At 41.8% G+C, this 72,089-nt stretch overlaps 1 long non-coding RNA gene across 2 annotated transcripts; it reads right to left on the bottom strand.

The window, feature by feature from the left end:
- Positions 1 to 4,823: 4,823 nt before the first annotated feature.
- Positions 4,824 to 53,608, bottom strand: LOC148041803 (uncharacterized). 2 transcript variants are annotated; one of them, XR_015691555.1, is made up of 3 exons: positions 53,222 to 53,608; positions 53,024 to 53,139; positions 4,824 to 5,127 (listed from the first exon to the last, which is right to left on the bottom strand). It is a non-coding gene; the product is annotated as an uncharacterized LOC148041803 (long non-coding RNA). The 2 variants fall into 2 exon arrangements; XR_015691554.1 differs by having other exon boundaries at positions 53,024 to 53,142.
- Between the last annotated feature and the right edge of the window lie 18,481 nt (positions 53,609 to 72,089).

The raw sequence follows: 72,089 nt of genomic DNA on the forward strand, positions 1-72,089 counted from the left end.
TCCAAGGTATCCCTTACATCTTTAAGATTCCAATTGGAAGCGATATTTACCTCATTTTCTATAACTTGCACCTTAAGATTGAAGGGCATGCAATCTGTATCTGAATCCAAGGGAATCCACATGCCTAATTTAAGTTTGTATCTCCTATAATCAAAACCCAAAGCAAGAGTTTGTCGTGCTATATTATAACACAGAGACAAGGATTGGGGGCATACAATACACCTCATGGTGTCACCCTTATGGTCAACATCTCTAGATTTCCAAAGCTTCCCTATAATGTTATCTAGTTCTGCGCTTGCAAAATTTCTACTTAGCCAATATACTTTTGTTCTCTGTAAGTTTGCTATTTTGAAGCAACCCACAAAGATATGTAAGGGGATAAACCATGACAGGCGTATTCTTCATGAGATCCTTCCAGCTGTCATGGACTTTTGAATATCTTGACATATTTTGAATTTAAAACTATGCATGGTTGCCTTATCTGAAACCTCCCAAATAAGAGAGGAGAGACTTGGCAATGGCAAATCCTCGATATGTCCATATGTACCCTCTTTAGATGGAACCACATATTGTGCATAATATATAAAAATTCTTATCTCACTGAAAGAACCGACGGTCTCATCAGCATATATAATGTCTGCAAACGTCTTATGAATCGCATCCAAAGTTTCACTCAAACTCTCCACAGGTTGCCATTCAATACTTGTTGATGGAAATATATTTACAACGAAGAATTCAATATTAATACTTGCTTAAATTTATTAAAAATTCAAATATGTTATCAACTTAAGACTTACAATGTGTTTGCTGGCAAACACGTTCATTAGGAGATAAGTACATACCGTTGGCCATGTAAACATGTTGCACTTTGATTAACCACCCTTCATGTGTAATTTTGAAAGCAATGATACGCCCTTTCCAGTGATGTTTTATATCCTCTATTTTTCTTCTTTTGACCTTGAGAGAGCCTTTGCAAGAGGGCAACATGGTCACCCAATCATTTATGCAAAAGGTTTTGGGCTCCCAATTTCTGTCTACTCCTTGGCCATAGACAGTGCAGGAGTCTACTAAACGAGACGGGCGTCTTTTGGATGCCATACTTAGATTGAAATTGCAGAGAAAAGCGCTCACTGAGAAAGGCAAATGAGAAAAGAAAGAAGCTCACCAAGAAAGATGAATGAACGAAGAAGAAATAGTGAAAAGACTAATGAAAATATAATGGGGGCGCCAAAAGCTCCCGACTTTCAAAACAGTTATTATTAACTTCACAACATCGTTATCATAACCGATTTTGTCAGATTTTATAATTAAATAAGGACTTCGGGACCATCAAAGCATGTTAGAGTTTGGAGATTTTGACTAAAAGAGAGAAGAGAACCACGGAGTCGACTCTACTATCTCCAAAAATGAGGAGACAAGAATACCATATTCTTGCACACGTGGCAAACTCTCTTTGGCCCTTTCCTTAATCCCGTGATTAACAAAAGTGCATTTTTTGAAGCGTTTTTGGCCCTAATAAACTCATGGCGGCTAGACCATCTACCCCCACTTCATCCAAAGCATTATTTGATTGGCTTGCCAATGCCACTATTCTACAGTTCATGATCCTCAAGTACTTCTCATCTCCCTTGAGGATAGGCTTGATGAGTATCCTCCTATTTCCCTTTATATCCAATGCAAAGAGAAGCAATTGAGTCCACTTCCCTAGACATCATTTGATTCAACAAATTGTTGAGACTTCCTCTTGTTCAATGTATGTGACACTAACCATAAACTTACCACATATCCCACCTACATATCTATTGATTCTCAGAAGGCATGCTCTAGCCTAGCTTCTCTCTTCCACTGTGCATCCTTACTCTTACTTCCCTATATCTTTAGCATGCCTAACTTTTGGTAGTGTGACCCTCTTCAAACCCAACTCATTACACTGACAAGCACTTCTCATTGAAGTTGAGGCATGCATGTTCTATAGTTTTATGTAATATTTTTGCTTCTACTGACCTATCTTTTGTAGGTTGGCACTAATGCTTACATGAGATCCATGTTGATCAAAGCGGCAACTTGGATAGTTGGGCGCTCCTTAGTTAGTCTTCCTTATTACAGCTTTATACTCTAGACCAACAAGGATCCTTTTCCTCCTAAGGCCAAGTTCTTGCCTTACTTGAGGTGCCCTTGGAGACCATTCATTTCACAAGTTTTTAACTAGAGATGCAATTCACTCTCCTTCCTTTTCCTGTGCAAGTGTAGTGTCCAAGTGGCACCATTGCATAGCATTTTGCATGAGCATAACAATTTGCACTAACCCATCCTATGTATTGGCATTATGTTCTTCTAAACATGCACAGCTCACACGACAATCTCCTAGGCCAGTCTCCTCGCTTTCTTACATACCCCCCGCATTGATTAGTTATGTGAATGTGAATAGGTTTTATTTATGTGTGAATCTTAAAATTTAAAGACAATTTTCAATGTTGTAGTGTAACAAGAGCACATGTGAAACCCAACCTAGGCCATGAAATTTTCATGTTCCAAAAGTTTGGCATCGCTGATAAACAAAGCATTTTGAAAAGGATGAGCCCATACTTTCCTTCTTTATCGACACTCATACTTTCCTAGGATTGTCTCCTTACTTCATTTTTTATCAACACATCCGTTTTGTGATGTGCTAGGTCTAACCATCCCTTTTATTCTTTCCTAAGGTTACAAATTACTCAATAGGATGAAAACTATGATTAATAACACTCCAAACAAACAAAAAAAAAACAATCCATTGTGGTTTTATCTACTTTTACATGTCTTGATAGGCCACTAGGCAACTGACAATGACCCTTTATCTGATGCCTTGGCCTCTATGGGGTAATCACTTGGGCTCCCTTGGTAAGATAACCATCGCCTATGTAGTCTTAGTAGGTCATTGGGCAACCGACGAGGACCCTTTACCCAATATCTTAGATACTTTGGGATGTGAAGCCTTGGGGTAAAAGGAAAATCCTAGCCTATCTTGATTATCCCTTCTTAGCTCCAATTTTAGGCATAAAAGGAGGTGTTTAGCTAAAAATACATTATAAAGCCCTCAGTAAAAACAGCCTCAAACTCAAATTTACCACCCTTTTATTAAAAAGAAATATGATCCTCCAGAGAGTGTCTATGTTTCATAAGCCAAACCCTAATTTGGAATAACACATCCATCTATTAATAAACAAGCTATCCACTACTTAGCTCCAATCTCATTTTTGCAATTTGCAAGGTGTCATCTCTCTTATGTCCACACCCCAAGAGGATATCTCAATTCGAGTTGTTGCCCACTATTGTCCATCATCATGCACTTACTATCCAGCCTTTTGCTCTACCGTTGGTGAAGACCTTCCCATCTATTGTCTTCACTAGAATAGTTGTGTTTACTACTACAAATCGTATTCCAACATACTTTTATCCTCTACTCGCTTTCACTAACTCTTGACCTTATCAATAGGTCCTACGTTTACTGTACCAATACTGATAGCATTTTGTTGATCTCCTCAAGTGCTCTGCCAGACAATGATCCAAAACTCTTATGAGCACATTTGCTACTACTTGACATCTTTGAAGGATGTATATTGCCTTGCTCCAGTTTTAGACATGAAAGGGGATATTGAGCTAAAAATGCATTATAACTTAATTGGCTCTTAATAATAGCCCCAAAACTCAAATTTAATAAACTTTATTAAAAATAAACACAATCTTAGTGTCTATCCAATAAGTCAAAACTCTAATTTGGAAGGACCCATCTATCTATAAATAGACGAGCTACCCACCACTCAAGTTTAATCTCGTCTTTATAGCTTACAAGTGTCATCTCTCTTATGGCCACACTCCAAGAGAATATCTCAATGAGTTGTTGCCCACTTTTGTCCATTCTTAGGTGCATGTCCTCTAGCCTTTTGCTACTGTTGGTGAAAACTATTTCCAATTTGTTGTCTTCACCAAAACAATTACATTTACAACTACAAATCTGTTCCACCATGCGTTTTAAAATATTCTTTCTATCACAAGCTTGTGATATCATCAAAACAAACCCTATATTTGCTATATTGGCACTGCCACAACTCACGCAAATTTGTACTTTGCTATTCCAACCTATCACCCAACTGCCACAACATGATCCAATCTACATTTTGTTGATTCTATCCCGAAGTGCTATGTCATACACTAACCCAACCTTTTATTAGCTATCTTTATTGCTACCTGACATTTCAAAGACCATCTACTATGTTTTGGGATTTATTAGAGTACGACTCTCCTGCTTATACTCTACCTCAATCCTTGAGACACGAGAATTCAAGGGTCAATATTTTAGCTTTGCATAGTGTGTTTATTGCATTGATGATTGTGCATATATCCATTCATCATTCATTCATTATATTCTCCAGTGTTCATTGTCAATGAGGTACCCTAACCTTGTGTTCTTTATCAATCTATGCTTTGTCATACAATTGTGTTTGCTATCTTTGGATGAGTATTTCTTTACAAGTGGTAAGCATAAAGTATAAATTTAATCAATTGTACAAAAAAAATAGCATTTGAAGTCATTCTCACACTTGTGGAGTGCTATATATGTTTTAATAACAGCATGAATATACTTGATTATTTGAACTCCCCTCCACCATCATGCTTTTTAATCTCATCTCAGAAAAATGCAAAGCTCTTGAATTACATACATACAAAAAGATTGGACCTCCAAAATATACATGGAAAACTTACATACAACTTATGGCTCATGCATCATCACAACATCAGGATGAACATCATTTCAAGCCCTTTTATTGCCTATCAAAGCCATGGAATGAATGAGCCTTTTGTGCCACCATATTTAAATTTACAAAGAAATGAAAGCAACAACGAGTAATCCATTTAGAGGTGGAAATAGTATTGGGCTCGAAACTTCCACCCCGAAAACATCTTCAAGTTCACAGAGATATGAGTACAGAGCTGAATTATTGCACTCCAAAATTTCCGGTTTGTATTACAAATAGTAAAATCTATCAGTTTAACCCAAAATAACAAGGATCTCCAAAACATCTGATGGGCCTCAAGCACTAACAGGATCATCTCCCTCTTGTAAAGTTCACGCTCCATCAAGCCAACCTGGTACAGGAGAGTCATGTCAGTAGCATGCAAATCAAGAGATTGATAGAAAACTTTAGGGCATCATTAATCTCGCACAAGTTCCACCAAAAGCAACAATATCTAGTGTTTCAAAGGCTATAATACCTAACACAGAAAAGGAGACGATGTAACTAACAAGTATGCACATCAGCATTGCACCTTATGTATTTCCTTCTGCACTTAGCTATGGTTGTTATCAGGAAATAAGTATCCAGTCCTCTTTGCAAGCAGGTTTGAGGTAAATCACTGAAAATTTTCTTGTTATAATACCAAGCAATCATGACTGCAGGACTGCACAGCGTTAATTTTTGGACTCTTTCCTGGCGGGCCAAAAGCCATGTTCATGTCTAGACGAGAGATGGCGGGAGCACTAATTTCACTCACATCTTCAAAATTAATGGGCACTAAAGACAAAGTTTAAATCCACAGCAAAAAACCCTTTTTGCAACATAGAGATATGTCAACTTGGACGGAGGTAAGAAGGATCAAAACTCGGCCATATCTTGAGACTTGAAAACACAGACAGTCACAGTCCCTATATTTCAAGCTGATGATCATGAAAATGTTATCAAGGGGAGCATGCATTTGTAAATACCTTTCCCATGTCCATGAGAAATTTAAAGCAAAACAAATAAAAGTTGTTTCACTGCACTGTTTCAGACAAAAAGGTGCATAGATCCTTAACGAAACCAACAAATGCATTACAAGAAAATTGTAGTGGTAAACCTAGACCCAGCATCCTTAAATACTTCCAGAGATTCAGAGCCATATTTGAAAACAGAGGACTATTATTGTCAAGGGATATCCCTTATGCTTCTTGGACCAAAGAGTATTGCAAAGCCTTGGCACACACCACATCCAAATGAAGCTCAGCTCCAGCACTCATACTAAAAAATGTTGCATGATTGTGTCACTATGATGCTTACCAGCCTATTGCTGCTAACCATGATGTTGCATGCATTGCTTACTAACCCCCACCTTCTATGCCCAAAACTTGGTAGAGTCTCATCCAGTACCACTCGGCCTTCTAGGAGGGTTTTGTTTCAAGGTCTGCCCCATGAACTCTTTTGCAAAACCGTGCAGAACACCACCAATGGAAAGCACTGCTACTGAGGGAGCATAATCAGAGAATGCATCATCACTATCAGGTGAAGCTTCATGATAAGGCAGGGTGAATTCAAATCCGGATGTTGCAAACAAGGTCCAAACAAGAATTTGTGGATGCTAGGCACACCTGTAGACTTCGAGGACCCAAAAGAAGTATTGGCTGAAGGTAGCAACCTCGAGGGTATGTTTAAAATAGACAACTTCCATTCTATCCTGGTATGCTGCAATAACACATTATCTATCCACAGGAGACTGGAGCTTCTTTATCTAAGGCTAAGAAAAGGAAGATTAAACAGTAAGCTTTAAAGTTTGCTTTAACTATGGGAACTCTATATCGACAAGGGGTAGATGATGTTTATCACCGATGTATTATACTTCATGAGATTCCATTTATCTTGGAAGAGTGTCATGACTCCGCTTTTGGAGGACACTTTGCTATCCAAGGCTAGGCTAGAATGTCCAGCATTACATGCATCAGGACACGCACATCCTTGTAAACAGGTAGACGAACTTCGCCTTTCTTAAAAGCAATCCATTGCTGATGGAATACCTTGTGCTATATTTTCTCACTAGCCAACTTATTTGTCCATACCACCTAAGCTCTACAAGCTACAAGTTCTATCTTGAACTAGTGGCTGAACCTATCAAAAGGAGAATCTGTTTTAGCAATTCCCTATTAGAAAAAGAACTCATTAAATCAAACAAAAGATACTTTCCTCTTTATACCTATCGGTTCGGCTTTGGGTCTCCATAGTGACTTACCACTAGTTTTTGTATAACAAAAGGAACAACATAGATGGAATCAAAATCACACAAAAATGGATTGTGTGAGGCCACCATCGGGCTCAAATGGCATGAAGACTTTGAACTTCTAGATTGTATGAAACTAGCCTTCCTTTTGGGAAGAAGTGGTAATGACCTGATTTACACTGATCACAACAACAACAAATTTCACATAAACTGAAAAATGCAAATTTACCACTTAATCTTCGACAATGGACAACCTGTTGACCCCAAAATTAACGCCCCATGGGTGCCACTTAACAAAACTTGCCCATACAAGTGGAAAAAATATTTCTAGGGATTAGCGGAAGTCTATTCCAGCCATTCTGAGAGAGAAGTGTGATATGCCCTAGTAAAGCCATAGTGAACTTTTTAATGTGGTATGCCCTGATAAAGCCATAGTGAACTTTTTAATGTGGTATGCCCTGAACTATGGCTTTATCAGGGCATACCACATTAAAAAGTTCACTATGGCTTTACTAGGGCATATTCACATTAAAAAGTTCACTATGGCTTTACTAGGGCATATTCACTATGGCTTTATCAGGGCATACCACATTAAAAAGTTCACTATGGTTTTACTAGGGCATATCACAAGGAGGCTATTAAAGAGCAAGGAGATGCTACTGATGTGATTTGCAACCACCAAGGACCATTCCTACAATAGGTGACAACAATTTGGAGCCCTCCAGGGGCAAGTGACAAAAGCCCAAGGTCCTTCTAATACAAGTGACAACACAAAAGAGGGGGAGCAATCTTTCTGGTGGTTCTAAGCTCTAGGTAACAACTTCGATGGCTCTTTGAGTAGCACAGCTGCAATTTTTTTACATTTCTCGCGATGAAACTCTGAAATTTCTCTCTCTACAGCATTCCCTCTCATCCCCCAACCATCTCTCAGTTATCTCAGCAGAATCCAATCATTTGAGTCATTTGACCCAGAGATATTGGAAAATCTCTAATGTACAAATTCCAACAACTAAATTTGAGAAATTTTAAGGAGATTCAAAAGGCTAGTCAACAAATATTAGATTTGGGGCTGAATTTGTCTTTCAAGGAGCAAGGTGAAGATCCCCAAGCAAACCAAGAGACAAATTGGTTTGGAGACTTGCTGGTCAATTTTGACAACAAGTGACACTTGGATTAGCAAAGGAGGTCAATGAATATCAGTTATACTCCATCCATTTGCAATAAAAGTTAAAGAAACATCACAAGGGGCAGCAATTTTAGGGCCAATAGGTATCCATTGTCCAAGATTAAAGTGGTAGCATTTGCATTTTCAGTTTATCTCAATTTTATGCTTACTGTAATTAATATTAAATCAAGTCATTACCACCCTCTCCAAGAAGGGAGATGCATACTCAGAATTGAGCCCTAGGATTTGAATTCCAACAACTAAATTTGAGAAATTTTAAGGAGATTCAAAAGGCTAGTCAACAAATATTAGATTTGGGGCTGAATTTGTCTTTCAAGGAGCAAGGTGAAGCCCAATCCCCAAGCAAACCAAGAGGCAAATTGGTTTGGAGACTTGCTGGTCAATTTTGACAACAAGTGGCCCTTGGATTAGCAAAGGAGGTCAATGAATCTCAGTTATACTCCATCCATTTGCAATAAAAGTTAACGAAACACCACAAGGGGCAGCAATTTTAGTACCAATAGGTATCCATTGTCCAAGATTAAAGTGGTAACATTTGCATTTTCAGTTTATCTCAATTTTATGCTTACTGTAATTAATATTAAATCAAGTCATTACCACCCTCTCCAAGGAGGGAGACTTGTTTCAAGGTTTCATTTTCGAGCTACCATCAATTTTCTCGAATTGGTGGGCCCGAGGCACCTGATCGAAGGTCAAAAGCTTTTCTCTGGCACTGAAATTGTATTCAGCTAAGCATTACAACAAGAATGTCTTCAGATAGTGAGATGGGATTAAGTAGGAATGATGCCTCTCAATCTGAAAATTCACAAAGTGTTGAGGAAAATGCAATGCCTAATCTTAAATAAGGCATGCAGCATGGGCAGCACGCTAAGAATGAGAAAATTAGACAAGTGGTGTCCTTCTAGGTCTCTCGAAGACGATGACCAGCACGAGAAAGAGAAATTCGATGACCAATTTAAAGATCAACTAAGGACAGCAAAACTGAAATGTTTATGCAATTGGCAAATGATACCAATGGGGCAATTGATGCATATGCAAGGCCAACTTGAAAGTATCAATCCAATGCTTTTTGGACAGGAGGGCATGCATACAATTATGAAGCAACCACGTTATTTTGGTGGTGGTACTAGTTTCCATGCTATGGTGGGTCAAGGACTGCATACAAGGATGTATGGTGCTCCTTATGGTATGCAGCAACCAATATATGTTGTGCAAGGCCCAATGTATCCGAGTATGGTTGGTAATATACATAGCTCTATAAAGAGCAATGTTGGTATGATGCTAGAGTACAAAGTGGCAAGTTTGGCGATGTATATATCCAGCCACTATGTTTAGGACTTGTGGTATTAATATTCATCATGCAAATAATACTCCATATAGTGTTGGTCATGAGAAAAAATACACCTAATAATGCTCGCATGAGAAAAAATGCGGCTATTCATGCATGCAATGTATGGGAAAATGTATTGAAACAGCCTTCCTTCTCAAATAGGGTGGGAGGTGGTAATACCTAATTAAGCACTTAATTATAGCAATCGATAAATGAGCATAAACTGAGATGCACACTTTACCTTAATAATCTTGGATAGTAGACACCCTATTGACCCCAAAACTAGTGCCCCTTTCGACGTTTCTATAACTTTAATTGCTAATGGATTGAGTATAAGCTAAGATTCCACAATTTTCTTGACTAATCCAAAAACCCCTTGATGTATAGATATATATCAAACAATCCGGGCCGATTGTCCCTTGACTTTCACCCATGACTTGCTCTAATGAAATCCCAACTTGCCAAATCCTGCCCCAAATTCACAATGGAAGGCCAAATCCCTAGAGTTCTCTATTGGCTAGTATGTAAATAAGAATGTTGCCTGATGCATTTAGTGCTTCGAGCATGTCACGTGCACAAGGGGCTATTCAATTGGATGCAATGTTGCATATTAGTTGAGTTGGAATTGCAGGAATATGAAAGTATAAAGTATGGCAATGCTCAAGAGGGAAAAAAGCCTAGAACCTAGTGGAGGTTTTGAGGTAAGTAAAGTTGGAGGTAAAGTTTCCATGTGCTTACTGATAAAGTTTCAGCATTGTTTCACCTATGAAAGAATGCAACTGGATGGAGGAGAGTGACCTGGCAGATTATCCCACCTAAATGTGTTTCAGTTAGAGCCAATTTTGGATTGGGCTCTTTCATTCAAGTTTAGCAAAGCATAGAAGGTCCAAAGTATTGCATGATGCTTGGTTATGTTGTGGATCTTGGATGTACTTGGCTTGCATCCAAGGTACTGTGGGCTGACAGTATTTCTATCATTGGGATCACTATTGAGTGTACTAGTCATTGCAAGTTGATATGCAACTGTGTATGGTGGCTCTGAAACTATATATTTGTAGGATTGCTAACAAGTATGGAATACATGGAATATACATTTAGATGTGATGCATTTACAATGCATGTATGGGATACATGGATGGCATGCAATATACATTTGCACGCGATGCAAGAGAATTACAATTACAAGGCATGTATGGGATACATGGATGGCATTCAATATACATTTGCGCGCGATGCAAGAAAATTACAATTGCATAAGTTACATATGGTTTGCAGTTAATGCATGCCTTACATGAGTATCATGTGGTACATCATTGTAATAAGGCACTAGTTATGCTCAATTTATGCATTGCAATGCCTTGGTGGTCAGAACACCGTTGGGTCTTGGCATATGAATGTATCCCTAATGGTTCTAACAATGGTTATAATAATTCATGTGTGTGGATTATAACTAGTTTAAGAAACTCGAATTCCAGACATGCAAAGGACATGAACCTTGTTATGCAATAGGTGCACATGTTGTTTGATTATGATACCAACGTGTATTTCCAATAGTGGCAATGGATGCTTTGGCACATTACAATGCAATCGAGGATGATTACAAGGATTTCAAGGGGGTGGTCTATCACAAGGACATGAAATTGCTTTGCTTTGCTTAGCATTTAATTAAAAGTAAATCAAATGTGCTAATGTGACTCACAGATGTTATGTGCAAGTTAACTATTTCACAATGTGGGACCCAAGACCCCGAAATATCAATTGGTGCCAAAGGCAAAAGTTATAATAAGTTATGTATAATAGATACTAGGTGGTACTCAATCTCAAATTTGGGCCTAGACCAATTCATTGGCCACTAATGTCAATGCCGACATTACAAACTAGGCATTAATTAATGTATGTATATATGTATGTCTAAGGGTCAATAATTACTCCAAGATACTTAGAACACAAATTGGCCTAGCCAATTTAATTATTGGCTAGTGGAATTATTTTTTCAGACACTACAATAATTACTAAATTAATTTTTAAAATTAATATTTTAAAAATTAATTTAATAAGCTGAATAATGCTAGAAAATGGAATTAGAAGGCTGTTACTTGGCAAAACTTACCTATACATGTAGGAAATACGTTTTTGGGGATTGGTGGAAGTCTATTCCAACCATTGTGAGAGAGAAGATTGTTAATGAGCAAGGAGGTGTTGACTATGTGATTCGCAACCAACAATAACATTCCTACAGCAGAAAGTGATAGCAGTTTGGAGCCCTCCAAGAGCAAGTGACAACAGCCCAAGGTCCTTCTAGTATAAGTGATAACATACAAGAGGTGGCATCAATCTTTCTAGAGGTCCTAAGTAGTGCATGATATCTTCGATGGTTGTTTAAGCAAAATAGCAACAATTTTTCAGCATTTCTCACAATGAAACTCTGAATTTTCTCTATCTACAACATTTTCTCTCATCCCCCAACTATCTCTCAAGTTAACTCAACAAAATCCAACCATTTGAGTCATTAGAGCTGGAGATGTTGAAAAATCTCTACCGTAAACCCTAATTTATAGCAAAAATTAGGGTTTACTAGTCACCTCGGGATGTGTGCCCAAAATTGAGAGCCTAAGACTTGAGTTCCAACAACTGACGTTGAGGAATTTCATGGAGATTCAAGAGACCAGCTAGCTGAATTTGTCTTCAAGAAGAAGGGATAAGGCCGCGATCCTTGAGCAGACCAAGTGGCAAATTGGTTTGAAGGCTTGCTGGTAAATATTGATCACAAGTGGCACTTGGATGAGCAGAGAAGGTCAAAGGACCTCACTTATACTCCATCCATTTGTAATAAAAGTTAAAGAGATACCACAAGGGGCACCAGTTTTGGGGCCAATAGGTTCTCCATTGTTAGAGATTAAAGTGGTAACATTCGCATTTTCACTTTATGTAAATTTTATGCTAGCGATAATTACTATTAAATCAAGTCATTACTACCCTCTCTGAGAAGGAAGGCTAGTTTCAAGCTAGGAGGTGAACCAAGCTTTTCCTAACTTCTGTGCTCGTTGAAGACAAGGCACATATACGCGCATGACACTAATATCATAGTGATTTGTCTTCAAGCAAATGCTTCCATCTTGGGCGCAAGCAATGGCACGAGCAAAGCCTAAGGGCTATGCCTTGGCCACCACATTACTGGTGGTAGGACAATAGACAATGCTAATGTCACCTGCATGTAGCCTCTCTCTAACAAAGTGATAATGTATCTCAATGTGTTTCATACGTGCATGAAACACTGGGTTCCGTGCCACTACAATGGCACTCTGACTGTCACTGAACAAAGGAGTAGGCTCCGTAGCAGATACATCCAGATCAGCAAGCAAGCGTTTAATCCACACGCATTCAACTGTGGTAGTGAAAGCTGCCTTGTATTCAGCTTTACATGACGATGTGGCAACAATGGACTCTTTCTTGCTAAGCCAAGATATGCAAGACGAGCTAAGAAAGAAACGATTGCCACTAGTGGAGTGACGTGAGTCATAATCACCAGCCCAATCAGAATCACTGTAAGCATGTAACTGCAGTGGCCCCCCTTGGCATAAAGCAATCCAAGAGATCTAGTACCTTGCAAATAACGGAAGACACGCTCAACAGCTTGCCAATGTGACATGCGTGGCTTATGCATATATCTGCTCAGGGCTGAAACTGCAAACTATATGTCTGACCTAGTGTTGCATAAGTAAATAAGACATCCAATTGCTGGAGCTTATGTGTGTATATCAAACAAATCACTGTCATCATGTAATGATAGTTAAGTCCAGGTTCTATTGGTGTACAAATTGGCTTGCAATCCTATAAGCCAAACTTCTCAAGAAGTTTACCTATGTATCTTGACTATGATAACCCAATACCTCTAGCATCATGTATGAACTGAATTCCCAAGTAATAATGCAAAGACCCCAAGTCTGACATGTCAAAAGTTTCTTAGGCATTGGTAGCACGCGCTTGAGATCCGAGTGGGTGGACAGCTCAGGCGATGTCAGAGACGGGCAGCATGGTCGTTGATTAGGGGCGGCACTGCAGTAAACGAAGCAGGAACAGGCGCAAGCAGCGCCGGAGGGGCCGAAGGCGGCGCACAGGTTGCAGGACGGTTGCAGCTCACGCACAGGTTGCAGGACGGCTGCAGGGCGTCGCAACTACCAGGTATCACAGCTGGCAGAGCTGCACAAAGCGTTGACGGGAGGTGCTATGCAGGGCACAGCGGCAAGGTGTCTCCTGTTGGAGTGACATCTTCTGATGCACCTGTCGGCTACTATTGCTAACGAGTAGCTGACAGGTTCAGGCCTGAGCACAGTGAGAAGTCTGAGCTTAACACAGAGAGCAGACTGATGGGGAACTCTCGGAGGTTGAGCAGAGCGGAGCTGAGTAGAGCCTCAACTCTGATACCAAATGTGAGATTGAGAGAGGATCAAAGCTCAGCACAGAGTGCAGTAGACAGTGTGAGAGTGAAGCACGACAGCCAATGCAATAGACTGAAAGAGTGTAAACTGAAAGTACAAGGTACAACCTTTAAACCTTAGGGTTGTAGGGGGGTGTTCACACCCAAACACGGTAAGTGCCCGTAAGTGTGTGTCATAAGCACATACGAAATAATACCATAAGTCTGGGGGAAAAAACCTCTCTTACCAAGAGTAAAAAGTGCCCCAGTGTCCTACTAATCACCGACACTCCGATGTGAGCATAGGCGTAAGTGAGGCGTGAGTGAAATACCCAACATTTGTTATCTTAATGAAAATGTTACACTGATCTCGAAGCTTTTAAAGCAATTGGTACAACAACAAGCTTTAAGTCTCCCAACTATGCCTCTTGAAGATGGGGCTGCTCTTAGTGCTACTTTGTCAACAAGGCTACCTCAAGGTGCCAAGGTCTCTGGCTCTCTCAATATACATGAGGTTAAGTTAAAGAACATGAAGCCACATGTATTTCAAGGAGAGGAACGAGATCATAACAAGGATAAAGTCAATACTTTTTTTACAAAAGTGGAGTAACTTGCATCAACTACGTCGCATGCCAAATTCTGTTAGAGCCCTTGAGGCAAGCCCCACACTTAAGGGCACGGCCTACAAATGGTGGATGAGTCTTGATACCACTACTCATCCTACGACATGGACCAAGTTTGAGGAAATGTTCCAAAATGAATTTCTTCTTGAGAATGAAAAGGATAAATATTGGTCTATAAAGGATAAGTATCGAATTGGAGGTCTAGCATTAACCCAAGTACATCTTCAAATATAGAGAAATCATTCTTAAACTTAATGGCTTAGATGATTTTCAAAAGGTTAGAGGATTCATTCGAGGCTTGGACAACAAGTACAAGGCCAAGGTGAAAACCCAGTATCCTAAAACACTAGAAGAACCCAGTGCACAGATTTTTAATGATATGTTGGATAGGAAAATATTTATACATGCATCTGCACATTCAAAGAAGTGCATTGACATTAGTACAGAAGAGACACTTCAATGCTACATCCAAGAGGAGAATACTGAGAAGCCTAAAGAGGCTAGAGGGCCACTCTCAAGCGAAGAGCTTGCGAAAGCACACAAGAAGTTATGCTTCAATTGCTTAGGTCCTCATGAAAAAAAAATATTCTCCAAAACTCAAAAATTTACGAGTCTTATAAGAACAAGAACAAAGAAAAAGAAATGCACATGGTGCAGATGCTTCCTCTGGAAGCTTGTTCTAAATATTCAACTGTATAAGTTAGCCATCGAACTAATGAATATAAGTGTTGCTTGATTGTTGCACCATGGCAACCCACGTTTGGCCCTCACGACTTAGTCCAAATTCATAGTATGATCAATGGACACCAAGTCTATATTCTCGTGGATGATAGGTAAACTCATAACTTCATTAACTATACGTTGGTTAAGAAGCTATGCTTGCCCCAAGTACCTAGTACTCATGCTTATGTCGTCTCTCTCATCAATGGGGATAACAAGGATATGTAGGATAAAAAAGTCCATGATATTGCATTAGAAATGCAAGGCTGTACTATGAACATAAATTTTCAAGTCGTGAACATAACTAGGGGAGATGTGGCATCGGACCGAGAAAGGTTGTATAGTTTGGGTGACTCATTAAAACATAGTTATCAGCATAACACTATTGCACTTCAGGACAATGGTGTGAATGTTTCTCCATTCCCTCTCATACGTACAGTTGAACTTCATTACTTAGCCAAACATAATGAAATAGAATGTGTCTATTTTCGTTCTATATTGTCTTCCTTTGTTTCTTCACATAAGTCTTTATCTTCTATTCGTGATGTGGACATTTCTTTACTAGAATCAAATGATAAATTGAGTACATGCACTCTCTCTCTTTAAAAGAAAATTCCTCACCAGAGCATTTTCCTACAAACTCTTCTTCTCATTCTCTATCACATATACATAATAAGATGTGTCAACTACTTAACAAACACGACAACGTATTTCCTCATGGTTTGCCTCTAGGTTTATCCCCTTAACATAATGAAACTAAACCCATTAGTTGACCACCTATCGACTTAGTTTTAGTGAAGCTAGCAAAGTGGAGAAGCAACTGATTGATTATCTCCTACAAGGATTTATTCAACCTAATTCTTCTCTGTGCGCTTCTCCAATATTGTTGGTGAAGAAAAATGATAGATCCTTATGTATGTGCATAGATAACCATGGTCTAAATGAGATCACAATAAAAAATAAGTATCCGCTACCTCATGTGGATGAGTTGTTTGATCAACTTAAAGCAACACGATACTTTACAATGATTGACTTGAGGTCACAATACCATCAAGTGTGCATATATACGAAGGATGTATCTAAAACTACCTTTCAGACACATTTTGGCCATTATGAGTTTTTGGTTATGCCCTTTGGCCTAACTAATGCTCCTGCCACATTCATGACACTTATGGATAGTATCTTACATCCATATCTTGGAAAAATTGTTATTGTTTTCCTTGATGATATTCTTATTTATAGTAATTCTAAAGAAGAAAAATTGGAAACATCTTCCCTTAGTCTTTGAGTTGCTTAGGCAACATAAACTTTATACTAAGGAAACTAAATGTGAATTTTTTAAGACAAAAATTCACTACATTGGCCATATCATATCAAAAGAAGATATTAAAATTGATCTAGAATAGGTCCAAACTATCTTATAATGGTCTTATTCCACAAATCTAGAGGAGTTACAAATATTCCTTGGTTTGGCAACAGGATTTTATTGTAAGTTTATGAAAGATAATGCTCCTTCTTTCTTATGTGAATTCCACACAAGATGTGAATTCCACACATTTCTTCTTTCAATCATATTCCACACCTTTTCATAAGCATGATCATGCTTACATTTGCCTCATAGAGATTCTAATAGATCGCTCCTAAATATTGTAAATGAGTGTCAATCTCAGGCATTCTATTTAAGAGAATTAGCTATAACATTATATCGACCCTTGTGATACCATAGCATGCAATCAAACTCTTGAAAAAATTCAGCCCATTGAGTCTTTCTTCCTTTTAAATCCTTTTGGATAGTAAACCATTTCATACTCTCTTGATCAAATACTACCTCAAATGTAACACCATACAAATAATAGCGTCATTTTTTGAAAGTATAGACAATTTCGCAGAGCTCACATTCATAAGTAGAATAATTCTATTGAGCCTTATCTAGCTTTTAACTTTCAAAAGCCACATGTCTACCCTCTTGGAGAAGCATGACTCCAATGGCTATGGCACTAGTATCAATTTCCACCAAAAATTGTTTGTGTGGATCCCCTATAGCTAGGATTGGAGCAATAGCAATAGCTACTTTAAAGTTTATTGAAACTGTATTGTTGTTTCTCACCCTAAGAGAAAGTGTGACTTTGATCTTTTAATTGATTTGTCATAGGAATAGCTATCTGAGCATTATCTTTCATAAACTTACAGTAAAATCCTGCTACCAAACCAAGGAATATTTGTAACTCCTCTAGATTTGTAGGGTAAGACCATTATAAGATAGTTTGAACCTATTCTTGATCCATTCTAATACCTTCTTTTGATATGATATGGCCAATGTAGTGAACTTCTATCTTAAAAAATTCAAATTTTTCATAAGTCTGACCATGCTTACATTTGCCTTTTCATAAGACGTGAATTCCATACACGGCTCCTCTCTTGCTACCCTCTTACATCCTGCTTATAAATATCCATCTCTTTTCATGGATCAAGAGTTGGCAACCAATATAGATGCCTACTTGCCGGAGGCATTGGAGGAGAACCAGCACGCAACATTCCTACAAGAAATCATAAACTGCAGCAACCAAAGAGAAACTCCTTATGCCAACGCTCTGTGCTAGAAGAGGCTCTCTTTGATCATGTCTCTATTTTGGTGGGAATCTTTTGGATATCACGTATCCAATGTCCAAAAGGTTGCCCTTAGATTGCTTGCACATTGCACAGGTGAGTTGAACTGTTGAAGTTTCACAATTTAAACTTGTAAGTTGCCACCTAGAGGCTAAAACCTTAAGAGTTTATAATCTTTGATTGCTAAGTGAAGTTTGAACATTGAAGATCATTTTAACTTTTTTGCCTAATGTAGGATTGCTTGGCTGGTGCATATGAGAGAAATTGGTCAACATACTCTCTCATATACACTAAGATCTGAAATAAGTTGATTAGAGCGACTAATTTATTATCGCTCTAACTTACGTATGCTACCGACTATGCATGAGATACTTATGGCCAAACAAGTAAACCCTAAGTTAAAATTTTAATTGTCCAATGTCTTCCACTATTAAATTTGAATCTTCGTATACAACTTATCATTTTACTCCAATTAGGTGAATGTTGACCCATCCTTGAGCTTGAGGAGCTTTTGGATGTGGAGTTTGCACATGATACCACAGTTTATCTAGATAGGGATGAGAGTAACTTTAGGGCCTTTGTAACGGCCATGGAGATATTTTGCAGAGTAGCACGTGCCTTAATTAATTGGCACAAGTCCTATGGATTTTGGGTATGCGACACTATGTACATGAGGATTTTACTTGGGTTCCCCGTGGGACTACAGTTAGATATCTTGGGTTTCCCTGTGGACTGCAGTGAGACATTACCTAAGAACAATAGCTGGCACCCCTCCTCTTGAGCAAGACAAAAGCTTCTTTACTGGAGCTCAACACGACTCTCACTAGCAAGGAGAGTAGTGGCCGCCAACCAGGTCCTTGTGACTATGTGGTATATCACTTCCTGTTGGGCTTTCTCCACGTCATGCATCGGCCAAATGAAGCACCTTATCAAGAACTTTGTTTGATCCAAAGGAGATGGGAGCCCAACCAAGGCAAAGGTTGCCTAAGTGTCATCATACAATCTAGATCTAGGGGAGGTTTTGAAATCATAGACCTAGACAGCCAAAGCAAAGCCTTGATGGCTAAGCTCATTATTAGAAGTTTGCTTCCAAGTGAGAAGCCCTAGAAGAAACTTCTAATAGGGAGGCTACAGGATATGACACCTACGCACAAAGGACCGCGGCAACCTAGCATCCACTAGATTTTCCAAGAGCTTAGGAAGAGGGACTTAGGGAGGAGCTTTGAGGTCAAATTCGCGGCTGCTATTAGTACTACCAAGTCTTCACTAGCTACCACCCACTACAGTCGAACAAAAGAGAAGACAACCTCTGCTCTTCAATCACCTTTTGAGATTAGACTCTGGCCACACTCTTGGATAGAGGACATACTTATCGTGGGGGAGATTCTCTTTACAAATTGTTGTATTAGTGGAAGCTTGATTTGCATTCCAAGAGCTTCTGCAAGAGACTCGAGGATAGAGACTACAAGGGTTTAGGGAAGTCAAAGTTATAATTGAGGCTGTGACAAAGGGAGTTCCACTAGATTGGAGGACAGATACATGCACCTCGCAGACTTGGATCAATCGTTCTCTAGAGGGGGTATTCTTCTAACAGTCTTTGCAACTAGCACAAACAAGGCATTTACTTTTATGGTTGAGAGAATGGCCATCTCCACCGAGACGACCTTGACCAGACAGCATTCACTGGATGCTCCATACACAGGATCAAAGTAGTTGCTCACTTCGAGAGAAAGTGGCACATTGACCCAGACCCAACCACCTGTTTGGTCAATGGATGGAGATATTGGGCTTACTAGAGGAGAACTCTAGAAAGATTACATTGGGATCCAAGAAAGTGGGTATGAAGGGATCCATTATTTGATAGACCTTGTGATGTGCCCTTCTTTGGCTACATTACTAGGTTGGGGAGGAGAATACTGATGAGTAGGATCAAAGCAGAGCCAACAATCTCCCCTCAGTGGCTCAAAGAGGGAATCACACAAGAGTTCCTATGCGACTTTTAGAGCAAGCTATATGAAAACTACTAGCCTAGGAAGAGTTCTCTCTTTCTATGGCTTGTAGCTCACATGGAACTAGCAATTGGCATGTAGCTTAGATACAACAAGGACCCAGTAGCATGTGCGACATGTGACAAGCCAATGGAGACATAGAGACATTGCCGTTGGGACTGCCCTAGAGCCCAAGAGATTTAGAGGAGAGCCCTCATGATGGTATTTCATGGCATAGCAAAGACCATGGTTGTCACCAAGTGGTGATACATTTTACGATTTTCTTTTATTTACTTATATAAATATTTTGTTGTTGTTTCTTACCCCCAAAATTCTCTTGGAATAAGCCGGGATCTTTGCATGGCCAGAAGAGGCAACTATTGGGACAAATTGGACTAATGGTTTGTCTAAGCCTTAGGACCAGTTCCATATTGAATGGACACTGAAGAATAAAATACACGTGGTTTGGGACTGTGTGGTTAGCCGCTGAAGATAGTGCAAGACAATAAGTCTAGCCAAGACAAAAGATGCACATGTGAGAATGCTCACAGAATAAAAGTCACCGTAATTGAGCCACGTTACACTTTTTGATGTGGTCACAATGATAAAAGTTGCTCATAACAACTTGAGGAATGCAAGGGTCACTATCCCTAAAATTTAGGGAGCTACTATTTTTGGATCCCAGAATCTGTTCGCGTCATTATCTTCGTTTTTGCACGATGATTGTTTCTCTAGTCTGTGCTAAGGTCAAATTTTGCACCGATCATGGAGAATTTCAAGACCAAAAGGTTTAAATAGGAAAATTGTTACATGTATGCCATGTGGCACAAATTCCCAAAAGAGAGAGAGAGAGAGAGAGCGCTTTTTTTTAAAAAAAAACGTAATAGGCATAAGGGGCAGATGGGAGAATGAAGTTTTGAGGAGCTGAGGGCAGATTGTTGCAAGAAAATCAACCATGGAGAGTACTTCTACGTCTCTGACTCAAGTCACAGAAAATGCAGGACACGTTGGACAATAAGAACAGTGAATTCAAATATCTGCAAACTGTAATTCTGCACACGAATCATTGAGTTTTGGTCACATGCTGAACAGTAGGAACAGTGAATTCTGCACATGTTGGACAGTAATAACAGTGTGCTAGACAGTAAGGAGAAGTGAACTCTGGACATGCTGGACAGTAAAAGCAGTGAATTCAGAGATCTGCAGACTGCAATTCTACGCAGTAATCATTGAGTTTTGGTCACAGAAAATGCTTTCCTAAAAGGAATGTTGATCTGGACATGCTGTATTGTTCTTATGCAGCTGGGATTTACTCAAAAGAGATGAAAACCAACTGTTCATAGGTTATGTATTTTGGAACATTATCATTTTTGTGATTTTCCATCTTTCAATTGATAAAGAAATACCGAGAGGGGCGCTAGTCTTCACAGCCAATCTGGTGTTGTGCGAGGGAGTGAGGTCTCTACTTATGTGTGTATGTAAAGACCAGATGTTAATTGAAGGAACTACCGCTTTATGTGAGTCATAGACCGGTTTCATGGTTTCATCCCCAAGATTTGAATTCTTTTCTGTAAGAATTTAAGCTCGGTCAATTTTGGGGTGAAAAGGCCATACACAGGTTTTACAGAGATTATAGGACTAGAGAGATGGCACACATGGATAAAGGCAAAGGAAAACTCCCTCATGAAGAAGAGAGTTCTTCTTGTGCTCGTAGACACCGAAGAGAGAGAATTGGTGCACAAGTGTTAGCACCTTCTAGAACCGACATTGAACCACAAGATGAGGAGTAAGAACAGGAGGACTTGTTTATGGCACAACTCCTTAGTATGGTTGGCTCTTTCGAACAGCTTGTAAAGAATCCTCAGATGCAAAAAAATTTGAAGTCACATAATGAGGATTCTCAGGCTGAGTCATCACATCATACCATGGGGCGCTCAAAAAGGCAAACTTCTAATGTGCGTGAGCATGTGGAAAAGGCACCAAACATGGAGACAGGTCCAGTGCAACAAGAAGCATGAGCACAAGAACAGGGAGTGAATGGTTAAGGCAGTAATGCACAAGTGGCACAGCAAACTATTCCTCCTCAGTTTGCTACCTATCCTGGTTACTTTGGTGGTGGGTCAGTTTTTCAAGCAATGGCTGGATTACCCACGGGTTATCAGGGATACGTGCCTAGAGGGCCACCAAGAAGGATGCCTATTGAGGCAATGAACCCACTTTATGCTAATATTGGTATACAGCCCGCTTATCAAACTCTGCAAAGTCCTTATTTGATGCCTAGAGTACAAAATGCAGCCCCTGGTTTTTTTCAGCCTCGTGGACATATGGCAGCTAAGAAAGGTGAAATGAATGTTGATAATGCGCATAGGGGACTCCTCTTTTTACAGCCACCTGTCTATGACAACCTAACACCAAAAAGTGCAAAGCCTAAAGACTATAAAGAGGGTGGTCAAGCAATTAAGTTAGAACCTTCAGTGGTATGCAAGATAAGCTGAAAGTTTTGACATTTATACAGTAATTTGATGCACCTTACACAGGAGGGAATTTTACTGAGACTTCTAAAGTGCGGAAGGCTGCAACTTTTTTGAAAGGTAATCTTTGCAGTGGTGGACCATATTGTTGATGCAAGGATATGCACCTACCACTTGGGTCCATTTTAAACAGTTGTTTGCAGTCTCGTGGTTAACTAACACGTTTAAAGTAGAAGTCATGACTACATGGCATAAATTGGATGCGGCAAATTGTACGGATTTAGAAGAGTACAATAAGAAATTTTGGGACAGTGCCCCTGTCAGAACAAATTGAAAAGTATTGTTGCGGCTTGCCCAAAGCTATCAGGGATTATTGTACCAAGACTAGGGTTACAAATATGGTACAGTTAATTGAAAATGTTGGTGTGGCAAATGCATTGTTGAAAGGAAAAGTTGACAGCTTTAAAGGCACTGAAAAGAAGGATTCTCAGTTTAAAGGCACTGAAAAGAAGGATCCTTGCAAGAAGAAGAAGCAATTTCCAAAAAAGACCAGCTTTACAAAGAAGTCTTTTTGGAAGAAAAGATTTCAACAGCAACCTCAAACTTCTTTTAAACAGGGTAAAGGACAAAAGAGACCACTTTTTGGCAAATTATTTTAAGAAAGAAAGGCTTTAATGATGGCTGGTAAATGCTTTATATGTGAACAGAAAGGCCATATTGCTTCTAAGTGCCCACAACAATCTTCTAAAGATGCGGAGGATAAAGATGTGCCAAGTAAAAAGAAGCGCAGCATTGGCTTAGTGCCTGATATGGTGGGAGATCAATCAGTTGATGATGCTACAGAATTGTGCAAAGCTTGGGAAAAGATCAGAGATTCCACAATACTTATTTTCTTTGATCCTGGAGCTCGTGCAAACTTTATCTCACCAACATTGGCAGCTAAGTTGGGTATACGCCCATGGACATACTGAACCTCTCATCCCCATTCTTGGCAAACTTCTATGCATATTCAGAGCTATGTGGACACAGAGGAGTTTCATATTATGCCTTTAGAGGGCTGTGATGTTCTGTTTTGGGTATCCCATGGTGCCACAGGAAGTGCGCTATCTTGGATGCTTACAATAGAACAATGGGTATCCCATGGTGCCACAGGAAGTGCGCTATCTTGGATGCTTACAATAGAACAATTACGCTTGTACATAGGGGCAAGACTCATGTGTTAGATGTGAAGCTTAAAGGAGAGTCTGTCCCAGTTGTTTCTGCTTCTACAATTACTTTTGTAATGAAAAATCATATTTATGCGTACTTGGGTTTTGCAAAGCAAGTTAATGAAGTTGACAGTAATGTATTTGTACTAGATGAAAGTAGAAGGGCTTTCTTGGATAAATTCAATGATTGTTTTTAAGATTCGTTACCAGGAGAGTTACCCCTTGAGAGGCCTGAAGATCATACCATAGATCTTATTCCAAGGACTAGTCCGCCCAATAGGCCACCAACCGTACAAGATCACTGCGGTGCAACAAAAAGAGATTATGCCACAAGTTATTGAGCTTTTAGAGAAGGGACTAACTCAGCCCAGTAGTTCTTCGTTTTGTTCACCTGTGTTATTAGTTCAAAAAAAGGACAGCTCTTGGCGAATGTGTATTGACTATAGAGCCTTGAATAAGAACACAATCAAGAATAGGCTTCCGATTCCGAGGATAGATAACATTCTTGATCGATTACAGGGAGCAGGAATGTTTAGCAGGATAGATTTGAAAAGTGGGTACCATCAAATCAAAATCAAGCCAGAGGATATCCATAAGACTGCTTTTAGAACGACATTTGGTCTCTATGAATTTTTAGTCATGCCATTTGGATTGACCAATGCTCCTGCTACATTTCACAAGATGATGGATAGAATTTTCTGCCCTTATCGAAGTTTCGTTGGCGCATTCTTTGATGATATGATTATCTTTTCAAAGAATGAAGAGAAGCATAGAAAACACCTAGTTGCAGTCTTTAATGAGCTTAAGCATAACAGATTTCTCATTAATGGTAAGAAGAGTGAATTCTTTTTAAAAGAGATTCACTTCCTTGGACACATAGTTTCTAAAGATGGTGTGAAGATGGATCCTGCAAAGATAGAAGCAATTGTCTCTTGGCCAGACTTGAAAACCGTTCATGATGTTCGCAGTTTTCTTGGCCTATGCTCTTACTACAGAAGATTTGTAAGATACTTTGCAGAGATTGCTTCTCCTTTACATGCGCTTGAAAATAAGGATGTCAAATGGCAATGGACTAACAAAGAGAAATCAGCATTTAGATATTTGAAGGGAAAAATGACTACAGATCCAATACTTATTTTGCCAGATCAATCTAAGCCATTCGTAGTGCAATGCGATGTATGTGGAAATAGCATTGGTGCTGTATTAATGCAAAATGGCCGAGTTGTGGCATACAAGAGTAGAGTACTTTCTGTCATTGAAAGAACTTACCAAATTTATGAGAAAGAATTATTGGTTGTGATCCATGCACTCTCTAGTTGGAAGCACTATTTGCTTGGTGTTGATTTTGTAGTGCAAACAGATCATCAAACACTTAGATACTTTCTCACACTGGCTAAATTGTTAGAGAAACACATGCGTTGGGCAAATTTCCTATCTATGTTTCATTTTCAGATAGTGCATGTGGAAGGCAAAAAGAATGTAGTTACAGAAGCTTTATCTCGCAAATCACATGTGTCAGATGTTTCAATTCCTTATCACCATGAATTGGATGATATGAAAAAGTAGTATACTGATGACGAAGATTTCTCTGAAATCTATGAACAGTTGATCAATGGCCAACATTGTGATCATGATGTGTTCAAAGAAGGATTTATCATGATACATGGAAGACTATGCGTTACAAAACAGTTAAGGCAAAAAGTTTTTTTGGAAAGTCATGCTCCACCATATGCAGGACATTGTGGTATTGATGCTACAGTCAAAGCCGTAGAGACTTTCTTCTATTGGCTAGCCTTGAGATCTAATGTTGATGCATATGTCAAATCTTGCCTTGTATGCCAAAAGGTCAAATTTGAAAGACAAAAGGCACCAAGGTTATTGCAACCACTGCCTATTTCAAAAAGGCCATGGGAAAGTATTGCCATGGATTTCATTTTTTATCTTCCAAGAACTTCTTCAAGGAATGATGGAATCTGGACTATCATTTGTAGATTCAGCAAACATGCACATTTCATTCCTGTAAGGAAAAAGATTAAGTCAGAACACATGTTAAAGATATTTATGCAGCCACGGTCAATTATGAGTGATAGAGATCCAAGAATGACTAGCTTGTTTTGGAAAGCATTGTTTGAAAACATGGGCACTACGCTGAAATTTTCATCTTCTTTCCATCCACAAACTGATGGACAGTCTAAAGAAGCAAATTCGATTGTTTTAGATCTACTGAAGTATTATGTTTCAGATCATAAGACTTCTTGGGAACACTACTTGCCATTGGTTGAGTATGCATACAATAATACAGTGTACTCGTCTACTGGCAAAGCACCTTTTGAGATTGTGGAAGGTGGAAAGAAATTGCCTCCCATTTTACAGACAAAAGATAACATCTTTGAAGCAGATCATTATGTAAAAGATTGGAAAGAAGCATATAAAAAGGTCAAGTATGCCCTAGAAAAGTCACAAGCTAAACAGAAAAGAGCTGTTGATAATCAGCGTCGAGAGCTCTTGTTCAAAAAGGATGATTGGGTCTTATTGTGTTTTGAAACGGCACGTTTGAGAAAACAGAAGGGCAATGAACGTTTGTTTCCAAAGCTGAGTATGAGTTACTATGGCCCTTTTCAAGTCTCAGAGAAGATCAATGACGTAGCATATAGGCTGAAATTGCCAAAGAATTGGAAAATTCATAATGCATTCCATGTGAGCCTATTGAGGCCTTTTGTTGGTGAAGTGTCAAAAGATATGGTTCAAGAGGAACAGCCTGAAGTAGAGGAATTAGATGAGATTCTAGTTCCTGAGCAGATCCTGGCACATAAGGATAGGAAAGTAAAAGATAGAGTTATAAGGAAATTTTTGGTGAAGTTCAAGAACTATTCACCAATGGATGCCAAATGGATGGAAGAGGCTGAATTGGCAGATTCACCTAAGTTATTGCAACTTTACTGAGAAGCTTTCTTACTGGAATCTACAGTGACTTAGAATGCTTTTTGAAGCAACGTACATTCTCTATTGTACTGTTGAATATTGCATCTCATTGAATAATGCACAATGTATGGTTTACATTTAGCATTAACATGTGTATCATTGAATGAAATCTCAGTGCTTTGAAGTTGTATTTGTTACACTTCAGTTGAATGAATATGCATGTTGTGACACTAATAGTTCGCGCATGCATACTATCGCCATGTGTTGCATTCGGAAACATGTATATTAGAAAGACTCCTAGTAATCATAGTTGGATACAAGATGTAATTCTCCACTTATGTTAGACTTGAACTTGCAATGACACAAATGGTAGTGGGGAAACTCCTACCATCGCCCTGTGTCATCTGTTAGGAAGTGATACATGTGATGGCACTAATAACATGGAGAATCTTGTTATCGCCTTGTGTCATCCATTAGCATGTGTGGCATGCAATTGAGGTCACTTGCTTCTTTCAAGAGGGGGGTATGTCACCAGACGGCAATACTTTTTACAGTTGCTTTTCTTATTTACTTATATAAATATTTTATTTTTCTTTTCTTTTGTTGTTGTTGCTTCTTACCCCTAGAGTTCTCTTGGAATAAGCCGGGATCTTTGCATGGCCAAAAGAAACAGCCATTGGGACAAATTGGACTAATGGTTTATCTGAGACTTAGGGCCGGTTCCATATTGAATGGACACTGAAGAATAGAATGTCAGTGGTTTGGGACTGAGTGCTTAGCCACTGGAGATGGTGCAAGACAATGAGTCTGGCCAAGATAGAAGATACACATGTGAGAATGCTCACGGAATAAAAGTCACCATAATTGAGCCACGTTACACTTTTTGATGTGGTCAAAATGATAAAAGTTTCTCAAAACAACTTGAGGAATGCAAGGATCACCATCCCTAAAATTTAGGGAGTTACTATTTTTGGACCCCAAAATCTATTCGCATCATTATCTTTGTTTTTGCACGAGGATTAATTCTCTGGTCTGTACCGAGGTCAAATTTTGCACCGATCGTGGAGAATTTTAGACCAGAAGGTTTGAACAAGAAAATTGTTACATGTATACCATGTGGCACAAATTCCCGAGAGAGAAAGAGAGACAGAGAGAGAGAGCATTTTTTTAAAAAAACGTAATAGACATAAGGGGCAGATGGGAGAATGAAGTTTTGAAAAGCTAAGGGCAGATTGCTGCAAGAAAATCAACCATGGAGAGTACTTCTACGTCTCTGACTCAAGTACGGAGGTAGAGCTTGCTTCCTCTAATCAACTCTCTCTCTCTCTCTCTCTCTCTCTCTCTCTCTCTCTATTCTCAGAGGAAATGCTTCACATGATGGGCTAATTCCATCGAAGGTACAATTCTGTGTTTTCTCTGAAATTCTACACATGAATCATTGAGTATTGGTCACAGAAAATGCAGGACACGCTAGACAATAAGAACAGTGAATTCAGAGATCTGCAGACTGTAATTCTTCACACGAATCATTGAGTTTTGGTCACATGCTGAATAGTAGAAACAGTGAATTCTGCACATGTTGGACAATAAGAACAATGTGCTGGACAATAAGAACAGTGAACTCTGGACATGCTGGACAGTAAGAACAGTGAATTCAAAGATCTGCAGACTGCAATTCTGCACAGGAATCATTGAGTTTTGGTAACAGAAAATACTTTCCTAAAAGGAATGTTAATCTGGACATGTTGTATTGTTCTTATGCAGCTGGGATCAACTCAGAAGAGATGAAAACCAACGGTTCACATGTTATGTATTTTGAAACATTATAATTTTTGTAATTTTTCATCTTTTAATTGATAAAGAAATATCAAGAGGGGCGCCGGTCTTCGGGGCCAATCTGGTGTTGAGCGAGGGAGTGAGATCTCTGTTTATGTATGTGTGTGTGTGTGTAAAGACTAGGTGTTAATTGAAGGAACTACCGCTTTATGTGAGACATAGACCGGTTTCAATGGTAGCTACCTAGAGGACTGTAGCATGGGTCACAGCTAGAGGCCCAGTATGTAGCTATGAGAATTTTCAGGAGAGCTACTCTTTTCTCATTATTGGATAGGATCTAAGCAAGATCCTCACTCCAAATTAGTCACACGGCACAGTGGATTCAAGGACACTTCCACAGATGGGAGTTGATTGCTAGTATCATAGCATAGTATATTTGGACTGCAAGATGCAACCATGCCATTGACCTTTTGGATGTATCCATAGCGGAGACTCTATCAAGGATTTGGATAGAGATCATTCACACTTTGAGGGAGATGAGAGAGGATGCAAGGCAACTCTGAGAGGATGAGGAAAAGCAGAAAGGCTTTTCTACGGATATGGGATTCAGGCACTTTTTTCCATATTGTCCCTTGTATGGTTTGGCATTACATCCCACTGGATTGGTTGTTCACACAATCATTGTATTTACTATTTGTGATACACTTAATTATCTTCATAGAGTTCCTTGTACTTTGTATTTTACCTCAAGTTATTCACAGAGGTGTTATTAATAGATTTTTTTTTTCCTAAAAAAGAGTAACAAAGAGCAAAATGAGGAGCAAAAGGTCATCTTTAGGATTCTCAACATGGAGTTCGAGGAGATTGATCATCAAGTCTCGTGCACCCATCGGGAGTGTCGATTTATTGCTGGAGTTGCGAGCACTAGGACCACCACTACACCAACCACCAAACCTATGTGAGGTGAGGATCTGGGAGTTTCTCTACTACACATGTAGTTATTGCAAAGGATGCTTCGCTTAGAGAGCCTGAGTATAATGATGACATGAACGTCATCAATGATACTTTGGTGAGCCGTCTCAGAGCTCTTCTAGTGAGGACAGCTATCCACCTTTCAATGTATTAGGCTTGATGATGAGTTCTCATGAGTGATGAGCCATTTTGTATTTTGTCATTTTGAGTCTTTTTGTGAGAATTGAGTGTGATGTGGCAAATGTCATTTTGTATCTTTTTCTCTCACTTAATCAAACATGTTACAATTTACCTAACTCTAGTTTCAACTCTAATATGGCCTTGCAATTGTTGACTAGACTTAAATTCATGGAGACTTTGTGCCGTCCATGATCTATCTTTAAGTTGAACTTATATGTGTGTAGGCTGATTTTATAGATAATTTATATGTAATTTTTAATGAAGGTACAAAACAACGTATTTTATTCTTAAAATTTTTATGTACAATCTATACCGTACATATTCGCTATTAAACGTATCATACTAAACGTACGAAGTCACCCTAGAGGGTAATGATGATAACAAAGAAGTGAAATTGTTGGATAGTTGCACCAATAAAATTAGGTTTAGCATTAATCTCAAATTACAATGCATTAGTGTTTGCTTTATTCTCCCTAAAACAACTCCAAAAAGCATTTATTGCTGAGTAGCAAAATAAAGGGCTTTATTATTTAATAATAAAACAAATGATGTACAAATCCTCTATAAATAAAGTCGATTGTAGACAACCCATTCATCCTTGACTCATTCATCACTCCACCCATCAGCCATCAACCTATCCTCAAACTGCTGCCCATACCCAATTTGCAACCACTCTTATCTATGGATAGTACTAAAATTTGTACTCTGATACCATGTGAAAAATACCCGACCCTGAACAATAGAGAGGTAGAGAGGACTACTACCAACCCCCACCCACCCTATCATGATTGTCCAAGAGCATTGAAAAAATGTAGAATGTACAAAAACAGCTAAAACACAATATCTTAAAAGAAAGCGCAAAATGTAAAATAGGGAAGAAGGAGATAAAACTAAACAAATGAAGTATAATGAATGAATGGATCTATACAAATGCTCAAAGGTAGAGCAATCCAATAGCCGATGACTCTCATGGGAGTCGGCTGAGGGAGGTGTCCAAGTGTGTCCAAGAGTGCAATAACTACTAGTCAAAGCGAAGGATGATGTAGAAAAGAGCTGAAAACCCAAAAATGGCATGTTGTAGATGCAAAAACAAATCTGGCTAATACATAGAAGTATTGAAAACTCAAAACACAACATATCATACATGTCTAAAAGGATGATAGCATGACAATTCAAGGCAGCCTGGAACTAAGGTGCCTCTTAGATTGATCCATGTTGTCACTAAGACACTTTAGCCTTGTTAATAACATTTGATTAAGTTACTAATCAAATGTGCAAGATTGTTTAGCACATGTGATGCACATGGCAGTTATTTCATAATAACAAACCAAGGACCCCAAGGATGCAGTGGGTGTCAAAGGCAAAAGTTATGATAAGTTATACAATTGGATTTTGGTGGTCAGTTGGTACAAGTTTTGACCCTAGGACAGTTGTTTGGCTACTAAGTGTCAGTGGTGACACTAGGGACTAGTAATTAATTAATTAATTAATGTCATTCTAAGGGTCAACAAAGGTTACGGACCACTCTAGGTTGCAAATGGCCTAGCCAATTTAATTATGGATGGGCGCATTATATTTTGGGCAAGGTTAAAAATTTTGATATTAATTTTTAGAATTATTTAGTTTTGAAAATTAATTTAACGGCTAGATAATGCTGAAAATTGGGTCTAGAAAGCTGCCACTTGGCAAAATACCCGTGCAAACTAAGAAAACGTTTTTTGGGCCTAGTTTCAACCATTCAATGAATTTTCAACTTGTGGGAGAAAGAGAAGAGACTGCTCATCAAAATTTGCTGCAAAGGAGACATTCATGAGGCTGCCAACAGCTGTAGGAGACTCTGATGATACAAGCAATAGCATTTATGGTGCCTATTGATGCAAGTAGCAACATTTAATGCAAGCAATAGCAACTCGGCACTTCCTTGACAGTAGTCGATAGCAATTTGGGCTGATCAGAGCAGATAGAATCAATTTCAGTTATTTCTCTACAAAAAATCTCTGAATTTTCTCTCTATCTAGCATTCTCTTATGAAGAAAATAGCTAGGGTTTATACTGAGGAAACACAAAGTGTACGACCATTACAAAAACACAAAGAGACAGAGACAGACACAGACACAAAAAGCAAAACTCAAAACTCTAATTGCAAAAAACACAAAACTCAAGCTCGGAAACTCAAACACAAACGAAAGAAGGGAGAGAAGAACACAACTCTGAAGTGAATGAATATTGTAAATGAATGTAAGAGTGTACAGATACTCAAGGGCAAAGTAAGTATCGAAGAGTGATGTCCACCGAAGACAGATCCCAAGTTTGTGACTACCAACCAGAGTGTAGGATGGAGAGGATGCAGCAAACGTAGATTTCAGGAGAACCTCGAGCACAAGCGCAAGCTGTACAAGTGTCAAAGAGGGCTAGCAACTATCGCCTAATGTGGAGGAGCTATCGCCTAATGGAGGAAGGTTGTCACCTAGAAAGAAGACACCAAAAAGAAGCTGTAGATGCAATCATCAGCTGCTGCTGACAAGTATTAAAGAGGTCAAAACACAGCAACAGCATGTCACCTGGTGACCGAGATGGGCTGCCAGCTGTCACCTGCACACTAGAGGTACAAACGCAGCAACAAAGGGTGTAGCAGCAGCGCTAGGGCTGGACAACCACGTGTGTGGACTGATGGCTGAAAACAGCACTCGAGTGAGAAACCTGCACGGACGGGGTTGGACTGAAATTTATACATGTTGAAGGGTGCCCCAAAGAATTTGGGTTTTTCGAAACTACTAAAACTCTCTCAGACCGCTCCCCTTTTTAGGGTTTTTCATAAATTAAGTCTGTTTTGGGGCTATTTAAGAATGCTAATCTAATCAATTGAAAAGCATGTTTTAGCTCAACACCCCTTCTTGAGCTCAAAACTAAGCCGAAAGGTTAGAGGAGAAAGGGTACACCTCGGCTGCCCAGTGGCCTACAAAGACTGCAGAGGGGATGGTTACCTTACCAAAGGAGTCCAAGTAGTCACCCCGGAGAGGACAGGGCATCGGACAAAGGATGCATGGCAGCAGCCAAGTGGCCTACCAAGCCCTACAAAGGTGGATGGAACCACATTGAACTTTTCTTTTTGTTTTTTCTTTTTAAGTGTGAGTTAAATTTTATGGGATGCAGCCCATTGAGTAATAGTGACCCAGAAGATGGGAGTAGGGAAGGTACACCCAACACATCACAAAATAGTACAAGCTTGCCCATCCACTCAAGGGTGTCGATGATGAGGAAAAAAAAAAGATGATAAGGTATCCATGTGATGAAGGAGTATGGTGGTGTGGTGACAACAACTGCCGGTGGAAACAGCTTGGGATCCGCTCAAGTGGTGCTTTGCACAATGAGATACAAAGTATACTACATGTTGAAGAATACTCATGTAGCAGGTGCTACTTGGACAGTGTCCCTCATGGGAAATTTGTTCACTTGCCCAAGCGCCCTAGTACAAAGATGATGAAATCATGCAATGCAAAGGGGAAAGATACAACACCGGGGAAGAAGCCGATGTCGAAGACAAAGTCCTGAAGCCTGTAGAATACCAAGAAGGATAAGAATCCCCTCTCAACCTACATGGAGATCCCGAAGGAGGAAGAGAAGCCTAATGTCGGTCTTCGTATAGTGCCGAGAACCATGATGAATGGAAGAAGATGATGATGAAAAGGATAAAGCACCCTACTGAAAGAGCAAGGTAAAAGTCACCGCCATGATAGCATCAAGAGAGATACTACACGATCCGTCTCGAGTCTCCATGTTGGAATAAGAGCAAATACTCCTAGGATGATGAGACCATGAAAGAAACAGCGTGCATTCCCACTTCCTGGGCCAAAGCAAACCTACAAGTTAGTGTCATGAGGACATGTATTTTTGAAACCTCACTTAGCATGTGGATTACTTTTTAATCACATGATTAAATAAATGTTGCACATGTGAGATGCAACTAGGGTTAAAGTAAATTTATGAGCCTGAGACCCGAAGAAATCACGGGACGTCAAAGGCAAAAGTTGCTATAAGTTATGCCATACAGGTACTTGGTGGTATCTGGTACCAGTTGTTGGCCTAGGTCATCCATTTGGCCATAAGTGTCAGTTGATGAAACTAGAGAAATAGCGTTTAATGGTACCTAACGCCAATCTGATGGTCAAAGATAGCCCAGAGACACTCAGAAATGGAAGTTGCCTAGCCAATTTAATTATTGGCCAATCGTATTATTTTTCACGGCAATGAAATAATTATGAGATTAATTTTCTATATTTAAAGGCTGAAAATTAGTATTTAATTATAGAACATGCTAGAAAAACCATTTGGGAAGACTATCACTTGTCAAAAATGCCCATGCAAGACTGAAAAACGTCTTTAGAGGCTAGAGAGAGGCATTTTAATAAATTCAACCTACAAGAGAGAGAGAGGGGAGGCTGTTGGTCTGATTTGCAACCATTGGGGGACCTTCTAAGGCTACCAAGGGCAAGAGAAGACCAATCAACAGCAGGAGACAGCATCTACAAGCTATTGAGACAGGGCAGAAGCAATAAATGACTAATTTTCTTTAGTTCTTTGCATCTGCAAGCTGTTATGGCAAGGCAACAACTGCATTTAACTGATTTCAGTCATTCTTCGCGACAAAACTCTAAATTTTCTCTCTCTACAACTTTCCCTCTCATCTCCCAACCATTTCACAGCTTTGTGTCAAAGTGCAGCGATGCGGAAGTGTAGGACAAGGACTGAGAGAGAGAGAAAACACAGAGAGAAGAGAGCGAGAGAGAGAGAGAGAGAGAAAAGGAGACAGTTTAAACGCAGAAAATCTGCGGTGTAGTATGCTGTATCAGAGTGCAGAAATACACAAGGGGGCAAAGGAAATATGTACGTATGTCTCCGACTTGATGACCTCGATCTCCATCAGCCTGAGCACAGTCTATCTCAACCAACAGATCTTCAAGATCAGAATCTGAAATCACTGAAGAGTGAATGATAAAGTGTGCCACAAGAACCAGCTATTAAATAGCCAGGATATAATTAAAAAACAACATCAGGTCAACTGCATTAAATGCAGCCGACAGCAGAAATCTGGCCGACTGTGCAGTCCGACTGCACTGCTAACATGGCACTGATGACATGGCACCTCCTCTGCCATACTGCACTAACTGTCCGGGAAATGACTGGCTAACACCCCCTCTCAGATCTGGACGGGTAAAAAGACTGAGTGATCTTGAATGCTGCCAAAGACGAGCTTGGGGAGGCTCCTTCGTAAACAAATCTGCAAGATTATCCTCCGTCTTGCAATACTCCACATCAATGGTCCCATCCAGAAGCTTCTCCCGAATGAAGTGATACTGGATCTCAATGTGCTTCATCCGGGCATGAAAAACGGGATTCTGTACCAAGGCAATGCAACTCTAGGGGCAGCCAAGCTCCTCCAACAATCTCCGAAGCCACACAACCTCACATGTGGAGGAAGACGCAGCCTGATACTCCGCTTCAATAGAAGAAAGGGCTACCGTGGGCTGCTTCTTGCTACTCCAGGAGAAAATACTTGTACCCAAGATAAAACAGTAGCCTGTAAGTAGTAGACCGTCGGTGGTCCACGTCTACAGCCCAATCCGAGTCACTCCAACCTGCAAGAACAAGATCTGTAGCATCTGTACCTGCGGGATAAGAAATCCCTAAGTCAGAGGTCCCCCTCAAATACCGAAGAATCCGCAGGGCAGCCTGCCAATGCACCTGTTTGGGTTCCGTCATGAACCCTGCCAAAAGACCCACATCAAAACAAAGATCAACACGAGTGTTGAGAAGCCAAATCAAGGATCCAATCATTTGACGGTAGCGTGAAGCACCATTGAGAAAGGCCAACTTCGCATCCAACTAATAAACAGGCCAGCCAAGGCAAGAACAGCTCGAATAGTCACCATACGAGCAGAGGGGGCAAAAGTATCATGGAAATCAATGCCTGGGCGTTGAGCAAAATCTTTAGCAACAAGGCGAGCCTTGTGCTTGTCCAAAGAACCATCGCTAAGGTACTTGGTCTTGAAGACCCACTTGACACCAATCGCCTTCTTGTGAGAGAGACGAGGCACAAGAGACCAAGTGTCATTTCTCTCAATAGCCTCCAACTTGGCTTCCATGGCCTTCCGCCAATGATCAGACTGCAAAGCCTCCTTCACTTAAGTGGACTCGCGATCCCACATAACACGGGTCAGCAAACAATAGTTGGAACAAACAAGCTCCGAAGAATGTGCTTGGTGCCTCCGTGACCTCCACAGTCCATCCTGCGATTCCCACTCCTCAAGGACCCCCTCAATCCCTGAATCTCGAAGGGTGTCACGGGCCCAACGAGGAGGACGAACCTCTCTCGCTCTTCATCTGCTGAAGACTCAGGCACATCCATCGGCGGAAGCTCCTTAAGGGTGGCCAATGGAAGAGAAGACTCTAAATCCGAAGAAGAATCTCCATCAAGAGGCTCTGGCTCCAAAGAAACGGTCTCGGGAGCCCAACTCTCCCCTGGATCTCCAAGGACAGGGTGCTCCTCACCCCCCTCTGTGGCCGGTACTTCCACGAACCGCACATCTCAGCTCGTGTAGACATCCCGCTTAACGGGATCAAACAAACGATAACCTTGGGATTGGGAGCTATAGCCAACAAAAACCTGTCGTTGGGAAGCCACCCCAAACTTATCACGCTACGTCTTCGGAATGTACACATAAGCGTCACACCCAAAGATCCTGAAATAAGAGACATCAAGCTGAGTCCCGAAGTAAGCCTCAAAAGGTGTCATCTTGTCAGCAGCCGAAGTGGGAGATCGATTAAGGATGTGAACTGCAATAGCCACTGCCTCGGCCCACAGAAATTGAGGTGTGTGTCGATGCTCCATCATGGTGCATGCCATCTCGATCACACTTCGGTTCTGCTCCAAAATGCCATTCTCTTGGGGAGTGTTGGCGTTAGCAAACTCCTGGCGAATGCCCCTATCTGCACAAAAACGAGCAAACTCATTAGACAAAAATTCACCTCCCTTGTCTGAATGCAAGGTCTTCAATTGCCGGCCATAACAGTTCTCTTCAAAAAGAAGCCAATCCTTGAAATGAGAGAAAGCCTCCGACTTCAAAGTCAAGAAATAGGCCCAAGTCAACCTGCTGTGGTCATCTACGATCAACGTGAAGTACAAGCTCCCCTTCAGGGACTCGGTCCTCATCAGGCCACAAAGATCCGTAGATACAAGCTCCATGGGTGTAGTAGACCGCCTAGAAGCTTTGTTGGGAATCGCATCCCAATGCACTTTTCCATGAATGCAGAAGACAGATGGCTCATGGCTCACCACTATGTCCGCCAAACCTCGGACAAATAACCTTTGCGACGCCTTCCGAAGGTACTCGTAGTTCACGTGGCCAAACCGAGCATATCAGAGCTCGGACTGTGTCTGAGAAGTAAGAAAAAGAGAAGTAAGAGCTGAAAAAGACTTCAATTTGTAGACTCCATTCTCCTTATACCCTGTAGAGAGAACCTTCCTCGATCCACGATCAAGGACTCGAACAGTATCACTATCAAACTCCACCAAGAGGCGAAGAGCACAAATCTTATGAACCGAAAGTAAATGATACCCCAATCTTGGCACATGCAACACCTCAGAGATATGGGTACCACCACGAACATCTGGAATAACCTGCATCTCACCCCGCGCAGCAATAGACACAAAAGAGCTATCTCCAATGAGAATCTGCCCACATAAAGGTCGCAAATGGGCAACACCAACGGAAGGAGTCATGTGTTGTGATGCACCACCGTCCACAATCCACTCTCGAAGCCTGGGGAGCTGTCATCGCAGCATCAAAAGTTGTCCGTGTAGAGTCCTCAATGACTGTTAACTGTAGAAAAGCAGCTGATGAGGGTGCAGCCACCGCTCCAGAGTCCTTCGTGTCCTTCTTCTTGGTATCCGCCTTGTCTTTGTCGGAGCAATCCTTCTTCCAGTGACCGGTCTTGCCACACATATGGCAAGTTGATTCCTTCTTCTTGTCCTTCTTGGATTTGTTGTCCTCCTTCTTCTTTTGGTCCTTCCCCTTCTTGTGAGAGGCTTGACCAACCAATGCCTCCGATTTGGAAGCATTCTGTCCCTTCAGTTGTTCCTCTTGGTCCAAGACCATAGGAACCAACTCTTCCCACCGAAGAGTCAACTCCCGCCTTGAAGCAATAAGAGCGGAATAAAAAGTACCGAATCGTGGTAGCAACTGGGATAGTAAAGTGATCGCCATATCTTTGGAAGAAATAGGCTTTCCCACATTTTGAGCCTGCATCTGAAGCTGCCGAAGCTTGTTGATGTATTCCCGAAGCGAAGAAGACTTATTCATGGACAAAGTCCAAAGAAACCCTTTTCATCAGGGTCATCCGGTTGTACATCTATCTAATCAAGCTCCAGCCATATCTCACAAGCCACCGTCAAGTGCTCGATGTGAGCTATCACTGCTATGGTGTAAGACAGAAACAGAAAAGATCAAATCCTAGCATTCAGTTTGTCCTAATGAGACTAGGCCTTGGTCAACTCCGCACGAGCATTGGAAGAGAGTTTAGACTCATCCCTCACCAAGGGCCTCTTAATCTTCTCCATCACCAATTCCACCAAATCATAAGACTCTAAAATGGCCAACATAATCACCTACCAAATGCGGTAATTGTCACCATCAAGCTTTTGATCCGTTGGAAGAGACAGTAGGACAGGCACCTTCCTGACCATGATCACTTGGAACTCCAAATCAGTCTCTGAAGTCATGTTAACCTGCAATACCTGCACAAACGCAAAAGCAGCCCCCTCTGACTGTGAAAACGCATCCTTCTAGGACTGATTCCTCCACAACCCAAGCCTTCTTCACCCGCTAGAGGCGATGAAAAGGTAAAATCTGCAATGGAAAGCCTTAAATGCAACCTTCCTCCCCTTCGAACAGCAATAACCTGCGGCAAATTTACCAATTAGACTCCTTTCCCGCACACCTACGCTCGCTTCAACCTTGATCCGATGCGCAGCCCTCCCACTCGCCCTCGAAACCTGAAAACACAGCCTTGTGTCACGCTGAAATCTCCTCTTCAGATAGGTTCAGCCCTCAGTCAATCCATCTTCATTGCTCTGATACCATGTCAGAGTGCAGTGATGCGGAAGCGTACGACAAGGACTGAGAGAGAGAGAACACAGAGAGAAAAGAGAGAGAGAGAGAAGGAGACAGTGTAGGGTAGAGGAAATATCTGCGTATGTCTCCAACTTGATGATCTCGATCTCCGTCAGCCTGAGCAACGTCTGTCTCAACCAACAGATCTTCAAGATCAGAATCTGAAATCACTGAAGAGTGAATGATAAAGTGTGCCACAAGAACCGGCTATTAAATAGCCAGGATATAATTAAAAAACAGCATCAGGTCGGCTGCATTTAATGCAGCCGACAGCAGAAATCTGGCCAACTGTGCAGTCCAACTACACTGCTGACGTGGCACTGATGACATGGCACCTCCTTTGCCATACTGCACTGACTGTCCAGGAAATGACTGGCTAACACTTTGCTTCGAAGATCTCAGCATTTGGACCCTTGGAGGCTGAGAAATTTCAGATTTCTCTGCTATAAACCCTAATCTATAGAAATTAGGGTTTAGCAATAGCCTCAAGAAGCGTGCCAAAAATTGAAAACTCAAAGACTTGGATTCAACAAGGCTGAAGCTGTTTTTAGCCTATTCAAGTGGAGGGACAAGCAAATAATTGAATTTGGGGAATTTTCCATCTCCATCAAAGCGGGCGAAGGCCAATTGATTGCCCGAACCAAGGGGCAAATTGGATTAAAGACTTGCTACTGATTCATCACAGCAAGAGGAGTTGGAATACTGAAAGAGATTGGAAGAATCCCATTGTAAATCAACTTCTTTAATAAAGCTAAAGAAATACCGAAAGGGGCGCTGATTTTGGGGCCAATCGGGTGTACATTGTCCAAGATCAGTAGGTAAGTTTGTATTTTCAGATTTGCATTGACTGTTTGCTGCTGTAATTAAGTTGTAATCAGGAATTTACCACCCATTCACGGAAGGAAGGTCTAATTACATGGTTCCATTGCCAGGATACCACTCAATCCCTTGATTAGGTGGGCCCAAGGCACCTGATTGCAAGCCAAAGCTTTGTGCTAGTGCTGATTTTTAATCTCAGCTGAGAAATTACAGCAATATGTCTTCATACAATGAGATGGATTCAAGCAATGATGATGCCTCTCAGTATGAACGTTCACATGGGAATGAAGGAGATGCAATGTCTGACCTTGGACAAGGCTCAAACCATAGACAGCAAGCTGAAAATGTTGTTGTCGGGCAAGATGCACGGCCTTCAGGGCATAAGGAGGCTAATGACCAGCAAAGTGAAGAGCAATTTGATGGCCAATTCAAGAATCGGATGAGGACAGCAGCAAATCTCTTTGCTGAATTGGCAAAGAATCCTCAATTTACCAGATTTTTGAATGCTCCAAAGAAGGATAACAAAGGCAAGAAGAAGAAGGCGTCTTCTACACCTTTGGGACAACAAGATACACCGAAGATAATGACAAACCCTTCATTTAAAGCTCCCAAAGATGCTAATGAAATAAAACAGCTGGTACCTACGGGGCAAGGAATGCGAATGCAAGGCCTATCACAGAAGTGCCAATCCAATGGATTTTGGAAGGCCATGTGTGCATGCTATGATGGGGCAGCCAGGACATTTTGGTGGAAGTATGATTTTTCATGCTATGGTTGGACAAGGACTGCATACGGGAATGTATGGCACAAATCCCTATGGTATGCAACAACCAATGCATAGAGTGCAAGGCCCAATGTATTCGGGTATGGCTAGAAATATGCAAAACCCTATGTATGGCAGCATTGGCTTGATGCCTGGGGCACAAAGTAGCATGTTTGATATTGCATCTGCACCCTCGAATGCTTATGGGGCTCAAGGAATGAATGATGGTCATGCAAATGCTCTGTTTGGCATTGGTTTTTATATAAATTCAGCAAATGCACCCTTTTTGCAGCAGCCAGTGTATGACAACTTGACACCCAAAGGGGCAGCAAAAGACTATGATGAGGGTGGAAAAGAAGTGAAGTTTGAGTCCTTCAGCGGTATACAAGATAGGCTGAAAGCTTTGACTTTCATTCAGCAGTTTGATGCAGCCTATTCAAGGGGGAACTTCACGGAGTCCTCAAAGATTCGAAAGGCAGTCACTTTCTTGAAACGGAATGCATTACAGTGGCGGTCCACTCTTTTAATGCAAGGTGGAGCACCGTCAACGTGGGTACAATTCAAGCAAATGTTTACATCGAATTGGTTAACAAGTACCTTTGAGGTGGACATCATGACAGCTTGGAATAAGCTAGATGCTAAGGAATGTAAGAATTTGGAGCAATATAGCAGGAAGTTTTGGGATGCATTGCTGCCTATTACTTCTTATCGCCCTGTATCCCTTCATGAGCAAGTGAAAAAATATGTTTGTGGGCTGCCCAAAGAAATCATGGATTTTTGCATTAAATCCACCGTGTCTAGCATGTCTCAGCTTACAAAGACTGCTGCTACAGCCGAAGCTTTGCTACATGGGTGTCAGAGTGCAGCGGTGCGGAAGCGTAGGACTGAGAGAGAGAGAACGCAGAGAGAGAAGAAAGAGAAAGAGACAGTGTACACTGAAGATCTGCTGTATAAAGAATGCTGAATACAAAGATATACACGGGCGCAGTGCGCTGGACTGCGTGTCTCCACCTCGACGATGCGACCTGCTGTCCACCTCGAAGTCTGCTGCAGTCTGCACTGTCTGCCGTCTGAAATTTGCGAACAGAGACAGAGATCTGCACGGCACCGGTCTGTAATCTACGACAGAGAATGATAGGCAAACTGCTGAAAACGTCAGCAATAAATAGGCGAAAAACTGCCTAGAATGGGGCGCCAAAATAGGGCGCAGCCTGATAAAAATGGGCTGCAGGCAGTCGGACTGCCACGTGGCAGTCCGACTGCACAGTCCGACTGTGCAGCTGGACTGTGCAGCTGCTGCCTGAAAACAGGCTATGATCTCTGACACCCCCTCTCAGAGCCTGGACAGGGCAGAAGCCTGAGGGATCTGGAATGTTGCCGAAGTAGAGCCTGGGGAAGCGCCTTCGTAAACAAATCCGCAAGATTATCCTTCGTCTTGCAATACTCCACAGTGATGGTCTCATCCAAAAGCTTTTCTCGGATGAAGTGGTACTGGATCTCAATGTGCTTCGTCCGGGCATGAAAAACAGGATTCCTCGCCAAGGCAATGCAACTCTCATTGTCACATCGCAGCAATGTAGGACGAGTCTGGGGGCACCCAAGCTCCTCCAACAGTCTCCGAAGCCACACAACCTCGCATGTGGTGGAAGACACGGCCCGATACTCCGCCTCAGTAGACGAAAGGGCTACCGTGGGCTGCTTCTTGCTACTCCAAGAAATAACATCTGCACCCAAAGTAAAACAGTAACCTGTTGTAGACCGCCTGTGGTCCACGTCACCGGCCCAATCCGAGTCGCTCCAACCTACAAGTACAAGATCTGACCCATCTGTCCCTGCGGGGTAATGAATCCCCAAATCAGACGTCCCCCTCAGATACCGAAGTATCCTCTGAGCAGCCTGCCAATGCACCGTCTTAGGTTCACTCATGAACCCTGCCAAGAGCCCAACAGCAAAACATAGATCAACCCTCGTGTTGAGAAGCCAAATCAAAGACCCTATCAACTGTCGATAGCGGGAAGCATCCGCCAAAGGAGAAGCTGAGTGGGAAGTGGCCTTCCAGTTCGGATCCATAGGAGTAGAGAGGGCTCGACAATCTTCCATCTCAAAAGACACCAAGAGCTCCTAGACATATCTCTGTTGGGAGAGAAAGATCCCCCTCTGAGACTGAAAAATCTCATATCCTAAAAAGAAATGGAGTAGCCCCAAATCCGTCATCTCGAACGTCCGATGTAAAGCTGACTTTGTCTCCTGGACCTGCTGTGCATCATCACCTGTGACAATCAAATCATCAACATATAATACAAACAGCACACAACCATCCTCGGAAGTGTGAACATACAGCTGCGGATCGGCCTTGGACCGCCGATATTCCAACTGAGTCTGGAGGAACGAATCAATCTTCTCATTCCAAGCTCGCGGGGCCTGCTTGAGACCATACAGGGCCTTCTTCAACTTGTAGACTTTCCCGTCCGAAGAACCAAAGCCAGGAGGCTGCTCAACGTAGATCTCCTCCTTCAAATCACCATTCAGGAAGGCCGACTTCACATCCAGCTGATAAACAGGCCATCTCCTATGGCCAGCCAAAGCAAGAACAGCTCTAATGGTTGCCATACGAGCTGTAGGGGCAAAGGTGTCATGACAGTCAATCCCTGGGCGCTGGGCAAAACCCTTAGCAACAAGGCGAGCCTTGTGCTTATCCAAAGTACCATCACTGAGATATTTGGTCTTGAAGACCCACTTGACTCCAATCACCTTCTTCTTCGGGGGGCGTGGCACAAGGGACCAAGTGCCATTCCTCTCAATAGCCTCCAACTCAGCTTCCATAGCTTTCTTCCATGGGGCGGACTGTAAAGCCTCCTTCACGGAGGTGGGCTCTCGATCCTGCATAACTCGGGACATCAAACAATAATTGGAGCACACAAGCTCCGAAGAATGCGCCTGGTGCCTCCGTGACCGCCGCGGACCATCCTGCGGTCCCCACTCCTCAAGAACCCCCTCGATCCCTGAATCACGGAGTGTGTCACGGGCCCAGCGAGGAGGCCGAACCTCCCCTCGTCGTTCTCCATCAGTAGAAGACTCTGGAATGTCCACCAGTGGTAACTCCTCAGAAGGATCTGGTGGAACAGTAGACTCTGTGTCAGAAACAGAATCATAATCAAACGGCACAGGCTCCAGTGGAACTGTAGAAGGAGCCAAACTCTCCCCTGGATCTCCAAGAACGGGATGCTCCTCACCCGTTGAAGAAGCCGGAACCTCCACAAACCGCACATCACGGCTAGTATATACATCCCGCTTGACGGGATCATAGAGTCGGTAACCTTGGGACTGGGAGCTGTAGCCAACAAATACCTGTTTGCGGGAAGCCGCTTCGAATTTGTCACGGTGAGCTTTGGGAATGTGAACAAAGGCATCACACCCAAAGACCCGAAAGTAAGAAACATCTGGCTTCGACCCAAAATACGCCTCAAATGGAGTCATTCCTTCCACGGCCAAAGTAGGAGATCGATTAAGAATGTGAACTGCAGTAGCCACAGCCTCGGCCCACAGAACCTGGGGGGTCTGTCGGTGCTCCATCATGGTGCGCGCCATCTCGATCACACTGCGGTTCTTCCGTTCGAGAATACCATTTTCTTGTGGAGTATTCGTATTGGCAAACTCCTGGTGAATTCCTCTATCTGCACAAAACCGAGCAAATTCATTAGAGACAAATTCACCTCCCTTGTCGGATCGCAAGGTCTTCAACTTCCGGCCTGATCGGTTCTCCTCAAAGAGAAGCCAATCCTTGAAGTGCGAGAAAGCTTCTGATTTTAGTGCCAAAAAATAGGCCCATGTCATCCTGCTATAGTCATCCACGATCAGCATGAAGTACGAGCTCCCACGCAGGGACTCATTCCTCATAGGGCCACATAGATCCGTAGATACTAACTCCATCGGTGAAGTAGACCGCCGCAAAGCGGTGTGGGGAATGGCATCTCTATGCTGCTTCCCCCGTATGCAGGAGACACATGGCTGCTGGCTCACCACTATATCCGGCAACCCTCGAACAAGCTGTCCCCGTGACGCCTTCCGAAGATAGTCATAGTTCAGGTGACCAAACCTAGCATGCCATAATTCAGACTGTGACTGTGAGGTAAGAAGAAGAGTAGAGAGGGCAGTGGAAGACTTCAGTTTGTAAATGCCGTTCTCCTCATATCCACATGATAGAACCTTCCTCGATTCACGATCAAGGACTCGCACTGTAGAACTGTCAAACTCCACCAGAAGACCAAGGGAGCAAATCTTATGGACTGAAAGGAGATGGTACCCCAATCCTGGTACATGCAAAACCTCTGAGGTATGGGTGCCACCTCGTCCATCCGGAATAAGCTGCATCTTACCCCGACCTGCAATAGAAACTGAAGAGCTGTCTCCAATGAGAACCTGCCCACGCGACGGGCGCAGCTGGGCAACACCATCTGATGAAGGAGTCATGTGCCGTGAGGCACCACTATCAATAATCCACTCTCGAGATTGGGAAGCCGCCATCGCAGCATCAGAAGCATTCGGTGAAGCGTCCTCAATGACAACTAGATGTAGAAATGCAGCTGATGAGGGTGCAGCCACCGCTCCAGAATCCTTGGTTTCCTTCTTCTTGGTGTCCTTCGAGTCTTTGTCAGGGCAATCCTTCTTCCAATGGCCAGTCTTTCCACAAATATGGCATGTGGAGTCTTTGTCCTTGTCCTTCTCCTTGCCCTTCTTGGACTTGTTATCCCCCTTCTTCTTCTTTTGGTCCTTCCCCTTTTTCTAAGAGGCTTGACCTGTCAATGCCTCCGTCTTGGAAGCATTCTGTCCCTTTAACTGTTCCTCTTGGTCCAAGACCATAGGAACCAACTCCTCCCACCGAAGAGTAGACTCGCGCCCTGAAGCAATAAGGGCAGATTAAAATGTACCGAATCGTGGCGGCAACTGGGACAAGAGTGTAATCGCCATGTCTTCAGAGGAGATCGGCTTCCCCGCATTCTGAACCTGCATCTGTAGCTGCCTTAGCTTGTTAATGTGTTCCCTTAGCGAATAAGACTTATTGACGGACAAGGTCCGCATCTGTACCTCCAAAGAAACCCTCTTCATCAGGGTCATCCGATTGTACATTTGATCAAGCTCCAGCCATATCTCACGAGCCACCGTCAAGTGCTCGATGTGAGCGATCACGGCTGTAGTGCATGATAGAAAGAGAAAGGATCGAATCCTGGCATTCAGTTTGTCCCAATGAGACTGGACCCTGGCCAACTCTGCACGAGCATCGGAAGAGAGTTTGGACTCATCTCTTACTGAAGGCCGGTCAATATCTTCCTGTACCAACTCCGCCAAATCATAGGACTCCAGTATGGCCAACATCATAACGCGCCAAATGCGGTAGTTGTCGCCGTCGAGCTTCTGATCTGTAGGAAGAGCCGGTAGGACAGGCACCTTCCGGTCCATAATCGCCTGGAACTCCAAGTCCATCTCTGTAGACATCTTCACCTGCAATGCCTTCTCAACCGCAAAAGCAGCCCCCTCTGACTGGGTAAACTCAGCCTGCTAAGGCTCTTCTGCGTCCCGAAGCTTCTTCACCCGCCGGAGGCGATGAAAAAGCAAAACCTGCACTTTTAGGTTGAAAACTCAAACTTTCTCCGTGACAAACAGCAGTAAACAGCAGCAAATCCACCACCTGTACTCCTTTCCTGTGCGCCCACACTCGTTTCAGCCTTGTTCCAAGGCGCAGCCCTCCTGTCTGCCCTTAAACGCAAAAAACGCAAATTTGTGTCGCGATGGAAACTCCTCTTCAGGTTGATTCTGCGCTCAGTCAGCCCTCAAACACTGCTCTGATACCATGTCAGAGTGCAGCGGTGCGGAAGCGTAGGACTGAGAGAGAGAGAACGCAGAGAGAGAAGGAAGAGAAAGAGACAGTGTACATTGAAGATCTGCTGTATAAAGAATGCTGAATACAAAGATATACACGGGCGCAGTGCGCTGGACTGCGTGTCTCCACCTCGACGATGCGACCTACTGTCCACCTCGAAGTCTGCTGCAGTCTGCACTGTCTGCCGTCTGAAATCTGCGAACAGAGACAGAGATCTGCACGGCACCGGTCTGTAATCTGCGACAGAGAATGATAGGCAGACTGCTGAAAACGTCAGCAATAAATAGGCGAAAAACTGCCTAGGATGGGGCGCCAAAATAGGGCGCAGCCTGATAAAAATGGGCTGCAGGCAGTCGGACTGCCACGTGGCAGTCCGACTGTGCAGCTGGACTGTGCAGCTGCTGCCTGAAAACAGGCTATGATCTCTGACAATGGGAAGGATTCAAGCTTCCTAGAGAGTGGGGAGAAGCCGAATAAAAAGTTGTTTTAGCTTGAGAAAAGGGGCAGATCTAAATATCAGCCTAAAAAGAGGCCAAAACAACAAAGAAAGGGCTCGAAAACATTGGCACAACATAGGGAATTGATGGCTACAAATAAATGTTTTATTTGTGACCAGGAGGGTCACATTGCAAGGGACTGTCCCAATAGGCAGCAAGCTAGAAAATCAAAAAATCAGGGAGATTCTAAAGGAGAAAAGCCTAAAATATCAATGAAATTAGTGTCCAATGTTGTTAGTGATCAACCCAATGATGATGCTACTGAGTTGTGCAGAGCATGGGGCAAAATTAGGGATCAACATACATTGATTTTCTTTGATAATGGTGCACGAGCCAACTTCATCTCTATTTACATGGCCGCCCGTCTAGCCATCAGAGAGGATAAGATGGGACCCATGGGGGAAGTTGGAATGGCATGTAAAGGCCATAAAGAGCCTATCACACCGCTCATTGGAAAGCTTCACTTGCACATGCAAGGATATGTGGACAACGAAGAGTTCTTCATTGCTCCACTTGAGGTTTGTAATGTATTGCTTGGTATGCCATGGTATCACCATATACATGCAATGATTGATTCTCGTGCAAAAAAAATCACTATTCAGCATAAGGGAAAGGTACTCACACTTAATGTAAAGTTGAAAGGTGAATCTGTCCCTGTTCTATCTGCAGCTGCCATTTCTAAAGTAATAAAAAATCATCTTTCAGAGTACTTGGTTTTTACTAAGGATAAAGATGATAGTGAGAATGTTGGAAACATGTCTAAGTTCGAGAAGGATTGCATGTCATTTCTGAAAATGTATGCTAATTGCTTCTCTCAGTCACTTCCAAGGCAGCTACCGCCTGAAAGGCCAGAAGATCATGGCATAGATCCTATCCCTACAAGTAGCCCACCTAATAAGCTAGCCTACAAAGTCAATGCAGCCCAACAGGAGATTATGAGTCAGGTAAATGAGCACGTAGAAAAAGGGTTGATTCAGCCGAGCTCATCTCCTTTTTATTCTCCAATGCTTTTGGTGCAAAAAAGGATGTTTCATGGCATATGTGTATTGATTATCGTGCTCTAAACAAGATCGCAATAACCGATTCCTCATATCGATGATGTTATGGATAGATTGCAAGGGGCAGCCATATTTAGCCGTATATATTTAAAAAGTGGGTATCATTAGATACGCATTAGACCGGAAGATGTGCCTAAAATAGCTTTCAGGACATCTTTTGGATTGTATGAGTTCCTTATTATGCATTTTGAACTTACAAATGCTCCTACCACTTTTAATCGGATAATGGATCGTATCTTCAGGCCACATAGGGGATTTGTGGGCACTTTCTTTGATAACATGATTGTCTATTCAAAGAACGAGGCAGAACATAGAAAACACTTGGATATTGTGTTCAATGAACTACGTGACCATAGGCTAGTTATCAATGACAAGAAAAGTGAATTCTTCTTGTATGAAATCCACTTTTTGGGGCATATTGTATCGGCTGATGGTATTCACATGGACCTTGCAAAGATTGAAGTAATACTATCATGGCCGCCTTTGAGGAATGTGCATGAGATCTACAGCTTCTTGGGTTTATATTCTTACTACAGGAAGTATGTACACGGGTTTGCTGAAATTGCATCTCCATTGCATGTCTTGCAGAAGAAGCATTTGCCATTTAGATGGACAGCAGTGGAAATTTCAGCATTTGAAAAGTTGAAGGAAGAGATGACTTCAGATCTTCTGCTTGGGTTGCCCGATCTAAGAAAGTCATTCATAGTTCAATGTGATGCATGTGGTAACAGCATTGGGACAGTTCTTATGCAGGACGGCCGAGTTGTGGCTTATGAGAGCCGAATTCTCCACGATGCAGAAAAGAATTTGCAAGTTTATGAGAAAGAGCTCTTGGCTGTAATTCATGCATTGTCTACATGGAAACATTATTTGTTGGGGGCTGATTTTACAATGTAGACAGACTATCAAACTTTGACGTACTTTCTGATGCAAACAAAGTTGTCAAAGAAGCATATGAGATGGGCAAACTTTCTCTCTATGTTTCACTTTCATATTGTACATATTGATGGTAAAAAGAATGTTGTGGCTGATGCACTATCACATAAGCCACGAATTTCAATCGTCGATATGGTTTATCACACTGAGTTGGATACCATGAAAGAGCAATATACTGCTGATTCAGACTTTGCTAATGTTTATGATCAGCTTTGCAATGGCCAAAGGTATGAACACTTTGTGCTAAGAGATGGATTTTTCATGATGTATGGACAACTATGTGTCACAAAGCAATTAAGGCCTAGAGTTATCATTGAAAGTCATGTTTCTCCGTATGCAAGACATAGAGGTATTGATGCCACGATCAAGGCGATGGAGCATTTCTTTTATTGGCCAACTTTGAGGCATGATGTAGAACAGTTTGTTAAGACATGCATCATATGCCAATCTATTTTTCTGAGGAAGTTGCTGCCAAATAGGTCTAGATTCTTTGGTTCTATCTAAGAAAGAGGTGTCACCTTTGGATTGGCTTGCTTTCGCATTTTGCTAGTTCTTGTCACTCTTGGTTTTCCCTCTCAAAGAAGAGGCAACCAACCCCCTCTACTCTGAATAAGGCTGTGATGAGGATTTCTTGTGGACTTGATCGTACAGCCTCGCATAACGCAAAAACCAACACTCAAACTCATAGAAGGTCAATAATCTAGACTGTGAGATGATGTGGTGGATGAAATTAAAGTACTTTTTTGTCAACTTATTCAAGAAAAATGTAACCTGATCATCGTCTAACTTCGGAAAGCCAGTAGTGGTGAACTCAACGAGTAACCACCTATATTCAACCAATTTGACCTTCAAATCATCCCCTTCCTTAATAGAGAACTCTTGAAGCTCAAAGTTGAGATTTATGTGCCAACTACAATCTTTGGCCACATAGCGGTCGAGAAGGTGACTCCAATGCTCTGACATGAGCGGAAAGTGCTGTAACTCAGAGAAACTTGAGAAGCAATCCATGCATCAGTTCAACATTGGCTATAACATTGTGGACTCTCCATTGATAGATGTAGTCAAGAAGAGCTAGTCGAGGATCTGGCATAGACCCTAGACCAATAATGAGATCCCAAAGACCCTAAGACTCAAGCACTTGTTGCATGAAATTTAACCAAGTGGTAAAATTTGACCCGTTAAAATGAGTCTTATTCGTGAAGGCATTTTTGGCCATTGCAACAGGAGTAGTAGTGCTGGGTGATGGATAATGGGAGAAAGTGTAATGTGGGTAGGAGGGGAGAGTGGAGTACACTTGGGAATGGGCCCCAGGGTGCCCATCAACCATACGATGAGTGTGCAAGATGGAATCCATAGATAGGGATGGGCTGACTAGGCATCGGCATGTGGTAGCAACATGAGTAACCCAAGGAGGTGGGATGGAAACATGTGGAGCAAAAGATAGGAATCCCTGCATAGGTGTAACCGAAGGAGAGTGTGAAGATGCACATAAACTGAGGATGAAAACCCTTGCATCTGAGTGGTCATGTGAGATGTGAATCTGGGGTAGTGAGGGGGATGCCCATCACAGTCGTCCCAGATACTATGGGTGTGCTCATTTGCGAAAAAGTGAGAGACACAATGTTAAAGGGTAGCATTCCCCCTAACGAAGTACCAAGGAATAAAGAGGTAGAGAATGAGGTAGAGAATGAGAAAGTGCTAGGAGCGGAGATGGAAGATCCAACCCCTAGTGTGTGTGATGTGGATGTGGAGTGTAATCCAAGGTTTTGGAAAGATAATGAGAGGTGATCAAGATGAGATGTAGAAGAGGGTGAAATGGGAAAAAATTGAGAAGTGAAACAGAAGCTGTAGATGTACTTGAATTACGTCTACTTTGAGAGCCCCCTCTATTGAAATTTACATATGCAAAGCCATTTGGATCTTGTACCTTAAAAGAAGAAACATGTGAGGATTTTGATTCATGCAACTCAAAATGATTATACAAACTTCACACTAGATCTGGCTAAGATGATAAAGATGGATCGCCACATGTTCCGAATACTGTATATCCTCCATGATCAGAGAGGTGGCCAGACTCACCGACCGGTCTAAATGTGATAGTAAAACTCATAGGAGGGGTGAGTGTAAACATCACAGTACTCGTTGCGATAGTACTCCTCAAAGTCCTCCTTTATCATGTGGGTGAAATCTGTAATAGGAGTAGAAAAAGAAGGTGACAGTAAAAGTGGAGTGTCATTCTCCTCACTGAGTCCATAATGCTATCTCAGGGCCTCCAATGATGAAGAAGCCTAATAGGATATCATAAAAACTGGAGAAGAAGATGTTTATGACATTGTGATTTGATTACGAGTCGTATTGTATGCCTTGCACAAAACCAAGCTCTCCACAATATCCGTAAGATACTCTTTCACAAGAGCACCAACTCAAATACCACGTGAAGAAAATTGTTAGGGTTTGTACTAAGGAAACACAGAGTATACGACCATGACAAAAACATAAAGAAACAGACACAAACACAGAATGCAAAACTCAAACCATAACAACAAAAAACCAAAACTCAAACACAAACAGAAGAAGGAAGAGAAAAACACAACTCTAAAGTGAATAAATATTGTAAATGAATGTAAAAGTGTATACTCAAGGACAGAGTAAAGTGTTAAAGAGTGACATCCACCGAAGATGGATTCCAAGTCTATGACCACCAACCGAAGTGTAGAATGGAGAGGATGCAGCAAACGCAGATGTTAGGACCTCGAGCATAAACGCAAGCTAGATGAGTGTCAAAGAGGACTGGCAACTATCACCTGATGTGAAGGAGCTATCACCTAATGGAGGAAGCTGTCACCTGGAAAAAAGACACCAAATGCAAGCTGTAGATGCTCTCACCAGGTGTTGAAGAGATCCAAACACAGTAGCAAAAGGTCACCTGGTGAGGGAGATAGACTATCAATTGTCGCCTACACACTGGAGGTGCAAACACAACAGCAAAGGGTGTAGCAGCAGTCGCTGGGGCTAGACATCCACGTATATGTGGACTGATAGCTGAAAATTGCACCCAAGAGTGGAAAACCTCCACAAACGGGATTGGGCTAAATGAGGGCAACCTATCTATTTATAGATGTTGAAGAATGCCCCAAAGAATTAGGGTTTTTGGGAGAACCACTGAAACTCTCTCAAACCGCTCTTCTTTTTAGGGTTTTTCATTAACTAAGTGTGTTTTGGGACTATTTAAAATGCTAATCAACCGAAAAGCGTGTTTTAGCTCAACATCTCTCACCTTTTCCAGTCCATTCTTAGAAGATCTTGGCTTATCTCAACCATTTTGAGCAGATCTCAACTAGATTTGGTAAACAACAAAGGGAATTCTACTGTAAACCCTAAATTTCTACAAAAATTAGGGTTTAGCAACAGCCACCTTGGAACCTATATCATCATTAAAAGGCATTGTACACTGAAATCAACACCTGCAATTTATGGTATTGATAGGGATTTTAGATGCCGGTCCATCCGTTGTAAATTTGGGGCAGCATTTGGCCATTTGGAATCCAATAAGCCAAGAAGATTGTAAAATCTCAACTGGTACCCAATTCATTAGTCAATAAAATTAAAAATTTTCCAAAAGAAGCACCAAGTTTGGGGCCAACAAGGTGTCTACTATCCAAGATTTTGAAGGTAAAGTGTGCATTTCACTTTATGTTTATTTATTGATTGCTATAATTAAGTGCTTGATCAAGGAATTACCACTGATCCACAAAAGGAAGGCTGGTTTCACATGTTAATCTTTGTGGGCCAACATCCACACTGCTACCCTTAATGGCGCATCGTTCTTCTTTTTTATAGTGGATGATTTCTCTAAATATATATGGGTATATTTTCTAAAGCATAAATCTGATGCATTCACCTACTTCTCTTCGTGGGTGCTGCTTGTAAATAATCAAATTGGTCGTCAAGCAAAATGTGTGAGGAGTGATTCAAGTGGTGAGTTTATCTCCCATGAGTCCACCAAGTTTCTACAAGAGCACGGTATCTCACATCAGCTCGATTCTACCAACTGCACCGACCTTTGAGCTGATCCCTACTCCTTCCACATCGAAGAAAGCGTCATGTGAGCTGGGTCTGCTACCCGCTCCTGGCCCACTTAGAGAGTCTTCAACACACAAGCCTCCTCTGCAAGACCCATTACCTTGCTGGCTGCTGTATTCATGAAGATAGAAGATTGCCACAAAGCTCTGGCCCAGCAGAAGTACTGCTTGAGCTTCTCATTGTCGCCTTCTCCCTAGAAAGGTCCTCATTCCTGAGCCCCTTCAGTGCCATCATAAATATCTGGTGGTGAATCGCATCTTTGTGGTATGATTATCATTATTACTAACACAATCCTCTATTCGACATGAAGTTTGTCGACAAAAAACATCCCGTACAAGCGTGACAGTGCTGTGTAGATGCTTGCTGGCCCTAAAAGAATCCGAGTAAACCACATTAAGCTTCGTATCGACTGACCTTGCATCCAAAACATGGAAGCCGCGGTACCAAAGCAGAGCCTTGAAACAAGCACTGACTCTGACCGCGTAACATGAAGAGGTTGAAAGGACTCCGTGGCCATTGCAGCTCCTCGCCTGCTGAGAAATACAATCTTGTATATGAGATACACGCACCCGTGCACATACACACAGATGTCGAAGGGCCTTGTGTCTTTACCAGCAAGTGCCTGAAGAGAGGCGTCGCAAGGTTCGAGGAACCTTGCCTGAGGCTCTGCCGGCATTAAGTCGAGTGCTGTGTAGGCGGGAAGCTGTGCGCGCAACAGAACAGCGGCAGGCGGCCGCCATCGCACTGTGAAGTCCCACCATGCTCCAAAAACTGCCACAAGATGTTTCGTCACCAGGAAATCAAGGAGCTGTTCCTGCCTAGGTTTCTGGGAGGGGTTTTCACAGAGTTAAACAAAACAGCGGCAGGCGGCCGCCATCGCACTGTGAAGTCCCACAGACCATGCTCCAAAAACTGCCACAAGATGTTTCGGCACTAGGAAATCAAGGAGCTGTTCCTGCCTAGCTTTCTGGGAGGGGTTTTCAGAGAGTTTTTTGCCAAAACCTGGACCCCTTGTAGGCCATGAGGGTTCCCGATTTTCTAAGTAACCAACCTATTTTTTGAGAAACACGCCCCCCATTGGTGTTTTCACCAAAAACCCTCACCTATTTTTCAATCCCACCTCCCTTTTCACATGAAAGAGCTAGGTCAATCTCCAATGTAAGAAAAAGAAACCACTTTATTCTCAATGTTATATTCAATAGGGTTTTTGGACCCCCTTGTATGACCCAAAAACTTTTGAGAAAAACCGTTTTCATATTGAAAATAGTTCTAGGTAAGAAACCCATGTGCGAACAACTCTCGAGTATAGAGCCAAGTATGATCACACCTTGTGAAGTGAAGAGGTCATGCCTAGATCTTTTAGTTGGGGTCAAAGGGGTATGCAATCCCCAACTACCCATGTTCATTCTCTTTCCTTCCAATTTTTCCTATAAGCCCCCTCTTCTTGCTTGACAATCATTTCAACCACACAAAACAAAACTCATGCCCATAGTGTACATTGCATCACATGTGTGGCAATTTGCATCTTCACCTCTGTGTGTGTGTGTGTGTGTGTGTGTGTGTGTGTGTGCCCTTGTACTACATTTGCATAAGGTTTCTAGATCTCCCCTCCCCGTCTTTTCAGTCTCTCTCATGCTCACTCTCAATATGAAATCACTAAACCTTTTTCCAGCCCATTTGCCTTACTCTCCACGATAAAACTTTGCAATTTTCATTTCATCTTGAAGACAAAACTAAATTTCATTCATTTATGATGGATAGTCACTCACTATTATCACTAAACTTCGAGAACTCTTCTAACAACACAACCATGTAATCTATTGATGTTGGGTCTGTGTCTATCGGCCAGAGTGCGAATGACAAGCTTCACACTTCTCAAGAATGCTTCGAAACTCCACTTTCTTCAAGCTTTGCCATGGCGAAAGAAGATTGATATGTGCTCTATTTGACTTTGGGGTTGTCCAAATTGAGGCATACATTGTGAATGATGGAGGATATCCTCTTCTTTCATGGTTGATAACACGTTTTTAACAAGATGAGCTCAATAACGATCACGAAGACATATCGATTGTTATTTTCGACTGAAATTGGTGGTGCCACTATCTGCATCACAATAGTGTTACTATTTGTTGCAAATAGTGGCACCATTTGTGAAATAGACAAAGACACAGATATAGCGACGCCAATATCAACGACATGTTAGAAAAGGGTCGAAAATTCAAGCATGGCATTTTGAGTGCAAAAAAACAAAAACGAACGAAAGAGAAAGGGAGAAGCTTTGTGAGAGTGAGAGGGAGAGAGAGACCAATTACCACCACCATTCACAATGTAAGAAGAGAGGAGTGCAGAGGAGAGAAGGGAGGTAAGCCATGAAGGCAAAGGGTTTCTTCTTCAAGCCCTTGAGGTAGGTGCATTGTTTCTCCTCTATGTGTTTTTGTATTTTCTTCTCTTCTCTTTATCTTCTTGTTTGTGAAGAGATACATTGAGAGAGAGGGGGAAAGATAGAGAAACATAGAGAGGAAGGAAGGGAGAGAAACAAAGAGAAAAAGAGAGGGCAAGAGAGAAATATAGAGAGAGGGAGGGAGGGAGAGAAGCAGAGAGAGAGAGGGGGGGACAGAGGGAGTGAGAAATAAAGAGAAGAGAGATAGACAAAGAAATGAAGGGAGGGAGAGGGAGAGAAACGAGGAGAGAGAGAGAGAGAGGAGAATAAAGAGAATGAGAGAAGGGGAGACAAGCCAAGAGAAAGGGATGGGGGGTAGAGAAACAAAGAGGTGGAGAGAGATAAAAATAGAGAGATGGAGGGAGAGAAAGAAATAGAAACAAAGAGAGACAGGGGAGGAGAGAAATAAATAGAAATATATAGGGAAGAGAAAAAAAGAAATAGGAGGGAGAGTGAAAAAAATAGAGGAGAGAGAGAGAGAGAGAGAAAGAGAGAGAGGGAGAGAGAGAGAGAAAGAGAGAGAGAGAGAGAGAGAGAGAGAGAGAGAGAGAGAGAGAGAGAGAGAGAGAGAGAGAGAGAGAGAGAGAGAGAGAAAGAGAGAGAGAGAGAGAGAGAGAGAGAGAGAGAAAGAGAGAGAGAGAGAGAGAGAGAGAGAGAGAGAGAGAGAGAGAGAGAGAGAGAGAGAGAGAGAGAGAGAGAGAAGGAAGGAAGGGAGGGAGGGAGGGAGGGAGGGAGGGAGGGAGGGGGAGGGAGGGAAGAGGGAGAGAGAAAGGAAGGAAGGGAAGGAAGGGAAAGAAAGAGAGAGAGAGAGAGAGAGAGAGAGAGAGAGAGAGAGAGAGAGAGAGAGAGAGAGAGAGAGGAGAGAAACTAAAATGTGAAGGGAGGGAGGGGGAGAGTGATGCCAAGAGGCATATTTCACGGTGGATTCCGTAAACTTTGTTGACCGGGGCTCATACACAAAGTGGATTCTTTGTGCGAGAAGTTGATGGGGATGCCTATCCTTTTCGGGTATTTCATTAATTTAGTGCGTACATGGGTGATTCCATAGCGGGTGATTCCGCAAAATACATATTAAATTAATAAACGTTTATGAGTTTAGAGTGCGCACTCGTGATAAATTAAGGTTAGGATTGATTTCTAACCAGATGATTTATTTATGTAGCTGAAGATTGCTAGGTATTCACTTTTGTCGGTTTAATTGTATTATTTTACTAGCGATTGTGAATGCTTCAGTTGATGTGTAGAGATAGCAGCAGTGGCAGAGGAAAGCATTGGAGGATAGCGTGTATTCGAGTTATCACTTATATTTTGATGGGCGTATACCTTAGGCATGGCGCCTATATTTTGTCGTGCCTATTTATTAAGACGTTGGATATTTATTTATTATTTTTGTATACGCATGGGCGCACGATTATGATATTTGTATTTGGACATTGTATTGGGTATGCCTGACTCTTTGGACGCCCGCCCATTAGCTTTATTTCTATTTTGTGCTAAAGCAAACTCAAAAGCCAAAAGCGTGCTATTTTGTAATTTGGGCTATTATTTGAGCTTGAAGATGATTAATACATAAAATACATGCTTTGTGGAGCACTCACACAAGGCATGGGGGGAGATTGTACCCAATTGGTCTCTTGTTCATGTCGTGCATGCTTTCTACCTTGAGTTTTGTGCAAAAACTAGAGTTCTTTTGTTCTTGGGGACTTTCCAGCGCTCACTATGCGAGCATACAGCATCCGATCTGTGCATCAGTGGTATCAAAGCGAAGCTGAGATTGAGAGCTTCCAATCGCTATCCATCTTGTGCAAAGGCGGAGCTCCTGGAATGATCGAGCTCTACAATCAGTTTCATCGCGAACGGTCGATACGGTTGGATTCCTGGCGGTCAAGAACCTTTCTCTACAGTCTCTGATCGCAAAGGACCATCCTGGGGAAGCGGAGGACTACGTCAATTTTAAAAGCTTAAAAACTAAGCTTTTTAAAAGCTTAGCAATCCAAATTTCAAAATCGGTGGCATCAAGATCTTCACGCCGTGATTTTCAGCGCTGAAAAACGGCCCCCCCTAAAAATTCGTTGTGATCAGCAGATTAAGCTCTAAGCTTAATCAACCAAGTTTCAAGTCACAAAAATCTTCAAAGTTTGACAAGTACTTTAAGTCTTGTAACTCTGCAAGTTCTGCAAGTTAGCCTGACTTTACGGAAGATGAGGACAACATTACTACTCCTTCAGATACTTTACCAAGTATGCCAACTCCACATTCTTTGTTGACAATGAAATGTTTAGTGTATGGAAAAGAAAAGATTATTTTGCATGATGATGGTAGTACACATGATTTTATTTCTACAAAGTTAGTGAAAGAATTGAAATTACAAACTGTTCCTACGCATTATCGCATTAAAACAGCATACTTAGGCACAAGGTATAATGGAACACAAGAGGTGCATGATTTAGAAATTCAAATTGGTGAATACACTAAAAGAAAGAATTTTCTAGTTGTACCATTACAGTCCAGTGATATTATCCTAGGTATGCCTTGGCGTCATTAGCATAATCCTGACATAGATTATTCCATGCATTCAATTAAAATTCATTTTTAAAGAAAACACATTACATTGTATGGTATGCATGCATCTAATAATTTTCCACTGCTTACTCATACTCAAGTTAAACGTGCATTACACAAAAGTAATAAATCTTATCTAATTTGGGTTAATGAACTACAAGCTAAAGAAAAACATATGCATCCTAGGCATAAAGAATTCCTTGCACAATTTAAAGATTGTTTTGCTGAAGATTTACCACCTGGACTACCTCCTTCACGTCCTGAAGACCACAAAATAGATTTAATTCCTGGTACACAACCACCCTGTAAAGCACCATATAGGCATAACTAGATTGAACATAAAGAAATTCAAAATCAAGTTGAGGAATTATTAAACAGAGGATTAATTAGACCTAGTAGTTCTCCATTTGGCGCACCTGTTTTGTTGGTAAAGAATAATAATAATACTTATCGCATGCGCATTGATTATCACGCCCTAAATAAGATTACTGTAAAGAATAGATATCCAATTCCTAGGGTAGATGATCTTATGGATAAACTACAAGGTTCTACCATATTTAGTAAAATAGATCTTAAATCTGGTTATCATCAGGTGAGATTAGATAAATTTGATATATTTAAGACTCCATTTAGAACACAATTTGGTCATTATGAATTTTTAGTGATGCCTTTTGGATTGACTAATACACCTGCTACATTTAGTAGAATGATGAATCGCATATTTTTGAAATATCAGCATTGTGTTATAGTATTCTTTGATGATATCTTGGTATTCGGTAAAAATGAGAAAGAGCATTATGAACATCTATCTTTGGTTTTCAAGTTATTGAAAGATAATCAATTGTATGCTAATCTGGAAAAGAGTGAGTTCTTTCAAACAGAAATTGAATATTTAGGTCATATTGTGTCATCAAAAGGTATTAAGGTTGACCGTAAGAAGATAGAAGCAATATTAAACTGGCCTATACCCAAAAATGTGCATGAGTTACGTTCTTTTCTAGGTCTTGCTAGTTTTTATAGGAAGTTTGTGCGAAATTTTTCATTACTTGCTTTGCCTTTGACTAAACTTTTAAAGAAATGTATTGTTTATCATTGGTCTGATAATCAACATAAATCTTTTGATTTATTGAAATATGCATTAACCCATGCTCCTGTATTATAACTACCTGATTTCAATAGACCATTCTTTTTAGTAGTTACTGATGCTAGTGGATTTGGAATAGGAGCCGTACTTATGCAAGATAATCATCCCATAGCCTATTCTAGCTGTAAATTGAAGTCATCTGAACTTAAATATTCCACATATGATAAAGAATTGTTAGCTGTTGTACAAGCTTTAAGACAATGGAAAATTACTTAATGGGTTCTGAGTTTATTATTAAGACTGACCAACAAAGTATTAGACATCTCCTTAGCCAACCCCAAATATCTAACCGACATATCAAATGGGCAGCTTTTATTCAGAGTTTTCATCCCCTTATTCAATATCAACCAAGAAAAGAAAATGTAGTAGCCGATGCTTTAAGTAGAAGACCAACCATTCATAATATCTCTGTCATATCATTTGATTCTCTAATTTCTATGAAAGATACTTATCATCAGGACATTACTTTTCATGCTGATTAAAATAAATTAGTCGGAAATAACTGGATTCCTATTGATTTACTGTCTTACAATGATGGATTCATGCTTTATGAAAAGAGATTATGTGTTACAGTTCCATTTAGATCTTTTGTTTTGAATGAGATTCATTGTCCTCCATATCAAGGTCATAGAGGTATCATATCTACTTTACGTACATTGATTGAAGATTTTTATTGGCCACATATGGACATTGATGTATCTAACTTTGTTTCTGAATGTTTGGTTTGTCAAAGAGTTAAAAGACATCATGGTAAACAGTATGGTTTACTTATGCCTTTATCTATTCCATCAAGACCATGGGAACATATTTCTATGGACTTTATATACTGGTTTACCTAACACTAAAGCTAACCATGATACGATTTGGACTGTTGTAGACAGGTTTAGTAAACAAGCATATTTCATTCCATGCAAGAAAACTTTAACAACATCTCAGGCAGCACAATTGTTTTTGAAAACTGTTTTCACTAATCATGGATTACCAAAAGTTATTATTTCTGATCGTGATTCTAGATTTTGTAATAACTTTTGGATTACTTTGTTTGCTAATCTAGGAACAAAGATTGATTTTTTATCTGCATTTCATCTGAAACTAATGGACAAACAAAAGCCACTAACAGTACTATTTTAGATATTTTACGTGCTTACACTATTTCTAAACCACAGACATGGGATACACATTTACATTTACTGCAGTTTGCATATAACAATACACCACACACAGCTACAAAGAAAGCACCGTTTGAAGTGATTTATGGTTATAGATTGTCTACACATGTTGCATCTTTATCAAATAGAATTTAGAGTGCTGATGATATTGCTAATATGCACGCTACTATTTTTTATGAGGTTAAAGACATGATTGCCAAAGCCCAGCAATCATATACAAAACAAGCCAATAAGAAAAGACATGCTATGAATTTCAAAGTTGATGACTATGTTTGGTTAAGAATTAAAAAACGTAGATTACAAAGTGTAGATAAACACACAGTTATGAAATTAGCACCTAGATTCTATGGACCATTCAAGTTCAGTCACAAAATCAATGACAATGCATTTAAGTTAGAACTACCACCACACTGAAAAATTCACAACACCTATCACATTAGTTTATTACGACCCTTTAGAGGCCAATTACTTGTACACCCTGTTTATGAAAACCCACCTTTGTTAGATGAAGAGATTGAAATCCTTAAGCCTGAAGCTATCATAGATACTAACTTTATGACCACTAGAACTGGCTGTAGATATTCTAGATATTTGGTCAAGTTTAAAAACCATCATGTTGAAGAGACCCAATGGATGTACGCTAGAGACTTAAATGCTTTCGCCACTCTGTTAGCTCCACATTGAGCTAATAGCAATTGAGGGCAATTGCTATTCCACCCTGGGGGTATAATGCCAGGAGGCATATTTCACGGTGGATTCCATGCCACGGTGGATTCTGTGAGGTTTTACGATGGATTCCGTAAACTTTGTTGACCGGGGCTCATACACAAAGTGGATTCTTTGTGCGAGAAGTTAATGGGGACGCCTTTCCTTTTCGGGCATTTCATTAATTTAGTGTATACATGGGTGATTCCATAGCGGGTGATTCCGCAAAATACATATTAAATTAATAAACGTTTATGAGTTTAGAGTGCGCACTCGTGATAAATTAAGGTTATGATTGATTTCTAACCAGATGATTTATTTATGTAGCTGAAGATTGCTAGGAATTCACTTTTGTCGGTTTAATTGTATTATTTTACTAGCGATTGTGAATGCTTCAGTTGATGTGTAGAGATAGCAGCAGTGGCGGAGGAAAGCATTGGAGGATAGTGTGTATTCGAGTTATCACTTATATTTTGATGGGCGTATACCTTAGGCATGGCGCCTATATTTTGTCGTGCCTATTTATTAAGACGTTGGATATTTATTTATTATTTTTGTATACGCATGGGCGCACGATTATGATATTTGTATTTGGACATTGTATTGGGTATGCCTGACTCTTTAGACGCCCACCCATTAGCTTTATTTCTATTTTGTGCTAAAGCAAACTCAAAAGCCAAAAGTGTGCTATTTTGTAATTTGGGCTATTATTTGAGCTTGAAGATGATTAATACATAAAATACATGCTTTGCAGAGCGCTCACACAAGGCATGGGGGGAGATTGCACCCAATTGGTCTCTTGTTCATGTCGTGCATGCTTTCTACCTTGAGTTTTGTGCAAAAAGTAGAGTTCTTTTATTCTTGGGGACCTTTCAGCGCTCACTACGCGAGCATACATCATCTGATCTGTGCACCAGAGAGGGGAGAGAGAGAAAAATAGACAAAGGGAGAGAGAAACAATAAAGAGAAGGGAGAGAGAAAAATATAGAGGGTGTGGAAACAAAGAGATAGGGGGAGAGAATTAAAAATATACAAGGGAGAGAGAAAAATAAAGAAATAGAGGAAGAGATGAAAATAAATAAAAATAAAAATAATTTGAAATAAAAATAGAGGGAGAGAAACAAAGAAAGGGGGAGAAAGAGAGAGATAAAGAGCGGAAGGGGGGAGAGAAACAAAGAGAGATGGTTGTTGGGATAAAAGGCCTCTAGGCCTGCTCGTGTACACTGTGACCACCCATTCTTTATTCATATATAATATGATAGTGCAATAAGGATGTCAGTTCAGTTGGACAGCACCTACATTGTGTGTGCTCTTCTCTCCTGCATCTTCCTCTTCTCCTTCTCCACTGCCATTGCATCCCCTTCATTTGGTATCAAAGCTTTGGATCAGAGCTTGATCATAAAACTTGGCCTGGCATTACTTCAGCCCGAATTGAAGACCTAGAGCTTGGAGCTTCAATGCCAGCCGTGGCTTCTTCCCCTCGAGGCAAGATTTCATATATATCATTCTTGATAGCACCTACGTTGTGTGTGCTCTTCTCTCTCGCATCTCCCTCTTCTCCTTCTCCACTGCCATTGCATCCCCTTCAACTGGTATCAAAGTTTTGGATTAGAGCTTAATCATGGAGCTTGGCATGGCATTACTTCAGCCTGAATTGAAGACCTAGAGCTTGGAGTTTCAATGCCAGCCATGGCTTATCCCCCCTAAGGTAAGATTTCATCTCCCACCTCTCCTCGTCCCTCATATGATCTTTGCAAGTGTTACTTGGCTTCATTGGGCACCTTGTATGCCCCCATTTTCTCCCTTATCCTCAGGATAACTAGCAAGCCCCACAATAGTAGCTCACGTTTTTTTGCACCTATTTCAAAATTTGGCTCAAAAATCACATTTTTTCTCATATCTCAAGCATTCGGAACCCGATTTAGGCAAGATAAGAGTCTAACTTGGGGTTTTGTATGCTCTAGACGCAATGGCCATGCCAGATCTACCAAATTCTAATCAGAAATTTTTTTGCAAACAGATATGAGTTGATTTATAGCAAGAAAATGTCATGCTCTTAGCTTATGTGATGCTCTCAAGGCTTGGTATTTGATGCCCAGATGCTTTGGGGATGTTTGCCCAAATTTTTGAGATGCTTTGGGACTTGGTTTGAGCTTCCATAGATCGATTTATACAAGGATTTACTATTGTACATTGTTTGGGCAGCAAGGTTTTATCAGGGACGGCTTATGCATAATGCTCTTTGTTGACATTAGGGTGTCATGTTGGATGTATTGATGCTTACTCATCATGGTTTATGCCCATATATGTTATTTGAGAGCTATTGAGCCTTGATTTGGATGCAGACACTTCGTTGTTGATTGGGATTTATGCTACCTTGGTTGATAGGTTAAGTTACCTCTAGTTTGGTTATACCTATGGTCTATGCGTGCTCCTGACTACTTGGGGTGATATGTTGATGTATTTGGATGATGCCACTTTGATGCTTACGCTCCCAGATGCTTCTTGAGCAAAGAATAGAGCTCAATGCTTGGTTCATTGTCATTTTCTTTGCAACTGGCATTTCACTTGACAAGGTTTATGCCCCGTGCTATCCATTATGGGACTGATGTCTGATGTGGATGCTTTTGGGTTCAGCTATAGTATGGCACATGTTTGGGCTTGAATCAACTTGCATTTGAGAATTTTGTGGAGTAGTTTGCATTTGGTTAGCTTATCACTTATGCAACTTGGATGCTATTTGGCCCTTAATGCCCTAATTATGGATCTTGGATTTACTTGGATGCATATACATATTTTGAGCAGTGCTTGCTCCATTGTCTTGGCATTTGGTTATTGAGATTTCATTACTCATTGATGCTTGGTCCTTTGCGGGTTACTCCTTGATCAGTGGACTTCTTGACAGTGCTTGGGTTTAGCAGTTATGGCTTTGTTGCTTCTGTGTTGCCTAGCTTCTATGCTAGTTGGGTTGCTTTTGCCCATACAGGCCAGAGAGTAGTTGCTCTTGATGCTTACCCGACTATGCACTTTGTCTTACTGTCATGTATTTTATAGAGCCACTTATTTGGATGTTGTTGTATAGATACTTGGGCTTTTCCTGGAGCTTAACTCTTGCAGGATTTTTTGCCTCTTGCCGGTCTTGGCTTGACTTGGCTTTTCCCAGATGGCATTATGTATTACAGAGCTATGCTTATGCATATGGTTATGGGCTGATTTCATGGCTGAATACTGTATGCTCTTATGACAGATGTCTTATGCTTTACCGTACTGTGGTTGGTTATGTCATGCAGTTGGCTATGATTCTTCTTCATGTGGGAGCTTTTGCATCCTTAGTTGATGCCTTTATGTCCTCTCGTCCGTTGAGGTTTCATGAGCCTTTGCAGTATGCTTCTACCATTGATGTACTTGCAGATGATTATCTTCATGAGCAGGTTCCCTCCGTTGGGATAGCCCTCAACTCCTTGAGCTCCGTGGATGCTATGGATAGCCCTATTCATGATGACTTGGATTCCTTGTCATCTTCTGGAGGTTCTTCAGTTTACAGATGTTGTATGCTTCCACTGTGGAAAGCTTGGGCATGTTAAAAGAAAATGTTTTAGACTGATTAGAGAGTAGCAGAGATAGAGACGGACTTGACATGAGCAGAGAATTAGCGATGCAATAGGTGTTACCACTCTTTCTAGTGGTGAGGTATATGCAATTATCCATGATGATGCAGTTGAGCATGTTCTCCTGTCATATAGTTTCCCTACAGCTTACTTGCTCAATGATTAGGCCTATGTCTTTGATTGAATGTTGGATTCTTCAGCCTCTTGTCATGTTACCCCTCATAGAGCATGGTTCTCTTCTTACAGGGAGGTTGACAAATGTATTGATTTAGGCCTTGATCAGACTTATGCTATTGCTGGTACAGGGGACATACACCTAGCTTTGCCTGATGGGACTTCTCTTGTGCTCCATGATGTATTACATGTTCCTATGCTCAGTAAGAGCTTGATTTCTGCCAGCCAATTGCATGATGCATGTTACTATGTTTCACTTCAAGATAGGTCATGGAAGATAGGCTATGGTTGCTTGGTTTTGGCCAGAGGTTCTAGAGTTGGTTCTCATAACCCAGTGCATTTATCTCATGTAAGAGATTCTATGGTTGCAATTATCCTCCAGAGACCACATGCATTGTTATGGCATTATTGCCTAGGCCATATGCACCACAAAGAGATGGAGATCTTGTCTCGTTCAGACTCATTGTTGCCTCCTATGTCACTTACAAATCTTGATGCTTGCCCTAATTGTATTCTTGGTCCTTGTAGAGTCCCCTTGGCTTATGGCGATCGTATGAGGCATGCTCCTCTAGATCTTTTCCATTGTGCAGTATATGGACCTATGCCTTCCTAGTCACTTGGTGGAGTGTCGTACTTTGTGACCTTGGTTGATCATGCTACCCACCGTGTTTGGGCTTTTCCCGTGGTGTAGATTGAGGATGTTGCAGTTATGCTTACATGTTTATGGATTCTGCTGGTTGTAGGGGCCTAGGTGCTTGCAAATGGATTATGAGAGTCATGCTATCTCTCCCAGCTTTCAGTCCTATTGCCAGCAGTCTGGCATTGATTTCCTATGCCCATGGTATTACGAGATTGCTCATGGCATGTGCCTGACTCTACAGGCAAAGGTTGCTTCTATGCTTACCACAGTTAGGTTATCTTATGGCTTTTGTGCTGAGGCCCTTATGATAGCAGTCTACTTGCTTAATAGGACGTTGTGTCAGAATTTGGATGGTATTACACCACACGAGGCATGGAGTGGCATGAGACCCTCCTATGATTACTTGAGGATGTTTGGTTGCCATGCATTTGTTTGTATGCCATATATGCCTATGTCACACAAATGTATCATCCTTGGTTATAGAGATGGTGTCTTTCACGCTTACAGGTTATGGGATTTGGATGCCCAGCAAGTTATACATAGCCATCATACTATCTTTTATGAGACGCAGACATCTCTCAAGCCTCTTGATGCGCGTTCAATGCACTTTATGGTTGATACTACAACTGTATGTCAGTCTTCCGCTTCGTTGAGGCCGCATTCTACCTTGAGACCCTGTCTGACATGTGTTTGGGATGCTGGCCCTTCTTCTATGATTGACTTTGGAGAGTCTATGTGCTCTTAGCTGTCTTCTATGTGCCACGCTGATGCTATGGGCTACTCTGATGCTTATACATTACAGCCTTGCACTCATGAGTTGTGCTTGCTTCATGAGAAGCATTCTTGGATTGCTCGCTGTATGGAGCTGCAGGATCGCTTATCTCCTAGATGTCATGGACTCGGGGATGCTTGACTCTTCTTTCATAAAGGTTCCCGCTTATTGCACAACTCGCTTTTTGAGTGGTTCCCACTCCTACCGCACTATCTCTAGTTCAATTTGCTTGGGTGATGATAGGTCACTTGCTATTGTTGGCATTGGGGATGTACGGTTGTAGTTCTCTACTGGCAGTACTTTTCTATTATAGGATGTACGTCATGTACATGCGCTTACACGTAGTCTTATGTTTGCAAGGCAGCTTGATGATGCTGGGTTTCATGTTTCATTTGGAGATTCTTCTTGGAAGATCGCCTGTGGTAGACTTGTGCTTGTTAGAGGTGCCAAAGTTGGCAGCCTCTATCCTCTTGTAGTTGATGGGTCCTTTGTTGACCATGTTTTGTCAGTGGGTTCCATCCCACATGTCTCTCTTTGGCATGCCCGTTTGGGCCAAATGTCCTTGAAGGGAATGAAAATGCTTTTTGGTTTTTGCAATTCTTACCGCCCCTTGACAATGCATGTTTTGATTCATATGAGCATTGTCTTTATGGCAAATAGACTAGGAATACGCATAAGAAGTCTGGTAGGACATGCATGAGTGAGCCCCTGGCATTGGTACATTCGGATGTCTGTGGACCCATGCCCTGTCAGTCTATGGGTGGTGCATAGTATTTTGTGACGTTCATTGACGATTTTTCGTGTAAAGTCTGGGCTTACCCCATTATGCTTAAGTCAGAAGTCTTGGCTATGTTTCAGAGATGGCTTGCATTGGTCATGAACCAGATTGGGCATAGGTTGAAATGCCTTAGGACTGACAATGGGGGAGAATATGTGTCACGTGCTCTTTTGAGCAACTATGTGACGAGAGAGGTATAAAGCGTTAGTAAACCGCCCCCTGTACCTGACCCTAGAATGGTTTGGCTAAGCGGATGAATAGAACCATCCAAGAGCATGTACACAGTATGCTTAGCCATGCAGGCTTACCATAGAGCTTTTGGATTGAGGCAGTCAGTACAATTATGCATGTCATAAATAGATCACCTTATAGTGGTTTGGATTTCCAGGTTATAGAAGAGGTATGGATTGGGAAACCTCCATCTTATGTGCATCTACGTATCTTTGGATGTGAGGCATTCTGCCATGTGCCCAAAGACAAGCGTATTAAGTTGGATCCTAAGAGTGTCAAATGCATTTTCCTTGGCTATGGGGATGTAGGCGAGATGGGTTACCGCCTCTGGGATCCGCAAGCACGGAAAGTCATTCATAGCCATGATGTAGTCTTCCATGAAGACAAGATGCATAGGCAGCCTGAGAAGGTGGTAGAGATACGCAGGGCTATATTTCAGGAGAAGCCACGTGCTCCTGCATAGCCAGTTGGACAATCTGCAAGGCAATAGTAGTTGGTACATATAGCTAGGGTGTTGGACCGCTAGTCATAGAGCCTCCAGTCTACTAGAGATAGACGTCCACTTGATAGATTTGAGCCCTCGATGCATTATGTCTTGGTTACAGATGTAGGAGAGCCTCTCACCTATGATGAGGCTATGCGCAGGGGTGACGGTCACTCCTGGGAGAGGGCTATGCAGTTTGAGATAGACTCCTTGCACAAGAATATGACTTGGGATTTGGTTGCACTGCCTCAGGGCAAGAAGGCTTTGCCACGCAAATGGGTGTACAAGTTGAAAAGTACCCCTGGAAACCCCAAGTCGGCTTATAAGGCAAGACTTGTCACAAAGGGTTTTAAACAGGAGCATGGAGTTGACTTTGATGAAGTCTTTTCTTTTGTGATCAAGATGACCATCCTACGCTTGGTTTTGGCCTTAGTTGCGCAGCTTGACTTGGACTTGTACTAAATGGATGTCAAGACTGCATTCTTGAATGGGGATTTGCATAATGAGATATACATGGAGCAGCTTAAGGACTTTGCAGAACCTGGTAGGGAGCACCTAGTGTGCAGGTTGAAGAAAAGTCTTTATGGCTTGAAGCAAGCACCTAGGGAGTGGTATCATAAGTTTGAAGCCTTTATGTAGTCATAGGGCTATAGCAGGAATACTATGGATCCGTGTCTTTACAGGAAGAAAGCTCGTGAAGGCTCATTGCTTATTTTAGTACTTTATGTGGATGATTTATGTGGATGATATGCTGATAGCAAGGAAAGCTCATGATGAGCTGGATGCTCTTAAATCTTAGCTGAAGAAGGGCTTTGAGATGAAGGATTTGGGACAAGCCTCTCACATTCTTGGTATGCGCATTAAGCGCGATAGGCATTAGGGACTGCTCTACCTCCACAGAGGGAGTACATTCATAAAGTCCTTGAGCATTTTCACATGCAAGATGTAAAGTCTATTGGTTGTCCATTACCTTCTTATGTGAAGGTTTCATAGGCCGATTGTCCATAGAGATGGATGAGCAAAGGGGCGAGATGGCCAAGATCCCTTATGCATCAGCCGTGGGAAGTTTGATGTATGCCATGATAGCCACTCATCCAGATATTGCCTTTGCAGTTGGTGTTGTGGTAGGAAGCATGCTATATGGCTAAACTTGACAAGAAGCATTGGGATGTTATAAAGGGTATCATGAAATACCTGAAGGGCATAGTAGATATGTGTATTTGCTATGGCAGCCAGGATACAAGAGTTGTGGGCTACACAGACTCCGATTATGCAGGACATGCATATAGTAGGAAGTCTGCTTCTGGCTATGTCTTCACCTATGTTGGAGGTGTTGTTTCTTGGATGTCCAGGGCTCAAAAGTGTACATTCTCTCTAACACTGAGACCGAGTATGTTGCAGCCACTAAGGCTTGCAAGGAGGCCATATGGTTGGGCCGTTTGGTTCATGACCTTAGGATTGATACTACACCTACACTGCATTCGGATTCTATGAGAGCTATTCAACTAGCTAAGAATCCGGTCTTCCATGCAAAGATGAAACACATTGAGGTGAGGTATCACTTCATACGTGGGGTCGTGGAGGACAAGTCTATTGATCTTGTCAATATCTCCACAGATGAAAATCTTGCAGATATGCTCATGAAAAGCCTCATTATTGAGCGCTTTGCCTTCCTTAGGAGATTGATAGGTGTTGGATGAGATGACGCTTTTTTTCCTCATCCTATTGTATATGTATACATTGTACTGTATTTTCTTTTTCTTTTCACTTCTCATTGGGGCATATTTGCCTTTAAGTGGGAGGTTGTTGGGGGTAAAGGCACCTCTGTCTAGCCGCCCATGTATTACTACATTGACAGTACTCGCCACTACACACTCCAAATGGCGGGCACCCATCACTATCACTTTATTATTTATTATTTATTCTTTTAGTAACAGTTTGAATAAAGGAAGGCCTGGTCACACATTGTGACTATTAGAGTTCCCTTTTGTGTCTCTCTCTTCTTGCTCTTGCTCTCCGCCATTGTTAACCCCAACACGAAGAAAGCAAAAGAAAGTGGAAAAGACGCAGGGCAAAGGCGGAAAAAGGTAGCCCGACTGAAGAAAGAAAAGGAGAAAAGGCCAAAAGCGCAAGGGCAACCTTAAAAGTCCAAGGCAAATACAAAAGGGGAAAGGCGCATTTTTAAATAAAAAGGCGCACCCTGAAATCTTGTAAAAGAGCGCCGGGCTCTCACCCGTGCAATTTGTAAATGTAGATGGGCAGTGAAAAGGAAGCTATGAAGAGACAGGGACAATGGGGAAAAGGGTCTAGGCTATGGCCAGCCATGTAAAAAGGGGAAAAGGGGATGACCGCCCAAAAGGGATTTAGGGTTTTGTATATAAAGTTGAAAAGTGAATGAGAAGCTCATTCTTTGGTGTGTGGCAAAAGAAGTCTTCTTCTTCCTCTCTTCTTCTCTCCTTCTTGCTTGTGTGTGCTCTTGAGAGAGGGAGTGTGAGAGTGTGAGGGAGTGAGTGTGTGTAGAGAGTGAGGGATCAAGAGGGTGAAGCTCTTCGCCATCTCCTCTCCCCTTTTTCTCTTCTTTTCTCTTCTCTTCTCTTATGCGCGCGGCTATGGAGGATGGAGCTTGGAGATGGAGGAGGCTTGAGGATGCTTGAGCTAGCATTTAGGATCATGGAGCTACCAGAATGCCAGAGGGAGGAGGGCACTTGATCGAGCATCAAGGTAAGCTCACTACACTCGTAGGATCGACGACGCGTCGACTAGGTGAGAGATAGCCATTGGAGCTCGCTTGAAACGCTTGAAAGAATAAGCGGTCCGAGGGTCTTGGCGGTTGAGTGAAAGCTCCCACATTTTGGTTCCGTTTTGCCGGGACCAACGGATTCAAGCTTGAGCACCTGCGCGCCTCATATCGAGCATCGAAGTAGGGTATTCATCCCCGAAATGGAGCTTGAGATAGGTAGGAAGTTGGATGTTTTGGATCTTCAGAACATGTAAGTATTTTGGGATATTCTAGTTGTTGATGATTGTAAAACATGGAGAAACTAGTTCAGTGTTTTGCTTTCGATTTATGTTGTGTTTAGGGTAGATTAACAATAGGAAATCACACACGAAAAGGCAGAAGGGTTGCTGCTGTGAAATAGGGAGAAAATCGCAGAAAATAGGGGAAAAATAGAGTAAATGCGAAGGTAACTGCGTAGGAAACGCCAGGAAAGGGATCTGTAGTGTTCAGGGAAGAACCAGCAGGGTATAAATTCTGGGAGGGCAAGAGAACCCCCATTTCCAACCAAGGAGAGAGAGAGAGAGAGAGAGAGAGAGAGAGAGAGAGAGAGAGAGAGAGAGAGAGAGAGAGAGAGAGAGAGAGAGAGAGAGAGAGAGAGCAAGTTTGGCAACCATCCGATCGACCAGGGCATGGAGGACATTGCGTTCGGCGATCCCCAGGTAACCGATCTCCCCCTCACCACTCCAACTCCATCACTGGTGAATTTTGTGGTCAATAGTAATAGACATCTGGAGATATTTGGGCGAATCCGTGTGCGCAAGCCCATCGAACCGGCGGACTCGGACGTCCGACCCAGTGTCCGATTCCCAGAATCGGACGCTCGGACCAACCTGTCCGACTCGGATACTCGGACACTCGAACACTCGGACAACCGTCTGATCGGGACAACCTGTCCGACTACTAGAATCGGACCAACCCGTCCGACTCGGACGCTTTGACTCGGACCTACCCTGTCCGATCGGACGAATTAATACACGTCACCAATCGGACTACCTGCCCGGTCCGATTCCCAGAATCAGACCCGCCCATAATCGGACCACTAGGATCGGACACTCGGACCAGTCTGCCCGATTCTAGAAATCGGACCACCCTGTCTGATCGGACCATTCGGATGAATCGGACCACCCAAAATCGGACCAGCCCAGAATCGGACCCCCCCTTGTCCGATTCATCGAACACTTGCCGTCCGATTTTTTAGAATCGGACACTCGGACCTTGAGACTGCCACTCCGCCCTGATGCACCTGGTCCGATTCCCAGAATGGGACCATTGGTAAATCGGACGTTCGATTCCCAGAGTCAAACCAAAACAAAAACCTGACCCATCCAGGGACACACTAGGGCACTCCCCAGTGACCCACCCCCGCGCAAACAACAGAAAGCAGCACAAGGCCCTAGAACCCGTAGAACGGCCAGGATTGGAGTAGCAAAGCCTATCAGGCCCGAATCGAGTGAGAGTGAGTGAGACGCCGGGGAATTGCTCGCAGCACTCATGTTGAATTTCCGCACTTGAAGTACACTTAGGAAAGTCGAAAGCCTGATTGAGCACAAGTGCACGAGGAACAACACACTCACGAGTGACCATAAGTTGAGCACTGCATTCAAAAATTAAAGGAACTCACTCAGATAAATCGCCCAAAGAACCCACAAATAGGAGAAGACCCAAGGTATAGGCAAACGCGCGAAGCACAGGGCAGAATCAAGTAAGGAGCGTCAACGACAAGGATTTGTCTCACGACCGGGCGCAAGAATTCAACCATGACAGAGGGAGGCTCAGACCATCGATTTACAGGGGAGCTCGATGTGAGCGCATTCCCAGACACTATACAGCAGATGGTGAGCAGTTACGATGCGCATGCCCGGTACGAGCACCGTGGCAAGATGGCAGATGCAATCATTGCGGACCTAGAGGAGGAGAGAAGGCTAGCCCGCAAGGCATTGTAGGGCATAGCCGAGTATAATAGGGACCAACAAGCCAGGAGCCTAAGGCAAAGC

The sequence above is a fragment of the Lygodium microphyllum genome, chromosome 1 (genome assembly GCF_053477565.2).
Source record: "Lygodium microphyllum isolate KBCC chromosome 1, Lygodium_microphyllum_v1.1.10, whole genome shotgun sequence".
In the NCBI taxonomy this organism is placed as follows: domain Eukaryota; kingdom Viridiplantae; phylum Streptophyta; class Polypodiopsida; order Schizaeales; family Lygodiaceae; genus Lygodium; species Lygodium microphyllum.